The following is a 72,089-nucleotide window of genomic DNA, read 5'->3' on the forward strand; positions in this document are numbered from 1 at the left end:
ACAAATAAGAAAGACCCCAAATGGGCGACACGGACACGCCACGCGTCTTGGCCTTGGAGCATCGTCGGCCACAAGACTCCTCCGAATATTTCGACATTTTTCTCGAAGCCTCGCGTCGTGTCACTCCCCAATTTTAGTCATTTCTCCTGATTCGAAATGACAAAACTACCCTTCAACTTTGTTGCCAATGACAAAACCCATCCCCAATTAGCTTGCCATGTGGGGTTCTCGAAATGCCCTGCACTATACGAAATGTCAAATTGTGTCCAATGCCTTTCTAGTAGATATATATATATATGCACGCCTGAGCTGCTCTGTTCTCCCTAGTGTGGAGTAAGTATACACCATAGTGTATGCACTGCCTATCCATCAGGGCCGGGTCGCCATCCCGGGCCAAGACCCTTTTTCCATGGCCCGGATTTCGAAAAAGAAAACATATACCCTCAGCCGAGCCCCATGGACACAGGCCCATGTTTGAATCTCTAGCCAAATTATGTTTTGCTAGTGCTAGGCCACCTGACTCATTGCTAGTGTACAACAGTATGGGCATATAGTGCATGCAAGGTGGAGATTTGATTTGATGGTGCATATACATCATGAGCATCTAATTAGAAATAGAGGATAGATGTCACTATGACACACCGGTTCGTGCATTGTGGTATATAGTTTAGTATAGATAAGTGATTTAATAGTCGCTTGTTCGACTCAATAATCAATAGATCTGACGCAGTCAAAATGCTGCAATTCATTGCAAACAAATCCATAATCATCCGAGTCACCTAGTTTTCTCATTTTATGATTACTTTTTGGTTAGATATAAGATTGTTTGCCATGGGAATTTCTCGATGAATCGGAATCTATATTGTCATGTATGTATGATACACCATGTGAAGCATCCATCGTTTGTCCTGATTGTGAATAAAAGAGACTAACTGTCCATTCTCATGGGAGGACGGTACATGGTCTTGTGATATGTGCACCATGGACCATCGTATAAGATAAAAAAGATACAAAGAAAGAGGTATTTTTCAGAATAGATTCAGATGTAATCGTCATTAGGAATAATATTGGGGCATTTTCGGTCATTTTCCCCAACGCCTAAGAATCTGCTTGTTTGGATTATGACGACTTTGCCCTCCAGCTCGATCCAAGCGGAACCACCCAAATCAACATCAGCCCCAATTTCTCAGGGCAAAACCGCCACAGAGAAAACGGCGGCTTACTTTAGAATTTAATAAATGTAGTTTAGGGGTGGCCCCGTCATTTCAAAAGATGAGAAGGCCATTTTGGTCAGTTTTTCTGTCTCAAAAGCAGCCTGATGCAGCCTCTCCCCTTATTCCTTCTTCGCTTCTTCACCCAAACTTGCCTTCCAACTTCGCTGCAATTTCTCTCCTCGCCGGAATCTCACACTTTTCAGGCGAAATTTCTTTTTCCGGAAAATTTAAGACTGGGTTTTTTTCTGGCGATTTTTCGCTATCTGTAGGGCTCAGCAATGAGGTATTTCGCCCTTGTTTTGTAATTCCTGAGCATTGGTTTCTTGTATTATCTTTGAATTCTCTCTTTTAACTGTTCCTTGAAAATCTGAAACTTTGTCTTCACGATCCTTGGATATAGTTATTCTGTGGTAGATTTTGTTCAGATTGGGTTCTTGTACTGTAAATTTTTGGACTGGGTTCATGCTTTTGAAGAAAATAAGGATATAATTCTTGGTAGAAAGAACCCTTGTAGATCGAGGTTTTTCGCCGGAAAAAGTTAGTTAAAACTAGAAAAAAAAATGGAACTCGAATAGGTGGGGTTTTACTGTGTGGATGCGAAGTTGCTAGTTTTGGATTTTGTTTTCATTTGGTGAAGTTGTGTTTTGGAGATACAGGAAGGAGTTGAATGTTTTCGTTAATGATTTTTTAGTTCCTTTACTTGGTTTTGGTTTGCAAGATAGTGAAGATCTGTCCTGTAATTGTACATGTTGGAGGTCGAAATATCATTTTCAGTGTGGGTGTGAACTTGTGATTATGGGGGAAAAATTCTCAGGGAGCAGTGAGGAGATGAGATAAAGAGACAAGGATTGCGAAAAGAAAGAACTTGGAGTTATATAAGTGAACAGAGGGAAGTTATAATCTTCATATTCTTATCTTGAAGGAAAACCAGATAACAGCAATTCAGTCAAGGCTGAACTTCTAATAGTTTTAGATTTCAGATTTACCGATTTTGTGGTTATGGAGGTTTAGTGAGCAGCAACTATTAAAAGGGAAAGAATTTTACTGTTAGGACATAGTTTTGGTGTATTCGGCATCAAAAAGGATAGATAGAGGGTGTCTTGAAGTAAGTTTATACTTCTGAAAAATTAGGGAGGAGCAAAGAAGTAACACGTTTTTCTCCGATCAATAGAGTTCTGAAAGTTTTCACAGAATTTATGCAAAATCTGACCTAAAGACTTCGGTGGATATGTCAGTCCAGGTACGAAACCTTTACAAGACAGTTCCTGTCTATACATCTTTCTTGTGTAATATGTATATCTGATGGGAAACATCAAAACCATAATGCATTTTGTGTGTGATTGCTCTTTATTGTGCTTGTTTGAATCAACACTGCTTATTCTCTCTCTCTCTCTCTCACGTGCGGTGTAGAGCTTTAGGTGCTTCTTTTAACCTGAAACTATTGACTGACCAGTGTCGAATTTGTGGCCAGGCTAAAAGCATAGGCGCAAGTGCAACTTCAGCCTCAAGTAGCATTCCTAGCTACCATGTATATTCTGAAATCAGTTGGGCATGCACAGTGAAGGTTCCGATTGGGGAGATGCATCTTTCAGGGGATGAGCAGGCAGCCAAGGTTGGTTCGGTTGTTAAGTTAATTTTGATTCCTATTGGTCATCTTCTCGGTTATTAAAGCAGCAAAAGACAATGAACATATGAAATTTTCATGATAGTAGACCAAATCGACTGAACTTCAAAACCTTTTCTGTTATTAATAGGTCAGGAAGCCTTACACAATCACAAAACAGAGAGAGCGATGGACAGAGGAAGAACACAAGAAGTTCTTGGAAGCCCTAAAATTGTATGGGCGAGCCTGGCGTCGCATCGAAGGTATTCTTAGTTATTATTATCCCTTGTTGTTGAATGGGTATCTGAATTTAGGTTTGTTATTATTGTCTACCCAGGCTTGTTTCTCTCTCTTAAATAATATTTCTGTGTATGCAGAGCATGTTGGGACCAAGACTGCTGTTCAAATCCGAAGCCATGCTCAAAAGTTCTTCTCTAAGGTTCCACTGCTTAATACTTCCCACTTTACTCATAATTCCGAATGCTTCATGTTTCCATATCTTATACATGGGTGGGCTTCCTTGATACTCCACTGCGAGTAAGTTTCATTCTTTACAAGATGAAACAGGGTGGGATCATTTACACCAGAATGAGTAACTATATGGCTATAGGCTTCCTTTTTCTAATTTCCTTTTGGGTTTCTCCAACTTTAGGTAGCTCGAGATTCGAACAACGGTGGTTGTTCAAAGGCTATTGAGATTCCTCCGCCAAGGCCTAAGAGGAAGCCTCTCCATCCATATCCGAGAAAATCAGCTAACCGTTCTAAGTTGGATGTCATAATACCAGATAAAGATGGATCCATTTTGCCAAATTTATCTGGGGTTGGTTCGAGCCTAATGATACCTTCACTATCTGAGCAAGGTAACAGGTCTCCGTCACCAAATTCATCAGGGACTGGTTCAAGCCTTTTGATATCTTCCCTGTGTGAGCAAGGAGAGGGATCTCCTACGTCAGTTTTATCAGCTGCGCGTTTGGAAATGGCATCGTTGGATTCCAACCTGGAGGAAAGGTCTCCATCTCCTGCTTCCTCTGCTTCTGATTCAAATCCTGTGGCTTTCAGAGAGTTGGAGTATGAAAATGGTGGCCCTATTGATTCGGAACCTAGTGGATTGGAGCATGACAGCGCATCTGATGCACCGCGTTTACTGGCTTCTGGGTTGAGTCATCAAGAGAAGCCTGCCATGGTATATTCTATGCTTCTAACTCTGGATGACTTCTTACATTCTCTTATCAGAAACTCTTTACTATTTTAATAATTTAATGATTTCTTCTTTTGGCGGTTTTCTTCTGAAATTGGTTAATACATTGTAAACTGGAATTGTTTTAGTAGATTGTGAACTTGATTATTCACTTTAAACAAGAGAAAAGCTTCAGGAACTGCATTGGTTTCTTCTCTCTCAAATATTGTTATTTAAATTGCTATATTATAATATAAAGTTAGATTATTTCATTTGTACATTTATTGTGTGATAGAATTACCTCCGTATATTCATTTTGTCTTCGTAAGTAGGTTCTCCTTTCTTACTGGTTCCTTGTGTTTTCTATTGCACGATACACTGAGAGGAGGAGAAACCTTCTCTGGTTAATCTCAGCCTCGTCATGTTTTTCCTTCAATTATTTTTGTGTTCTTTTTGCTTCTACATATTTTACGATACTGATCTTGTGAAGCCTTTCTCTATTCTGTTGTCCAATTTGACCTTGTTTCCCCTTACTGATCTGTATCTTTCCCATTTTGATTCTGTAGAAATCTGAATCGAGCCTCTCTAATGCAAGGAATAACCCTGACCAAGGAGTGCTCAATTCCGAATGCAACAAGAATGAATCACCAGCTGAAACATCAACACTGAGCCTCAAGCTATTTGGTAGGACTGTTTTTGTTACTGGTTCTCATAGACCATCTCACAAAACCGAAGAGAACGATTCTTCCCAGAAAATTCCCTTCACGGCAGCCGAAATTCCTTCTGAGAACCAAATCCATACTCCATCAGAGGGAGCTTCACCAAGTGATGTCTCAGACCCTTCGTTTAATGCCTCTTGGAAGGGTGGCCTTAATACTGAAATGCCCAATGTGATCTATTCTAATGCAATGCCCTATTGGGCACTGTATAAAGCTTCTCCTTTGCCTTTTATAAATATGGCCTCTGAATTCAAGGTTCAGGCTAAAACTGTAAATTGTACAGCTTCTGATACCTGTATAGAAGGTTTGGATGATAAACAAAGGGCTCAAAAGGAAGGGTCATGGACTGGTTCGAATACGGGCTCGGCTAATGAGATGTGTGGTGGAGATAAGAATGGTGATGTTGTGAACTCTTCTGAAAAACATGGGTTGTTTTTTTATGGGGAGCTTCATTCTAAAGAGAGAGTGGAATCGGGTTCTGGAATTTGCTTAAAGGGTGGTAGTAACGAGTGTTTGAACACTAGTCAAGTGAGTTTTAGGAGTTGTGGAAAGGGGTTTGTGCCTTATAGGAGGCAGTCATGGAGTGAGGATGATATGAGAGAAGGGAAGAGAATTAGGCTTTGCTTGTGATGTTGGGGTGGAAGAGAAACAGAAGGAAAAGGAAAAGAGAGAATGGAGAGAGAAGATTTAGGGATGGAGTTTTCTGATGATAATTTTAAGTTCAGTTTTTGAGCCTCTCTTCTCAGCTTATATCTCAGAGGGTGCTTTCCTCTGATCCAAAGGTATAAAATAGTCCTTTTTCTTCCCTCTTCTTTATTTTGTAATTCTTTCTGTTCAGATTTTTCCCGTCTGTATGCCTTTGTAAAACCTTGGATCTCTTTTCCTCTGTAAGCTTTTTGTAACCATGGAACTTCTCTTATAAATTGTTTTTGCGAAGGCATGTTTCATGCTTTCGTTGTCCAAATATAGAAGGCTGAACAGCCTTTATCTCAGCTGTTGTGCACTGAATTATTCCTTGGAAGCTCTCTCTCTCACACACACAAACTCACTGCTCTGACATACACACTTGCACACGCATGCACACAATTTTTTATTGCATTGTTCTATGCGAGAACTGCATGCAATGGGAATAACTTGGATACGAAATCGTAAAGCTGTCCTAAGATTTTGGGTGTGAAATCCGACTGATGTTTATGCATGAGATTCCTTGTACTTTTGAAGGCAACAATCAGTGACAGATCTCATCGTTTTCTCGTCTAGCAGCTTGGGATAATAGATCTTTTTCTCTTTTACCAATCTAACAGCTTGGAGTGATTTTTGACATTTTTGTCGCAAATGTAGGTCTCATTTTATACTTTCCCTTCTCTCTCTGTTTCTCTGTTGGAATTTGTTTAGTAGGATATTCTTTTATGAAAAAATGCTCACTTGTTATTGTTATGGCTTAATTCATATATTTTTTCGACGGATATTTTGTGATTTGTGGGAATAATTGGTTATTTTTTCGAAGTCAATGGATGTTTCAAAAAGGTGTTGTAATATTTGATTATTATTATTATTTAATTTTTGTATGTTTTAAGGGACATTTCATGATTTTCGGAATAGTTAGTTGATTATATTTAGAGATGCATGGGTGTTTTAGTGTGATAATATTTGATTAATATAACTGCATTCTTTTTTTGGTGAGAATCGAAAGAAGAAAAATCCCTTGAGGTTGCAACCTCGTAGAGAAGGAAGACCTCAAAATCCAGGAATAGGAGTATTTTCAACTCACAAAACTTTCCAATTGATCATCTCGACATGGATATAGAGATTAAAAAAAATAATGTTTTGTCCTAAAGAGAGTGCATCTGGACTGTTAATTTCAAAGTTCTCGAGTATTTATACATTTTTCTTGATTTGTATTTTTTTAATTTTAAATGACTAGAACTTAATATGGATTTTCAAGATACCATTACTGGTTGAGGGTGTCGGAAGGGGTATATGGCTTGCTGAATAATGTACCTAATAGCACCATGTAATTTGATGTAAAAGGGTATCTCGTTTGTTGAATAGCAGTGGGTTTCGAGGTAAGCGAAGGTTTACATAATGCTTGGCTTTTGCGCCTTGATTCTTGAAAGGTGTGCTTTATTGCAAGAGAACTCTCCAATTTATCATCTTAGTTTTGAATTACAGCTATGAATAAAATGAATTTCAAAGCCCATATATAATGATATCTTGCAGTACTATCAGGCCATTTCATATTTGGTCTAATTCATCTTTTGAGATTGTTGAAGTCCAAAATACTCAAATGGTGCCTAATATGCATAACAAAAGGAGCTTCAGTGGACCTAGTAAGTTTGGAAATCTGAAAAGTCTTTACCGGTTTATTATGTCCAACAACGAGGGTATTTTGGGTAAAAAATAAAAAATAGAAACATGCGCTATAAATAAGAAAAATTAGAAAGTTCTAAATTTTTTAAAAGGGCTGGTATACCATAAAGGGTGCAGAGCCTAGGCTTTAAACAATCAAATTAGAGCCTAACTTCGAATAGTATTGAGAAATATGGTTGCCTAACTTCAAATGGTATTGAGAAAGGTTTCAATACTGGAAGTCTTTGTGATATCTTCAAAATATATTTTCATCTTTATTTATAAAGTTTTAAGGCTTAAAAAATTGTGTTGATCGACATATCTATGAAAATTTGAAAATCTTGACAATTGATGGTCAAAAAATATGTTATAAAATGCACTGTTTCTAAAACTTGAAATCCATTTTTTTTTCATATCCATGCATCTTGATGTCGAGATGATCAATTTAGGGATATTTATGGATTAAAACAACCTCTTATAGTAAAATTTTTGATGTAGGTTCTAATTTGATTGTTTAGAGCCTCGGCTCTGTATAAACCTTTTCCTACTATAAAAGAGAAAAGTTTTTATAGGGCTGAGGCTCTAAATAATAAATTAGAGCTTACATCAAAAGTTTCACTAGAAGAGGTTGTTTTGATGCTCAAATATACTCAAATTGATCATCTCGACAATAAGATACATGGACATGAGAAAAAGAATGGATTTCAAGTTTTCGAAATAGTGCATCTTGTAACGTATATTTGGACAATCAATTTTCAAGATTTTTAAGTTTTTATGGATTTGCTCGATCTAGACTATTTTTGAAGCTTTAAATCTTATAATTAAAGATAAAAATAGTTTTTAAGGCTTTCATAAAGATTTTCAGTATTGAAACTACATTTCTCGTTACTATTTGAAGGTGAGCTCTAACTTGATTGTTTAGAGCCTCGGCTTTATGCAAACCGCACCCATTATAAAATCATTCATTCTTGTTGTATGGAGTTCACAATTACTCTTGGCTATTTAGATGTCAATTTGATAGCTTGTGTATGTCACATTGTTTGAGATTTTTTTTTGCATTTTGAGTTTGGTTAGTGGCATTCTTACAACCACCTGATTTGAAATTTGATGGACAAAAGTGTTTATGATATCTTTGTACCAATCTCTTATGGCGGGTTTGTTTTTTTGAAAGATATCTTCTGAAAAGTTGAATGTTTTGTTTTGGAAGGTTTAAATAAATTCTGGGTACTGTGTTCGATAAACTACTCAAACGTTTTGAGTATTGCGTTTGGCAACATATACATATTAACTATATAAATATAAATATATAACATAATATAATATATAATATAATATATTTTATTAATGTATATTTATTATATATAACATATAATATAATATAATATATTTTATATGTTATATTAATATGTATTTATTATATATAACATATAATATAATATTTATTATTTTATATATTTTATTGATGTATATTTATTATATATAACATATAATATAATATTTATTATAATATAATAAAAGATATGTATATATTATATATAATATATACTATAGTATAAGATATTTGTATATTATGTATATAATATTTATATTATTATATATTATATTGTATATAATATTTATTTAATATAATATAGAATTGTAATATATAATTCTTATGTTTATATATAATGTAAATATTATATAAGATACATTTATATTATACTAAATATTAATATATAATATTTATATATTATATAATTAATATATATTATATATAATGTAATATTATATATAATATAAATATATAGTAATATTATATATTACATATAATATATAACCAATATATACTATACAATATAAATTATATTAATAAAATAAATATGAATATATAATAGAATATTATAAATTATAATATTATATTATTTAATATTATAGTATAATAATATTATATTATATTATATCATATTAATATTATGTATTTATATTATGCATAGTGAATAGTGATCAACAAATAAGTTTTGAAAAGATTAAGTTCTTACCCCTCATAGGAATTTAATCTTTCATTTTTTAACAAAGAAATGAGAATTTTTGTTGAAAAATTAGTTTCTAAATTTTTATTGGAAAGTGTAAAATAAATGCGAAGCTTTTTCAAAATATAAAAAAATACTTTATAAAAGAATACTTTCAGAATTTCAAAATCTTAAAGAATACTTCATGAATACTTTCAGAAAAACCATCACACTCTGTACTTTTCATTTTGAAAATTGAAGAATGACCCCAGCAATCAACACCCAATCCTGCGCTCGTGATACATCCGTGGAGCTCACCGATCACGGTGAGGTTGGATGGGAAGCATCCAATCCAATGGAAAATTCTTTTTCTCCATTGTAAAGTGAACCGGAATTATTTGCACCATGCAACACTACTAATAATTTGTTCCTTAAACTTTTAGATAAAATACGAATACTTGGATCTCTATACTAGGGATCACAAACCATGGATTCCGATTGAAATTTGTCGATTTGGATTGGAATCGATAGCTGCCTGACCGGATTCTTTTATGAAATTGGGTTTGTCCACGAGTTAAGCAAATTATTTTAGAGAATAGGTTTTCATTTCCCAGCAAGCATCCTACTGTTCCCACCTATTCTATTGTCTAGAAATCTTATTTTTTGATTTTTGAAAATTTATCAGAACTATATCCTTATTTTCACCTAATTGAAAAAAAACCTCAATTTTTATAAATCTCTTCCACGCCATTTTTTTTCCAATTTTGATATATATTTTTTTTATCAAAATAACCTTCATGGTAATCGTATTATTATGAAGCCCTAGCATTACAGTACTTTAATTACTATAAGGACTACCCCATTTTATACGGCATTTTAAATGCCGCGATAACTCAAAAGTATTTTAAATGCCAAAAATAAGGAAAAAAAGTGTGAACAAAGTTTAAGAATGTTTCGGGGTTTTTTTTTTTTTTTTTACTAATTTGTAAAAAATTAAAGTATATTTATGATAATTTCTCTTGATTTTTTTTATTCCAAAATTTAAAATTGTATTCAACTCTCTTGGACCAATTCCCATATTGGAGAATCATTCTATTCTTCATGTATCCCATCCAGTTCGGTTCTGGTTCAGCTGGTGACCAATCCGGCCAACCCATCCTGGATTTGAAATTCTGCTCCATAGTTAGCCATCGTCTTTTATCCTCTTGTGCAACCGTCTTACTGGTGTTTGTGTGGGTGCTTCCGCTTTTTACAAACAATGGTACGCATGAGAACATAAAATATGCCATTGCAAAAGTAATCACCATCCAATCACTAGGTTGGACGGTGATGAAAAGAGAATATGACCTTCTAACGCATTGCTTGGGTATCAATAATCCTTATGAGCGCATATGTCCGGTGATCGTGTGGATCATGGTAATTTGCCCCTTCTTAACATGACATACATCAAATTTAAAACAAAGGATCACAATGCTCTCATAGCTCTAGAGAGCTTCTCAACTGCACCAACAACTATAAAACACATTCTCTCTCTCTCTCTGATACAAGTATAAAATAAAGCCATCCTGCAATGTAGAAATTACTGTTCATAATCTATATGAAGCAAAAGTCCTACTAAAACATTAACTGTCTAAAACTTTAAATGCTTCACTGTTTCAACTGGAGATAAATAATTTGAAGTGAAGAAAATTTTCACCAATAATGGAGCGACGCAAGTCACATTACAGATGCATATGTATCGACATCCTCAATATTGCGGTGGAAAGCGGTTGAAGCTCTTCTGGAGCTCGGACTTTGATTTTGCAACTTCCACAAATATGACTCTTCCATCCAAAAACTGAAACCAACACCCAAATGGTAGATTCAACACATATAAATTCATCTCACATGCATACTCACGAAAAAATACATGCAAGGAATGCTCTTTGAAAATAATAAAATGTAAGATGAAAATAGAACCAAAAAAAGGCCATTAATAATCATTAAAAATGAAAAGCAGATAATAAGCTCCAGATTGATTGTAAGCATGCAAATCATGCACACAACCAGATAAAATGATTACAATTTTTTTTTTTGGGTGAATAAAATGATTACAAACTTCAAATCAAGGTTTTAATTGAAGAGTTTTCAAGAAGTTTCAAAATTTTATCAAAAGCCATTACTCAATTAAAAAAAAAGAAGGGAAAATAGTCAAATTTTGAAAGCAAAGGGTGATTAGTGAATTTTTGAAACCTAAGGAGATCAAGCTGTTCAAGTGGTATATTCATCTTTTCTGAAAACCCGAGATGCTTATTCCAAATTTATATAGAGAAGAGTCTGTTACGTCCAATCGTATTTCGACATAAGCACTTAAGGTTTATCTATTAAAAATTTAAATTATAAGAAAGAACTGCAATGTTATTTAACTGAGATATATGGGATGAATAAATATAAGAAAGAACTGCAATGTTTTCAACTGAGATATATGGGAGGAATAAATATAAGAAAGAACTGCAATGTTATTCAACTGAGATATATGGGATGAATAAATTTTGAAATGTGGGCATACCTTCCCATGCATTCCCTCTATGGCTTGTCTTGATTCTTCCTCAGTTGCATACTCCAGAAAAGCAAAGCCTCTGGGTCTATTAGCTCTTTTGTCCATTACAAGTTTAACTGCAATAGCTATGCAAAATATCAGGAAAAAAAGGGTAGAGGAATAACGACACTTAACCCAGCTGATGGAAACATTTAGGCACCATGTGTGTGTGTGTGCGTCTGTGAGAGAGAGAGAGAGAGAGAGAGAGAGGATTATTTATTAGGTAACAACAATTTTAGAAGAAAGAAAAGTATATATAGATCTAAGGAAAGGAGAAGTGCAAAAGAGCAACACAATTTCATTTGGATAATGAATGAGGAAATCTAGGCCTCATTTGCTTGCCACCCAGAAACATCCTTTGTGCTGATCAGGAAGCCTTTTAGGTGAGGAACCCTTTGTGGTTCAGGTGGTCCTTTGGATGCCAATTAAAAACCCAAGTAGCAGTCAGAGCATTTTCTGAGTGAGATGAAAACTGGAAATACCAGTTTTCATCCAACTTGAAAAATTGTATGTTTTAAGGGTCAATTACCACTTGATCAAAACATGTATCACTATCCAAACTGGGTAAGTGTGTGTTTGTGGTCTATGTTTTAATTACTCTGATGTGCTCATTTTATTCTTCTGAGAGAGCTCACTCCAACAAGATGTAAGTTTTCTTACATTTTCACACTGAACGACAAGGTCTCTTCATGAATTTGAGGGAAATTCTGTGTCAATTTCAAATCTGGCTTCTTGGTTTTCCTTTACTAAAATAAATTTTCTTTATCATCAATTAGTTTCAGTCATTTGATCTTAAAATATTGTGGTTCAGTTGTTTTCCCTTCACTCATCTATACACTAACCTGGAAATGCTCTGCACCAGAAAAAAAAAAAAAAGTAAGGATGATAACAGTACCATGATACTCACATGCTTGAATGTTTAAGTTTGGTTTTGACTTTTGGGAGATAATTCTAGCAGAATTGGCATAGCCATACTAAATGGCACAAAAATAAAACACGAAAGTTGAATGGAAACTCACTCACTATTTTCGTACCAATAGTAACTCACTGAAATGGCCATATAAAGATATATAAGTAACCAAATTAACGGTCATTAGTTTTGTACGAAAAAATACTGCATCTTTGCATGACTTGAAGAAGAGAAATAATAGTATAAAAGCAGGAGTTCAAGAACTACACCTTCAACAAGTTGGCCAAAGTTCTTAAATGCATTTCTCAGACTTTCTTCAGTTGTACGGAATGAAAGACCTGTAAGCAGATCAATGCATGCTATTTAATAAAAAATTGAGCCAAAATTGCGACAAAGTATAGGAAGACATCTTTCCTTTGTGACAAGTACTCCTCACATTGATCTCAACAATTTTTTTAATCAATTGCGTCAATCTCAACATCTGGACTCAATATTCTCAATGAGCCACATGAGTTCATAATTTCACATGAGATCATTATCCAAAAATTAGAATATCGATTTCTCACAAGCCAAATATTTCAAAATTTGGTACCATTCCAACCTTTCCATCAACCCCCACCCCAAAAAGAAAGAAAAGGAAACAAGGAAAAGAGAAAAGGGCAAAAGAAAAAAAAAGAAAAAGAAAAAGAAAAAGAAATATTTCCTTCCAATAGATATGATGTTCGAACCATAGGTGCAGTATAAATCAGGAAATGAGAGAAGCGGGTTCCCTACTTACATTGATAATTCCCCACTAAATCCTATTTGACTCTTGAACCCCGTGCTCCTCCTTCATTACTTTGAACCTCCTTTCCCAACCCCATTGCTTTTCATCCCTATACTAGAACTCCCTTGTTAGTTGTTTCAACTAACTTGCAATGGCGCAATAGTAAGATACTTGACAATGTGGACTTTCTCAGGGTAATCTTACAACAAAGATATGCAGTCATTTTCCAGTAGAACCATTTCTGCTCAAGGTCTATTACTGAGCCTGACAGGCTTTTCCGAAGCTTACCTCCATAGAAGTGGACATACAGTGAAATGTTGAACAAAGGAACCTACCTTCACCTTAGCTTGTCAGATATTTCTTCCCATGACTTCCTTATACTCCACTCTAATGACCAGTTTCTTCCTTTTATTGAATGAATGAAGTTGAAAATATTATGACCAGCTTCTCAATGAATGCATTTTCTTGCTCAAAATAACCCCAAAACATTGAAGTGTTACTCTTAAATTTTTCAAATGAGAAATCAAGGAATCATGAATATGAGGGTAGCATAGAGAATTGCTATTTACAGTTATAGAGGACGACCAAAATCAGATGGTATTATGGGAACAAGAAAAGGGAGAGAGGGTCTCCCTACCTTAACGTTAGAGCTACCGAATAAACCATAATGCACCCTGTTGGCCATAATGCAGAAAGACTTAGATGATAAACAAGCCAACGTCTACCTTGTTATTGATCACTGAAACTCACCACCCCAAATAGTCACAAACTTTCTCAAATAGTCATGAAGCATCCCAAATAGTCATGAACTCCGTGAAACTCACCTTGTCATTTATCACTAACTCCCCATCCCAAATAATCATAAACTCACCAAGTAGCCACTCAAGCGATCCCAAATGGTATCAACTTTCCTTATTCTCTACCAAAAGTAACATCCTTGGCCTTCTTCCTATATGTCACAAGATTAGACATGAATGGGCCATCGATGACCATCTAAATCAGCCTACTCTCTCTTCATTAAAAGAAAAAAAAAGAAAAAAAAGAACGTTTTTGTCGTAAGATATAGCTGACGGCCTCATGAAGAATGAAGACCTACACAAAAGCTTTAATCATGTAAACCTTGACAACCCACAAATAAGTCAAAACTCCCAAAAGTCCTCTGCATTCAGGCAATGAATGCATACAAATCATCATAAGGACATAAACTAATGCTTCATTTTTAAGGAGGAAGAAAGAGTGAAAAAAATTACACATTGAAGCCCTATTTTCTAGATGACTATGTCATGAACAAGACAGTGATCGGATTATAGTTGATCGAACACAAAAAGATGAAAACCTTGATATCATCAAGACTATGTTTCAAGGAAAACAGAGGGAACGCTAGTATGATGCCATGGAACTGAGGTGGCTAATTTATAGATGGACCTTTTCTAAAATTAAAATTACTTTTATATACACTTGGAGGAATTCCTTTCCAAGTTGATCAGAAGTCAAAATACAAATCAGATATCATTGCCTAGAAACTGTAAATTTGCAACACAAATTTCTTTTAGGGAATTAGTATGAGCTTCGTCAAACGTTACACAGTCAAAATACATAAAAACCACTATCATGGTAAAACGAGAACATCTCCTCGCATAGCTTTGGTTGATTAGTTCCAATCCCCTCAAATATGCAACTGTTTTAACACCATTCATATAAATCTATTACCAGAGCTACACGTAATATTGAAGTAAAAAGCTCCAAAATTTGTTTTCGGTTATCATCGAAGAAAGTAATCTACAACATAGACAACCTAAGCCTCTGAGAAAGAAGCATAAAAGACTCTTCAAACCAAATTTCAATGAGAGAACAGAATCCTGAGAGATAAAACTAGAACAGTTGAACAAGAAGAAAACCATTTCTACGCAATTGAAGGTTAGAGAGAGAGAGTTACCACTGACGTAGAGCTTCTTGGTAGCAGCCTTTGGATAAGAAGGAAGGCAAGCAACTGTGCAGGGTTGGCGCAAGAGAGAAGAGGAATGGTTATGTGAAACCTTAAGCCCCATTAATTCGGTTCTTCTTCTTACAATGAGAGACGAATTCCTCGTGAAAAAGGGAAAGAAAGGTGCAGAAGATGAACAGGAAGGAGAATCTGTTCTACTAAAGGGTACAGAGGTTGCAGGCACTGATATTACCGCCATTTTCAATTCACAGCAAGAGTGAGAGATTTAGGGACGAGAAAAGATCGGTTTTAGAGAGAGAGAGAGAGAGAGAGAGGGCGGGAAGATTGGTTTAGAGAGAGAAAAGGGGAAAATGGAGGAAAAGGCGAAGCAGGTGGATTGCGTTCCGTCCCGCTTGTGAAAAAAATCTGCGAGCTCTCACGAGTTAATAACTAAAGACGGCGAGAAATTTAGCAACCCATTGAATTTCGGACAAAAGGCGATAAATTCGGCAAACAATTAAATTTCGGTGAATTTCGCCCGAGAATCCGGTTGCCGATATGTTGCTCTCTCAGCTACCACTAGAATGAATAGATGAACTTTGGGCTGGCACCTGTATCGCTGTTAAGGCCGGCCAGGCTAGATAGAAATCAAAGAAATCAAAAGACAAAAAGAAATGAGGCCGGGCCAGACTTAGATAGAAATAATAAAAAAATCAAAAGAAAAAAAAAAAGCAGGGCCAACTCTATTATGCTGATGGCCCAAGTCCAGCCCGGCCTGGCTTGAGCCTCATTTTCTGGCTCAGACCTTAGTTTTTTCAGAGCTAAGCCAACCAGTCCATTTCCACCGTTTTCTCTGGAACAAAGTAACAATCCACCTCAATGAGCTTCATATGTTTATACCTCCTATTGTCAAAGGAATTTTGGGTGGTTCTCACTTCCTTCACTCTCTTAAATTGGTTCGGTTATTTGGCAAATTGTTAGGAGGATAATTCTTGAAGAGATTTAGAAAGAAAGAAATAAACGAGTCTTTGATGGAAATAATCCGCCTTAGAATAAAGTATTGGAGAAAATTTTACACTCTATTTAAGAGTTTTTATCAATATCCAAAATAGAGAAGGATATAGTGGAAGTGAACTTTAGGTATACCCTTTGCAACACTTTCCAATTGGGTGTCCGAAAGTGCAGGTCTAGGAACAGGTGGTCTCGATCACCGATTGGGGTATTTAAATTGAATTTTGATGAAAGTTATTTAGAAAATCTTGGGCTTGCAGGGTATGGTGGAGTTATGAGGGATCGTGATGAGATTATTTTGTTTACTTACGCATGTCCTTTGGGAGAGAATTAAACAAATCATGTTGAAATCATTGCCTTCCTTCAAGGACTAAAGATTCTTAATGCCAGACTCTTAGGAGCTAGTTGTATTGTTGAAAGATACTCATTGAATATCATTAATTGGTGCAACAAAGAAAAAAAGGTTTTTTGGGAGCTACGATCATTTTTGCTATAAATTTTAGATCTCTAAAATTCTTTTTCAATTTCCTTTGTTCATATGTATCGGGAGGCAAATAGTTTGGCAGCTAGTCTTACAAAAGAGGGTATTGCGATGGCATAGATGGTTGACTCTAATGGTGTTGTTTCTTAAGTTGTGATGTTCTAATAATACTTTTGAATTTTTCTCAAAAAAAAAAAATGGGGTTGGGTTTGCGGCAAACTTAACGTTACTTTAGAAAGGGGGAAACTACACTTTTCCACCCATGCACATTTTTTCTGCATCTCCTATTTCTCAGCCATCTAATTTAAATGTTTCTAATTTTTTCTACATAACATTTTGAGATCAAAATTTAGAGGTCAACTCCTCTCTTAAACTCGTACCTATAAAAATAAAAATAAAAAAATTATTTTTAATAAAATAAAAGGACCAAAATGCCTTTAAAAGTTTTAGGGTATTTTTGCTATTTTATTTTTTTAAAAAATATTTTTTAAATAGTTTTTAAGTGCGCCCCATTGATGATGACTCGTAACAAATTTGATCTTCATATGATTTACAAAAAAAATTAAAAATAAAACACTCTGATACATCAAATTAAGATCATGCTGTTAGTGCCTTGCTTTCAAATCGGATGGCTGCCTTACTTTCAAATCGGATGGCTGGGTGATGGAGGAGGTAGGAAAAGTATTTGAGTGGGGAAGTACCGTGACTTTTTCCTTTAGAAAATATTTGTCATATTTTATATTTACGCTCAAATCTTTTTTCTTTTTCTAAAATATCCCCATTCAAGGCCATTAATCCCGGACCACTTTCCAATAAGTAGTTCCATAGTATTAGTATGAGATTGCTTTAATGCCCTACAGTAAACTATTGGTTTTGGATTGCTTTCATTTTCCACAATGAACGATTCCAAACTATTAGTTCTGGTCACTTTAATTCCTTACAATGAGCGATTCGCAACTATTAGTTGGAATCGTTTCCGCAAAAAAATCGGCGAAAATCGAATCTCGGTTTTTTACCGGATCCAAGACGGTCATAGTGATTCCCGATCCATATCGGGTCACCAATTTTTCAAACACTGCTCCGAACTAAAGGTTATTTAGAAAAAATAATAAAAAGGGCCGTGTAAATTTACAGCTAATTATAAGGAACATTAGTGTAAATTCTCTAAATAATTTAAATAAAATATGCTGTAAATTAAGAATAAATGTCTATTATGTGTCGATTCTCTTTCCCAAAAATAATAAAATAAAGATTGTTCGGTTCCCTTTTCAAATTATGTTTAGATAATAGCCCTAGCAATAAACAAATTTGCTTGCTCTTAAATAATAAATTTTGTAAATAATCTCCCCGCTATATAATCCTTTACTGCGTGTTTAAAGTCTGCATTCTTATATATATATTAGCAAAAACTTGATGAATTCAGTGATATTTTTTTATTCTTTTAAGCTTCAAATACTAGTACCTTCAGTGAAGCAATCTCCATTCTCTTCATTTCTCATTGTTTCCATCCACTATGAATTACCATTTACAACAGCCTCTGAATTTCTGGGATGCAATTTTGACCTACACTTCCAAAAATCACACCAATGATGTTGATTCCCACTCTTGATGTTTCCATGATTGAGCAACTACACAGTAAAGCATTGAACAACCAATAAATAGAGAGAGAGATTCATTATCAACTATACAAGGGAAGTGGTTACAATATTCAAATTCCAAAAAGCCTGGTTGGCTTGGATGTGTGGGTGTATATATACTTGGGATCAGTGTGTTTGTCGACAATCTTTGCTTCGGCACTGATGCAGATGCAAGTCAGCCTTTCCATTCATCTTCTTATCCATGACAAAGGAAGAACCTTGAACTTGGATAAACACTGGCTGGCTAATCATAGATTGGTAATGGATGGGCCTTTCTCATTGCTCCTGATTTCGTATTATTTGAGATCGCTCTTCTTGTTCTTGTGCATGGCTAACTTCAATCAACCGCAGCATTGTCTATGCCTGTTTTGAGCTCTGCAATGCTAAAGAAGAACTCTTCTATTTGCTGTATTATTCTTTTCTTTCAAAAATCTTAGGAAGAGTTCTCTCTTCGGTTCTCTTTGACAGCTAGAGAGAAGAAACTTTATATGGTCCTCATGCTGTTCGTGCCTGAGCCTATACTGTCAATATTGTATTTTCGATGGACTCTCGAGCGATTCTCTGACCACCACCGCTCTGCTTCCTTCTCAGTGAACTTCTTTCGGCTGAAAATATACATTTTGAACAAGAAATTTGTCGCATCAATATAGATCTATTAATCTACTAACAAACAACTGCAGAAATCTTTACTTTCTTTTTGTTATCCAATAGGTAAATTCAATAAGTGCTTCAGCTGTAAGAATTACCTGAATCTTACACGCTTGAGTTCCTTTTGGCCACTCGGCAAAGACCTCAATGTAATATATACACCTGGTTCATCTTGTTCTACCCACTCCGATAAGCACCCATTCTCTGGTTTCTTACAGTTTTCTCTTGTACCTTCACTTGAAGGTTGGTCATCCCCATCGGCAAATTTAGCTAGGGTTTGAGAGTGAAATCTTCCATTGGAGTTCGTCAACATATCATGAGATGGAAGAACTGAGCTGCATAAACCGTTAGTCTGCTTATCTTTAATAGCACGGACAGAGGGAGTATCCTTATATGTGTTATCATCCATTGATTTGAGGTCCTCTAAATCTTGTGGCACCACTTTGGTCGATACTTTCAAAGTTTGAGGTCCATTAACAATATCCAATAAACGTGGTGTTCCTACTTTAGTTGATTCCCTCTCTGTCTGAGGTCTATAAACAATGCTTAGCAAACGTGGGGTGGCCACCTCGGTTGATTCTTTTTCTGATGATAATTTCTCTGACATTTCCCTTAGCTGCAAAAAAGGAAAGGGCGCTGATGTTATGCGAATCCCACAATAAATATCAGTTACAAATATGAATTTCTTAAAACTTTTAGCAACAGTTGTAGTCAGATGGTAGATTATTTCCTAATATATTCAGAATTACAATTAGCTTTTACTGGAAAATTATGAGTTCTGGCATTTATTTGAGTTTTCACAGCAGTTTAAGATCTGTGCCCAAAGGCATTAGTTTTGTTCTTTGGGATCGGGAAGGGGGATTGGAGTGGGATTGGGATTGGGAGCCAGGGACTAAGCTAGAAGATCTCCACGATTGGGTCTACCATCCATACTTGGAGATCTCCATCCCAGCCTTTTGGGGATCTTGATTACGACCTTTTGAGAAGAATCCCAACCTTTAGGGAATCTTGCTCCCAACCTTAAAAAACTACATATAATCTAAGACTATGTAAACTTTTTAAAGTAGAGATCTATTTATTTAGGGTGCAGTTTGTATAAGGTGTCAGCCTGATACTATTAGAAGGAAAGTGCACCTAAAATCTATGTAAAAAATGCAGTTTTGGTGCCGCTAAGTATTTCAATGATACGAAAATCTATTATTTACCCCAATTATGAAATTTAAAGTTCCAAACAATGGTGACGATCAAGCAGATATATAAATACTTGAAAACCTTGAAAATGGAAGGTCCAGATAATATGTTAGAAGATGAACTAATTTTAGGACTAGAAATCCCTTTTTTTCGTTTATGAATCCCGAGGTCAAGATGATAGATTTGAGGGTTTTCTAGCATAGGAACAACCTTCTCTAGTGGGTTTTTTTAGGTGCACGTTACTCATTCAGTATAAGGTTGATGCCATATATAAAATTTTTCCCTTTATTTATAGCCAGCAAGCAATGAAACTATAAAATGTTTTAAAAGTATAGTTTTAGTTGTATTGCTAATTGTCTATAAATAAAAAAAATCATCAATTTAGTAATCTTGGTTTTTAAGATTGGGATCGAGGTTCTTAACAGTGGGGATTGAGATCCCAAACAATGGGGATCGCGATCACAAAATTTAACAATCGAGATCCCTTGAAGATCCCTTTTTCAGAGTGCCAGAAGAAGACTCGAGAGTTGGATCATCACTTAGGTTGAGAGATCCCAGCAACTATAATCTAGATCATCATTTTAACTCTCAACACATTCTCTATGATGTCTAGAATCCTCCACGGAAACATACCCAATCATTGATTCTACTCTATACATCCTTGGGTCCCTCCAAAGCCATAAAGCCACACTACTCTGACAGAGACCGTTCAAAGCAGTCCATTGCCCTACCTATGGGCCAGAGCTCTAAGAAGCCGTATACAACAGACCCAATGGAGCAGGCGTCCATAGAGGGATAATATATAATTTCGGAAAGTGGGACACCTCTCAGGGGTGTACATAGGGATGTGGGCTCCATTTGGTGCTTGCATATAAATTGGAAAAAGTTGAAAGAGAAAGATTGATTGGCAAGTAATCCTATTGGATTTGGGAATGTTTGTAGTTTCTGAAGAGATAGTCAATCCAGGATTAGTAGAAATGAGGCTGGGCTTTCTAATCCTGTCCTAATCTAGATGAAGACCCGATCCAAATTTATCTTGGAAAGGGGAGGAAGAGAACTCTCTAGGGATGGGGCATGCCTCCCAAGGTCTATGAATGAAATGACAACCCAATCTAGAGAGAAAAGAGAGGCACAGTGTGTGAGTGAGAACCCACAAGCCCAGAGAGAGAGAGAGAGAGAAAGCACCATAGATGAAATTTTATCCAGGACTTAGTAGCTTCCACGTTCACCTTTGAAAAGTTCCTATTCCTCTCTGAGTTTGAGAGGAAGAAAGTTAGAGGATACCACCTGTGTTAATGTATGCGACTCAATTCCCAGTTTGCTTAATTTGTTTACTGCATAGTTGGACCCTGACCAACATAAAATATGGCAAAGACATTCCAATAAAGCTTTTCATATGGGAAAGACATTCCAATAAAGCTTTTCAATAAATAAAATCTCTCTAAAAGTTAAGCTTGTTCAAAGGAGCTATCTTCTAATTCTGTCCACATTTTGAACCATTACTTATGTGCCATTCAAAATCTGCGCTCATTAATGCACCTTCTGTCTATGTAGATATAATGTGGCTGAAGATCATAGAGAAACTCCAATGCACTACCTGCCAGGCAAATTCCTAAACTCACTAATGTTTTCCGCTCCTTGAACTTTCAGTACTATAGTTGGTTAGATCCATATGTCTAACTTAACCATTTATGAATTGGCTGCTCCCTATTGTGGAATCATGGACTACCTCTGACTCCAAAACCTCAATCTTCAGGATACACTGACTGTCCAGGAAGAAGGCCATCATCAAACTACACAGCCCTGGGCCTTTATGACAGGCCAATGGAAGGACTTCAAAAATTTGAAAGTTTACCAGTAGGTCAGTGAGAAAAAGAAGGAAATATAAATATATAAAAGGGACTTTTTTTTATTGAAAGGCAAGATCACGGTTCTTTGTATTTCTAGTTCATATTTCTTGGGGCTTCTTTTTATCTAAAGGAAAGATCAAAGTTCTTTGTATTTTTAGTTCATATTTCTTTCTTTATCTCTCTATTTATTAGATAAACAATCATTGGTTCGTATATCTTTCTTTATCTCTTAATTTATTCGAAAAACAGACATGCTTCTTTTCATTAGTGCAACAAACTTGAAAATAGTCCTTTGGTGCTCTATGTATTTGAAAGCATACCCGTAATGTCAATGCTTTTATGACCTCTTTTGCTGCTTTACACCTAGCAGCTTCCTCACTGGCAAGTGACCAAGTTTCTTCAATGCGTTTCTTGTAGTGTTGGATTTTTTCATCTTTCAATTGACACTGTTTCTGAAGATTTGTAGCCTATATTACAAGAGCAGATAGGTTAGTGAGGAAACCAATGAAGCTCAACTTAGAAAAAACAGAAGAACTAGAAATCAAAGCCAATACTTTTAAAAAATGAGGTAGCCCATCAATCTGTTGGGCTAGGCCATTAAAATATAGAAGAGCATAGAGGACCAATCGTAATTTTGGAAATATTGTATTCTGTAAAGCTTGCATCCTGGAAACATGCATATGGTTACAAGGACAATATCTCAAATAGCTAATGCTATCACAATAGTTGAAAGTTGCGACAATCACATGTTTCATACAAAGTTGTGACAATCACATGTTTCATATGTGAACATATATTTAGAGAACTCAAACGCTTCTAATTTCTGGTAGAGGGAGTCTGAGAAAGGCTTCCATATTTTCAAAGATTAATTAGGATATCACGCAGACGTAAATCTAGAATCATATTGATAATGAAATATCTAGATTTAAGAAACATCCTTAACAATCTTAATAAGTACGGGTTACGTAAGATGCATGGAATGCGAGGAAGTCAAGGCATTCATGACTGATAACTCAATCTTCCACCAGGATCGTGGTTGTTAAGTCCAGAATATTGCGGTATTACAAGTCATAAGCCAAATAATGGCTTCATTGATAAGATACCCAGTCTGTATGAGGCAGGTCGAGGGTTGGAACCCTTGAAGTTGTGTGTGTTCAAGGGAGCAATTTATATGAATAAACGCTGTCCACTCTAAAGCTATGGAGTTCCTGAGTTGAAAACATCTCAGCAAATGAAAATATGTCACTACCTTTTAAAGCTATGATGCTAAGAGATAAATATGTTCTGTATGTGTAAAAGAAGAACTATAAATGGCCACCATAATTAAGTTCGTAAAACATCAACCTTTTGTAATCTTAAACCCAGTTATTTACCTGGTTTTATAATCTAGTATCAGTCACAACTAAACATTTGAGAGTGTCAATCATAGAACATCTATGTCCAACATCAATACACCAACACTATATGTCTGACAATTTCCGTTATAAAGACATTGTTTACACTTTATGAACATCTATCGAGCAAAAACTAGTAAGCATTCAAATGAGAAGAATACTGTGACTCTCAAAAACCTTATCCTCAAATGCTAGAAAATGTAAAAATTCATTTCTTTCATAGCTCAATTTCTTTTCAGCTACTTGTTTCTTTGTATTTCTCATCTTTATTTTTAAAATAAAATAAGGGTCTACGACATGCACTTAGAACTCTAAAGTTTATTGTACCTTCAAACAGTTGAAAAGAATTTAATACTTCAAATTGTAGAGAACTAAGAACCACATGTTTCTTTGAGTCAAAACAACAAAGATTGAATGCTTGAAAGATGAAAGACAATCGAGTAAACATCAAGGGCAAGCACCTGGTTGGCCCATAGCAACAAATAAAGAGTTTTACCTGAGCATGTAGCCGCTGCAATTCTTCAGCAAGAACTTTATTTGATTCTTTTGAATCCTTGGAATCAAAATTGGGGATACTTGAGTTGGCAGAATGAGAAATTCCAACCACTGCTTTTGGGTGGCTTTGCTCCTTTGGAAAAGAAGAAACTCCTTGTGGCATATTTTTTGCCGGAATGATGGCTAGTGAAAGGCTGTTCTCTTTATTATATAAGCTAAATTGTGGGGGGCATGCTACCTGTCCCCATCGTGGTCCCCCACATAACAAAGATGGATCAGGAGCATTTCTTCCCTGTTTGTTCAATGTTTCTCTCTCTAAACACTCATTTCTCTCATAACCGTATAGCTTTGGTGACAATAATTGGGGCTTAACAAATGTCGTATCTGTCTTCTCCAGTTTCAGACTGGGAACTGTCACCTTCTGCATCATTGACAGTTTCCGAGAACTGGGTGTCTCCGAATTTAGGCTGGAATCCACAAATCTTTTTAAGTGAGAGAAACAAGGATCACATACACGATAGGGCTTTCTCTTACTTGGTGCCAGAGATGCATGCATGGCCTTTTTGCTACTGCAAGCATGACAGAACACAAATCCACAGTTATAACAGTTGTGCCTCTTCCTAGTGAACCCAAAAACCATTCTACAACCAGTGCAAACTGATTGATCAATGCTTGAAATGGGTTTGTGAGAACAAATCACTGCCGTGAAATTTGACCCACAAGCCACACTTTTTACCTTCCTATCTCTCAAGGCCTCCACTAAAGTTGCAGAATTCCTATCCTCCACATCACCATGCCCAAGTTGTCCATTTACTCCCCTTCCCCATGTATAAACCTCCCCTTCTGATGTCAAAACTGCAACATGATAAGAGCCACATGAAATCATTTTCACAAACTCTTCGTTCAACTTACCCTCCACAACTGAGGCAGATTTGCCTTCTGCCAGAGCAAAGGCTCCCATGGTACATACCTTACCCAAACTCGTCAATGAAATTGTCAGAGCCTCCCCACATGCCACTTGAACAAAATCATGCTCCACTAGAGAAGCAACACAAGTGGGAAGGAGCTTCCTTTCCTTATCCTGATGCCCGAGTCTTCCTTTATCACTATCTCCCCAAGTAAATAATTTCCCACAATGAGTACCAGGGTTAAGATTATCTCTTGAATGGTCAGCTATAATGTCTACTATAGCAGCAGTGTGCCAAGAGCCACAAGCCACCCACTTCACCCTTAAACCCTTCAAAGATTCAACTTCTCGCGGTTGAAAATAATTCTTGAGATCTCCATGACCAAGGGTCCCAAAGGATCCATCCCCATATGTAAATAATTGACCAGAGGTGGACACAACAGCAGTATGCCAGGCTCCACATGAGATTCCTGAGATGGAGATACCCTCTACCGGACCCAAAACTTTTCTAGTAAACCACTGGCTTTTGTTTCCTGAAAGTTCTTCACAAGGAGAGCTTCCACCCCACGTATAAAGCTCACCAGAATCGGTCAAAGCACAAGTGTGGTATTCACCACAGGCAACAGATTCTATGTCTAAACTAGAAAGAGATTCCACTACTTTTGGGTGAGAAACGTCCATATCAATCTTATGGCCTAGCCTTCCATTGCGCTCCTCTCCCCAACAGAAGACTTCCCCATGTTTAGTAATTAGAGCAGCATGCTTTCTACCACATGAAATACTCCTAACGTCAAGCATTCCTGTTGAATCTAGTAATTTGGGTATTAATGCATCAAATTTTATTCCAGAAGTACTGGTAGATCTGTGAATTCCACCCCCTAAAGTTGCCCCTTCTATTCCTTCTCCCCACATTAATACATCGCTCAAGGAATCTCTCTCTTCCATAGAAGAAGAGCTCATTCCACTTGGCAAATTTATCTTGAACTCTTCACTAAGGGCTGTCTCGCCCATCTGTTTACTGAAATGGTCTGATTCTTCATGTAGGGTCAGCATGGCATCTAATAATCTTCTTGGTTCAGAGAAGGATGCCATATCCAATGAGTATAAAGAATACTCTAAATCTGACTTCTCTTTGGAGGAACCAGAGGGGCTCCCATACAAGCTGGGCACCTTCACAGGGCGAATAGTATCCTGTGATTACCATCAAACGAAGCATTTGGTGGATGAGATAGAGATCCACTCTGTTCTACCATGAAATCTAGAAAGAACTCAAGAATGAAAGGCATAATTTTATTAAATGATCACATGAAAAACGGCAAGTATAGTAGTACAATCCAATAGACCATGCACAGTCATAGCCCATTGGGGTCATCACCATCTGAAGAGATGATTGACAGCAAAGGAGATAGTGTGAGACCCACTAGTGCATGATATCAGCGGCCTAGTGCATGACATCAATGGTGGGTCCCAAACAGAAAAGATTAAAGAAGTATATACATTGTTGAGACAATGTGATCCAGTAACAAACCTGCGAGTGCTTTGCTGAATCCTCTTGAAATCCAGAGTTCTGTTTCCTTCGTACATGACTAGCCGGGCTGTTTGAATAGGAATGTACCCCGCCATCACTGCATGATTTGGTAGAGATTTTGAAATGCCGAGATCTGGAAACCAAGGCTTGCAACCCCACGAACCAAGCTTCTGCTTGCTCTTTGTCCTTGCATATCTGAGTAAATGGCATTGCAAATACTTATTAGATTACGGTAAGATACAGAAGCAGAACCCAGAGAAAGTTTGATGCAATCCAATTGATCATGGAAAATGATAACTCAATAGGACCATTACCATTCGATGAAAATGATGGATCATGATGGAGAGAGAGTTAGACAGCTGTTGAGGTCATTCCATGTTCGCAAGGTACACTCACGCTCCATCACCATCCATCATTTCATTGAACATTGATGATCCCAACACACTAGCAGTGTACAATGGTCCATTGGACTGTATTATACTTTGACTACTTCCCGCAGCGTGTAACCGTGGTTACACTCAAAAGCACGGTTTCCTTGATCATCAATGTGGATTTAGACATGTGTTTGTCATAACCTATGAGCACAAAAACTATTTCTAAAAATATGAAATTAACAAAAGTTTCTAGTTGAAATGAAGGATTAATCATTGATAAATGGAGACATGGATTTATTGAACCCTGATGCATCGAAAGGAAAACAGTTGAAGCATCTGGCCAACGTTCTGCTGTGCACCTCCATAGATCCTTTTTTTTTTTTTTTCATTTGCACCTTAATATATTCTTTTTCTCTCTTGATAGTTACATATTTATATGTTATTTAAATCACATTAGCCGAACTCAAAAATTTGGGAAAAGGCTTTGATGATGATGATGATCATCATGATATTCTTTAAATTACACAAAATAAACTTCTGTTGATTATTAGAAAGAAGGATAGGAAAATCAAGTTAAAATCCTCTACATTCTTAATGATAGTATGCATATACATGCTATACACACACACAGACACGTGCATGTACAATTCCTACACTCTTAATGATAGTATATACATACATGCACATATACATGTATCTGTATGAATGTATATACACTAGTGTACGTATGTATCTGTAAAGTATGAATGCATCATTTGAAACAAGTGTAACATATAATAGGTAAATAGATACCAGATCAAGTGACTGTCCATTTCCATAAATAAGAGAACAAGAACGATATTCCTTTTCTGGTTGAGGTTGGCGCTGAAATCTTTCCTGCAAGAAGACATGGGGTATGCTTAGTAGAGCCAGACTTCTAAAACTTTGATCTGAATAACTTGTTATAAAAAATATTACTCATAACCAATAAATCACAAGAAAATTATGCTAGAGTCATCATCAATTCAAAAACTTACAGTTCTCTGTCCTGGTATGATCTTTGAAATCGAACTTAATTTTAACTGTTTTTCCTCCTTCCCAGAAAACCAAATCAAAACCTTTTCATCCTGAAAGAAAGTGACATTTCTGGTCATGATTTTCATGTTATTGATACTTCCACTTATATATAAACACAAGTAATACCACTCAAAGCCACAGTTTTTTTTTTTAATTCTAAGTATGACCCAAAAAGAGGAACTGTATAATTTTACAAGGCACTAAAGTATATGAGAAATAATTGGCTCATTATGATTAATCTGACTTTTTCTCACCTGATTTCAACTCAACTTTGTCTGATTTTCAGCCAATTTTAAAACATCCTTTAGAAAAAAAAAACTGATTATTTTCTTTTTTCTTTTTTCTTTTTAGATTACTTAGAAAATGGACCACAACAAATTGGCTGGGTTGTCAATCCAATTTGTTAATGAATTAGATTGTGACAAAATCAAGTACTATTAAAACATTATTACGATTAATAGAGTCTAAGGTAGTATGTTAGTGCCGAAACTCTAATTTGTAGAAAGTGATAACAGCCCTATCAATAAATAGAAAAAGTCTCAAAGTACTCATCTCACATGGTTCAGCAGTCAGACCAGTGGAAATAAGGAGTTCATTTGGCTCCTACCGTGGAAAGCCTAAATGGGTAGAATTTGGGTCTAGAAAGTGATAACAGCCCTATCAATAAATAGAAAAACTCTCTAAGTACTCATCCCGCATGGTTCAGCAAGCAGACCAGTGGAAATAAGGAGTTCATTTGGCTCCTACCGTGGAAAGCCTAAATGGGCAGAATTTGGGTCTTCCTCTGCTTCCATACTTCAATAGATGTGCCCCCTTCTTCAAAGATATGATCGCCTACACAAGTTGCAAAATGTTCATCCAAATCCAGAAGTCAATTAAAATACAAAGGGAATGACCTAATAAAATTCATAATAATTTGTTTCTCAGAGTATTTCTTTTTATCATCCCTGTTCTTATTTGAGTTTCTTATCCCATCAAAAGCAAAGGTTCATTTTAAACCTTGTTACCCAAAAAGTAAGTAAGAAAAAGAATAGAAAAATAATGCCCACCAAAAAGTCCTATATTCTACAAGTATAGAAAGCGAGATATACTCATATAATTTTCTCATATGGAATGCTACATTGCAGCTTCGTAATTCTGACAATCTAGGTTTTGTATAATTTAAGAAATTAACATGAAAATATATTTTTTATTCATAATATTAGAACTGGCTGCTAGATCAAAGCTATCAGTATCAAGGCAGATGACATGAGTATTGAACAGCGCAAAAACACAATAACTATTTCACAAATTGCTTTGTAGGACAGCATAATATTTTTTCTTGAATAGAATTTACGAGTACATACAGACAAATCACACATAATGTAATATAATGCAATAAGCATGGAGTTTGCATGTTTTAATTACATATTGCAGTCTATTTTTCTAGTGATCATAATCGCAGAATGACGGGACAGAAATTGATCAGCACCATCCTGAAATAGATTTCAAATTTAAAAGTTTAAACCAAATAAAGACTCCATCGACTATAATTACTAAATAAAATAAAATAAAATAAAATAAAATAAATCACAGAATGTGAATTGGACATTCATTTTCCTGGGGAAAAAAAGAGAAAAAAGGCTGTTTAAACCATGAAAATTTCCTGTTTGCCTTCTCAGAAGAGAATGAAAAAAATGTAAAATCCTGGAAAAAGGATTTTTAAAATTCCAACAAGTGTGACACTGACCATACGCTTTCTTAAATATCCAGAGCCAAGTTCAAAAGATTCATATACTTCTGGTTCAGGACATAGCCAGGAAAGTTTCAGTGTCAGCAACAACATTGACACCCAACTGTATCAAGATCTCCACTGTAAACCCACAAACAATCAGAACTTCCTTAGACTAAATCTTCAGTAATTTGACATACCTGTTTCTCTCTCTTCACACCCTCAGTGGCCTCTGCTAAGAAAAATAAACCACCCCATTTCTCACACTAAAGATTTTAAACTTGGACCCAGCCTCTCCCATGACTCTTACAATAAACACCAGAAATCATAAAAAAACAGGAACCCATGTGGCCAACACAGAACAAAACAATGCTGACCATTAAAAAAAGCACCAATTTTTTTTAAAAAATGGGAGAACCAAACTGCTTGTCTAAAACTCTAAATATTTCCATAAATGGATAAACCTTCACGGAAAGCAGACCTGCTCAATGTCGCGGTCCACAGGTGTTGTCCTCCCTGATTCACCCATTTCTTTCCCTTCATATCCCACTTGGGTCTCTCTCTTTCTCTCTCTCTCTCTCTCTCTCTCTCTCTCTCTCTCTCTCTCTCTCTCTCTCACTTGGGTTTCACCCTTTCTCTCTCTTCTGGCCTCTTTATCCCTCTTGGCTCTCTCTCTCTCTTGATCACTCACTTGGGTCTCTCACTCTCTCACTTGGGTCACTGTCTTTCTCTCTCTTAGATCTCTCCGTTCCTCCTGGGCGTCTCTTTCCTCCCCGTCTCTCTACAGAGACCGACAGGAAGTGCAGAAGAGAATGACTAGGGTTTCCCAAAATGGAAAGATGGGAATGTGGATTGTTGCAGGGCGGTATGGTTCCCTCTCTAAGCTGCAGAGGACGTTCACCGCACGTGTCTGAGAAGGGAGCAAAGAGATGCAGAGCGCTGAGCTCTAAGCAATGGCTTCTGTTCCTTCTGATACATTGCGTATTATAATTTACTTTGTGTTTCGTGCACACCCTATAAAACTTTTAAACTTGGAGCTTCCGCACGTGTAAACAACGTGGGTCTCGGATGGGCTCGGCTCTGTAGCCCACTCTTTTAAGCCGGCTGCTCCATTTTTCGGTTCGAGGTACCGAAATTTAAGTTTCGCCAACGAAATTTCGTTTGAAATGGCACACTCTCATAAACGGTTAATTTAGCGTATTAATATGGATTTCATAAAGGAAAAATTTTATATAAGGTGTTGTTATAAGGAAATTAACACAGAAATTCCTTTATTTTTTTGGAATTAAAAAAAAATCCGTATTTTTTATGTTTTACAAGTGGGACTTCTTTTTGTTATTTTGTGGCCGAATTAACTCAAGCACCTTTGTTTTTTCATAGTTTCAATATGGGTGTGGTTTGTATATGGCCAAGGCCCTAAATAATCAAAGTAAGACCTACCTTCAAATGGCATCAAAAGTTGTTGTTTCAGTACTGAAAATCTTTATGATGGCTTGAATATTTATTTTTATATTTAATTATAAAATTAAAAGATTAAAAGTAAAATAGATTGAACATATCTATGAACACTTAAAAATCTTGAAAATTGACGGTCCAGAAAATGTATTATTTTCAAGACTTGAAATCAATTTTTTTCATGTACATACATCTTGAGATCGAGATGATCAATTAGAGGATTTTTAAGATCAAAACAACCTCTTGTAGTGAATTTTTGAGGTGTGTCTTAATTTGGTTGTTTAGGGCCTCACCCTTATATAAACTTTTGCCTCCACAATATTTTTGAAGCTTTAGATTCATAACTCAATGTGGAAATCAACTTTTAGTGAAGGTAGACGGGCTTGAAATCGTGACCGTACATACTATTGATCACGTAAGATTCATGCATAATATAAGCTGCACCCTTTAATAATCAACACGTATTGCATGCTCCAGCAAGGGTGTACAACAACTTCCTCGAGCAAAATAGTTATTTGGAAAGAATTTTTCTAATTCAAAATTTTGGGATCCATCTAAGTACTCTACTAGATGATCGTTTTCAAATAAAACCAATGGTTTAAAAACCGGATCGGTGACCCGGATCGGGCTTTTCAAAAACCGATCCGGATCGGCGAATCGGCGATCCGGATCGGCGAATCGGCGATCCGGATCGGAATCGGATGAATCGGTCATAATAAAGCTTCAAAAAAATCCGAAAAAATTATTAAAATTCATTATAAATATTGGTTTTTAGGAATTCAATAAAAAATGAGGGTACTCCATTAAGAATTTTCATGTTTTTGAATGAATATGCAAATATTGATATGTTCTTTCCCTGCATGAACCGCCGTTCAGCATTTAATTTACAGTATTTCGTGCTCATCCCTACACTGTTGCTGTTGGGACTCGATATGTGAATAATATGGTTGGGATAGGGTGGCCTCGGAATCATCATCTCTCTCGTTTTCTCTTTGAATAATATGGATTAAAAAAAAAAAAAAACAAATTTTCAAAAAAATCTATCATGGATTAAAAAAAAAATCACAAATTTTCAAAAAATTCTATCATGGATTACAAAAAAAAATTCGATCATGGATTAAACAAAAAAAATCACAAATTTTCAAAAAATTCAATCATGGATTACATAAAATTCGATCATGGATTACATAAAATTCGATCATGGATTACAAAAAAAAACAAACAAAAAAAACAAAAAATTCAATCGTGGATTACAAAAAAAGAAAAAAATAGTTTGATCATGGATTACAAAAAATTCAATCATGGATTACAAAAAACTCTATCATGGGTTACAAAAAAAGCAAAAAACAAAAAATTCAATCATGGATTAAAAAAAAACAAACAAACATTTCAATCATGGATTACAAAAAAAAAACAAACATTTCGATCATATATTACAAAACATTCGATCATGGATTACAAAAAATTCTATCATGGGTTACAAAAAAAAAAAAAAAAACAAAAAAATCGATCATGGATTACAAGAAAAGAAAACAAGCATTTCGATCATGGATTACAAAAAATTCTATTATGGGTTACAAAAAACCAAAAAATTCGATCATGGATTACAAAAAAAATCTATCATGGATTACCAAAAAAAAAAAAAAAAAAAAAAAAAAAAAAAAAAAAAAAAAAAAAAAAAAAAAAAAAAATCCGTACGGAATCGCCGATTCACTGTTCGGACTCGCCGATTCCGTACAGTGAATCGGCTATTCACTGTACAGAATCGTCCGGTTCTCTCTAGAACCGGACGATTTCCGATTTTCGGGGCGATCCGGTTCCTTTTTCACTATTTCCGAGTCGAACCGGGCGAGTCCGGTTCGACTCGGCGTTTTTTAAAACGCTGAATAAAACAATTTGGATTTTGGGTTCTTTTAATATCTAGATCTTTGTTTACAAATAAATTGGACCGTACTTGAGTACGACATTATTTTTTTAGGCACTTTGACGTTTTTTGTTTTTCTTTTGTTTTTGTTTTTGAGATTGGTCAGAGTTACATAGATTATATCTCATAAATTTGGGATTCAAAAATATTTCTAAAATTAAATTTACCCAACGGAATAGATCGAGGGAGTAGGAAATAGGGTTGCCAATGGACATAGGACCCGATGGGTAGACCCGACCTCGGGTCTAAGCATGGGTCCATATTTTGGACCTGAAAGGTCAAGTTCGTATCCAGTCAGACCTGACCTGGATCTGACCCGAATAATATAAGTGTATTTGGGTATTTGTAAATGTTACCAATACGCTTGTTTCTTAGAAATTTCTAGTTATTACGTAAAATAGTATGGAACGTGGATATATGTGGGTATTCATAAATATTATGCAATACTAGGGTAGCAATGGAGGGTAAAAAAACGAGGCAAAAGACAAAAAACAAACAGACGCTCATTGTCATAGCCCACATGTCTCATGTAAACATTAAGTAGCAATGGACGCGACCTGACACGTAGGCCCGACCTCAGGTATGGGTCCAAATTCTAGACACAAAAGGTCGGGTGCGGGTCCATACTATAAGGGTCCGGGTCTGCGGGAGCCAACCTGTGGCCACCCCTAGATATCTTTAGGCTTTAAGAGTTATGTGTGGTTGTTATTGTTGAAAAGTTTCATTAAATTTCTTAAAGGAGCCGAAACTTAATGAATATTTTGACGAGATTTAAGCAAAGTTTCGCTAAAAAATGCAGGGGAAACAAGATGTGAAAAGGTGTGTCGGTTGTCAGTTTAGGGGATGCATATTTGTCTATGGAAGACACGGCTCATCAAAGTCAGCTAACCCTGGGGAGTGAGTGAGTGAGGGACCCCACTCTCCATTAATTTTTTCAGAAAATGTTAGAATATAGCTGAGGCCTTGTACAATTGGAACTCCTACTTCTGATGGAACAGCTCCATGAAAAGGAGCTTTTTCAAATATTACATTCTATAGATATTCTTTTTATGTTTTATTAAAGCAGTTCATCACTAATGATTCTTAGAATACAGATACTGGAGCCACATCTCAAAACCCCAGATTTAAATTTTTTTAAAAGTGAGATTACATACTTTAAGATATTCTTTTGCAGTTTGATTAAAGCAGCTCTTGACTAATGATTCTTAGATAAAGATACTGGACCCACATCTCAAAAGCCTGATTATGAAATTTAAATTTTTGAAAATGGAGCAAATCCATATTTGTAAGCACTAAGATATAGATGGTATGGGAAATGGTTCGTCAAATTATATTTTTTTGGAGCAATTTAGCTGTAGGAATCAAAGTTGAGATGTAGCATGGTTTGATATCAGCTGCTAACCTCTCAAGCCCAAAACCAATTCTTATAAGATAACTATTTTTAGAGTTTAAAATTCATTGTTTTCCAGTCCATGTATTGATGCGTTGGTTAATAAATTTGAATGTTTTTCAACATTGAACTATATTCTCTAAGGGGGCTTAAAGATATAGTTTCCATGTTTATTGAGTGAACAAATACATATTAAATGAAACAATGCTATTAAGGGTACTCTTGTTAGGGGAAAAACTAGTATTAGCATGTGGGGTGAGGTGATGAAAATAGTGTAAGCTGGATAGCTCAAATTCAATCTTGATGAATCTTAGGGCTAATATGTAGGGGAAGTAATCAATTTTTAGTTTTTTTTATATAGTAGTTGGACATAACATTTGGAGGGCATATTCACTTGACTTAGGCGCATTAGATTTATAAAAAATAATACAACAAATTAACTAAAGCACTCTTTCTAGTCTCAATGAATGCTAGCTGTCAAGGTCGGCTTTGGTGGTTCAATATGGGATTGTAAGCTGATATTGGTCCAGGTCCATTACCACATGCTACCAATGTGGCTCTCTTGGTTAGGTTTGGACTTGGGCTTCATTGGTTAAGGTGTCGACAATTGCAACTATACGTTCCAATTTAACTCCCACGGCCAAAATAGTCTATTATTTTCTTTTAAAAATGAAGAAAAAGAAAAAAGAAAACCTCAAATTATCAGTTTAAAGCAAGCACAATAGAAAGACTTCCAAGTAGAAAAATATCAATTTCCAGTGCTAGAACTGGGCTGGCACCTTTTTTCATAATTTCTCTTTGTGGCTAATATTTGTTTAAACATAAATTGGAATTATTCAATGTCTTCAATCTTTTAGGAAGTTTTCTGGGCTACTTTTTTGGGGATTTTGTTCTCCAACTTGAGGGTTTTTTCTTACGTTCAACGAAGCCTATTCCCTAACCGCAATTTGCTGGTTGATGTAGAAGCCGTTTAATGTTTATTCGTTGCTTCTTTTTTGTTGAGAAGCACTCAATGTGCAATGAAAACAAAACCTGCTTGAGAAGGTTAACACCACCATAATCATGAATTTGGGGTATGGGGGTTCTTTAATTTTTGTCAACCTCAACTGCCCATTTTTTGGTATTTTGGAAATAATTTTTGATGGAGTATTTTCAGTTTTTCTTTTCTATATTATGTTTGTCAACCTTAATTATATACAAGGGTATGTCTGAATGCATTCATTAGCTCTAATAATTCACTTTTGTAATAAAATTAAAATTGATAATTAATTATCTGTTGTTTGGCAGCATTGATTTAGAAAATGCATCGGTCACCCCGTTTCGATTTTACTTATATATAGGAAAATGACCAAGACTAGAAGGGAAACGACGGTTCCACATAGTAAAACGTCGATTCTCTATAGTAAATCGGAGATCCGAACTGTCGATTCACTGATTTGGACCCGTTTTTTGGCCGGTTCACTATTTTTTCACGTGTTTTTTGCTGGTACACTACTTTTTTCATAAAGTAAAGGCGCAATCCGGACCGTCCATTTACCGATCCGGACTGGTTTTTGGGGTGCTCGATCTGGGTACCGATTTGTGTTTTAAATCACTATTTGGAAGTGTTCATTGTTGTAAAAAAAAAAGTAAACTTGATACTAAATTATCTATAAGGATATGCGAGTTAGTTCAAGTGGGTTGGCTATATGTGATGTACACCCAGTATAACATATGTTAGGAGGTACTAGTTCAAGTGGAAGGCTAAAAAATGGCAAAAGGTATGCCCAAAAGGATAGAGTTGGAAGTAGTGAGAAAATGTATTGAGACTTATGGCCTCATTGAGGGTATGACCAGAATGGAAGGTTAAGATTTGTGTATCCAACCCCAGTTAGTTGGAAAAAGGTTTTGACGACAATGATGATGATAATGAATTGTTAAAGTTTATCTTTTTGAAAAGTAATTTTTACTTTATTTACAATGATTTGTTGAAAATAACATTTTTTTGGCAGAAATAACTAAAAATAGCTTGAACTTCTTGAAAAAATTTAACAATTAAATGATATTACATACAATACAAGATATGTACCAAATAATTAACAAGAAAATATTATCCAAGGTAATTAATTTTAGTTAAGATAATCTATTCCAGATAAAATTAATGGTCATCTAACCATGGCCTATTTGTATTCATAGTGCTCTAGCTAGGACTAGTTATTTCATATCTCAACTGAGAAAAATTATCTAAATACCACTATTAAAAGGAAAAACTTTATATAACGTTGCAACCGTAGAATTACAAATGCACCTAAAAAATCCATCAGAAAATGTTGTTTTAATGTCGAAGGACCCTCTAATTAATCATTTCAACATCGAGATGTATGAATATGAAAATAATAATAATTTTAAGTCCCAAAAATAGTACATCTTGCAACACATTATCTAGACAGTCTATTTTCAAGATTTCCATATATTTACATATCTACTTGATTTTAAGCATTTTTAGAGTTTAAAATTTTATAATTGGATGTGAAAATAGATTTTGAGACAATCCTAAAAAAAATTTATACTAAACCTACATGTTACGATAAAATTTGAAAGTGCACCTTAATTGAGATTGTTTAAAGTTGCAACCTCACAGAAACCGCACCCTTCATGAAATGATATCTTTTGCATTTTGGACCAACTTTTTATATCTTTATTTATTTCTTTTGGAAACTGCGTATGAACTGATAAATTTGAGCGGACGTCGACACAAAACAACTATACCGTGCTAAACACAATGATAAGCACTACTACAAGATACGGGCCAAACAGCGATTTAAGTGGACACTGTCATAAGTGAGGTAGTACCTCTTTCACCATTTTTGCATCGCAAGTGATGCAACGCTTGTATAATTTATAATGGAAAAATGCTTGAATTTATGGATTTGAGCAGACATCGACATGGAACAACTTTACTGTGCAAAACATAATGCTAAGTTCTACTCCGACATATGGAGGCTACTTCTACGGAGAATATATTTAATGCAATGTTGTTAGCATTTCGGTAGGAAAATTTCGGATTTTTTAAATGTAATATAAATAAATAAAATATTTTTATATAAAAAATATACAAAAATAATGAAAATTTTGAAATAAAAAAAAATAAAAATACTTTTATACAGATATCTTTGGCCAGAGCTTCAACTGAATCTGCCCGAAGTAGACCCAAATCTGATTGAAGTGGCTCGAATCTGACCGAAGTGGCAAAACCAATATATAAAAATAACAAAAAAATTTAAAGTAAAAATTTCAAAAGAATAAAAAACAAAAAAATAATTTTATACAAATATTTTTTTGCTTGGGCCGGAGAGGCTAAAGCTTCGGCTGAATTTGCCCAAAGCACACCCAAATCTGACTAAAGCAGCAATACTATGCTTTGCTTATCTTCGATCTAGGCCTAAAATCTGAAGGCTTCGACTTCTTTGGCAGAAGCAAAGCGAACTTGACAACACCAACTTAATGTACTCAACATTTTTAGCCACTTGATACCCTTATCCTATAATGTAATAAATTTTTTTCAGGAGTATTTTAATTAATTAGTTAATAGTAAAGTAGAAACTCTTAATATAAACAAAAACATTTTGTTAGCTATAATGGACAATGACATCACCAACATAATGTGTGAACATCATTGTCTTTAATTGGTTTTTTACCACTAATAGAATGTTATTAGTTTCTTATAGAAATATCCATTCTATCCCTTCTAATGACCAAAAAAAACTTTTGTTTGAAAACCTTTGCATCACAAATCAAGAGTCTCTAAGTGTCCAAAAATGTTGAATATTATCCCTAGGAAGCCTAACAAAACCCTAAATTATAATACAAGATACGCCCCAAATGGCGATTTAATGTGGACACTTGCATAAGACGATGGATTGGAATAGTACCAATCTCCCCATTTTTCATCGCAAGTGATTGTGATAATTTATGAGGGAAAAGTATCTGGTGAGTAGGTCTGCTCACCATTTTACATGTGACCCCCCCTCTAAAATCTCTTTAAAAGATAGATTTTGAATCCAAAATTTCAGGGTTCGTTAATCTCGACTCTGATGATCATAAATATAGATTTAAAAATTAAAAATAAAACTAATATTTTAATTTTTTCATAAAATTCATTTTGGTTTTTAGTGGAGGTGCCATTTTTTGGCATCTATTTTAAAGATAGATGTTTGATACATAGAGAGACACAAAAATAAGTGAGTGGGGTAGCTGACTCACCAAAACCATGCCTATTTGTTATTCATTCCATGCATGGGACTATGTGTACCACCCCACCTAAACATTCCTCAAATGAATCAATGGATATAATCACAAGACAATGTAGAAGATCAATCTATACATGCTGCTCCACCATAACCTGGCACATTGTACACCACCTCAGCCTTGCTTCAATAATATTAGATGGCATTCGAGGTTCTTATAGAGCAGTGTGTCAAAAACGTGTCCGAGACAAGAGAGTCCCTTGTCTTAGACCAGACAACAATTCAAGACTAGAAAGCCTAGGAATTGCTCGGGGTTCCCTGTTTGTAAATATAGATCGTTCCAACTTGGAAATTGCCCGAACCAGACAGGGTGAATCAAAATTGGGTTCCTACCGATTAGAAGTCCGATTTCGATTTTTGAAACACCTACAGTAACTCATATTTCGATTTAAAAATCCAAATCTGAGCTACTGTAGGTGTTTTCAAAAATACAATTTTTGAGAGTGTACAATAGATTTCAATTTAATTTTTCTCTACACATATGAGTAAGCTCATATTCGGGTGTGCATACTTCTCACCACATACATATGTAAAATGATATTTTACTAATAAAGTAACCAAAATACCTCCACAAAAATTGACTCTTTTTGTAATTTTATTTATTTAAATTATCGTTCCGTTAGTTATAGTTGCATGATGTCCAGAAATATGCACACTCTGAAAAGTCAAAATAAAATACACCACACTATCGAAAAGTAGGACTTGAGCGTAAGACTATTTTTAAATTCTAAAAATAAAACAATTTTTTATAATTTTCCTAAAATAAAATTGGCTCTCTCATCTTTGCAAAGTTCCCTAGAAAAAAAAACGTCTTTCTCATCTTTGCCATGAAAAGTCATACAGTGTAATAAACCAAAGACTTCAGACTACATAGATTTGAAAGGCGACAAAGTTGGTTGAGTGTTGAAAACCCTATTTTCTACAAAAGGAGGAGCAGGGCTCTGAGCATCGCCGCCAGGCTTTGTTTGTATTGAGTACATTATTGTAGCATCTCACATGGCTAGCCATTTGCTCTATTCCCCATAACAATGGAAAATTATACAAATACACATTCATTTTATGTTCATTTGCGTGATTGTCGGATGTCCATGCATCTCTTCCTCTCTCCACACATACTAGGTGCTTGGACATGCATGCATCCCAATGCATTGAGGAGGTAACATGCATGAATACATGTAAGAGCTTGTTTAGATGCATGTATACATATGATTGTATGCACAAGTTAATTAAAGCTTTTTGAGCTCACTTAGAATTGCCTGAGTCGGCTTGAGATTTACAGCTCGATGATTTTGGTTTGAAAAATTAGGGTTCACAATAAGCCACGTGGCTTGGTCCTAGAAAACCATTGTCTGGGTCACAAAATTTGGCCCTAGAAAACTAGGGTTAGAGCCGTGCCACCATGGCTTGAGGGCCAGGATGGCTTGGACTTGGGTCGTGACAGGAGTAGCCCGTCCCGTTCTGACATTTTCCTATGTTACTATTTCAAAATGTGGAAATATTTTGGAATCTACCATATTCAAGCTTTTCCATCTTTTTTTTCTAATTTTTTTGTCAAATATAAGGCATATTGGGGAATTGGAGTGAGATCTTGCTGATTTGGGGTCTAGTTACTATTTTTGAATAGATTGCATACTATAAAGCCATTTTCCTTCGTCCTAGTCAACGCTAGCCATCATGTCAAATCTGGCAACTTGATATATGTTATAAATTTGAAAAATTAACTTTTAAACTTTGAACCTGATCAATAACACATCTTTAACCACTTTCATTATAAACCTAACAATTATAAACCTAACAATCAAAAGTGATTGCAACCTCTTTGTATAACAAATAAATATTCTTATTATGTACTTTTTCATATTAGTTGTGCACCTCTTTTTATAATATATAATGTACATCATATTAGTTATGCACCTATTTTTATAATATATATAGTGTACATGCGACACGAACAAACAATCAACACACGGATATATTTTTGTACATGTGTTCATGTTGTATGTGCCTTTCCAACACATGGTTATGTATGTGTATGTGTGTACATGTGCACGTAATGTGTACATGAACATGTTATTTATGCACGTATGCGGCAATTAAGTGGATAATTACCTGTGATTTCGAGATGTATACCATGGGAAGCACATATAAAAAAAGCTTTGTCATATTGCACACGTGTTTGAGGCGTGATATAAAAAATTGTGACCAACACTGAAAAGTTAGGATTAGTTTATATGTTGTGTTAATGTACTTTTTCACTTTAATCTGTTTAGCTTAATCGCATGCCTCAAGGAATCAACCCTTTCCTTTCAATTATTTAGCATATAATTGTGGGCTACGATGTAGGTTGATTAGGGTTTTAATTATTGCTCTAGTGTACTTCCTCACTTTTTTAAAGCATTCTGAAAGAGGAAGCAAATGACTTGAACGTATTGCAAAGTCTTTGAAAAGTGGATGGGAGTGGGGCATGTTGTTAGGTTTGACTCTTAAATTACAAAAAAGCATTCAAGAATCGTTTGCTAGACTGTGGGAGGGTGGAATCATTAACTTTAGAATAGGAGGAGACCATGAATGGTAGGGCTGCGAATGGGTTGGGTCCGGTCCGGTCGGGTTCCGGTCCACTTAAACCCTATTTGGACCTAGGCATAACTGGGTCTAGGTACTTGGACCTTGGACGGGTTGAGGCTAGCTCTCGATAAAAAAATAAGCTTTATTATAAAATTTATAAATAGAAAAAGTCTATATAAGGTCGCAACCTTAAAATATAGAATTAAAGGTGTACGTCAAAAATCAATCATAAAAGGTTGTTTTGATGTGGAAAACCCTCTAATTAATCATCTCGACATCAAAATGTATGCATATAGAAAGAAAAAAAAGATTTCGAGTTTGAAAAATATTGTATCTTACAACACATTATTTGGATGGTCAATTTTCAAAATTTTCATGTGTTTATACTCGATTTGAACCATTTATAGAATTTAGAGATGAAAATAGATTGTCAAGCCATAATAAGAATTTTTGATATTAAAATTATATTTAAGATAAAATTTAGAGGTGCGCCTTAATTGGATTGTTTAAAATTGCAACCTTGAAGCCACACCCTTTATAATTTTTTATTGATTAAAATATATAATTTTTAAAAATGTAGATAAGTTGGATAAACCGGCCCCCTGAGAAACTAGTTAGGATCGGCCGATCTAGCTGAGAGAATTGGCTCATAAAAAAATTGAAGACAAAAAAATTTAAAAAATGACAAAATTGGTCAATTTTGTCGAAGAATCAGCTAGTTGTGGAAAATAAGCCGATTCCCAGTTTGGACTGGGAACTTAGACCATATGGTGATGATTGTATAAGGTGCCCACCTGATACTCTGCAAGTAAAGCACACTTCTAAATTTGGCTCGAAGATGTGATTCCACTGTCGAAGATGTGATTCCACTGTCAGAAACCTTACACGGGCTTGAAAATCTATGTTCAACACTAATTATGAAATTTAAAATTTCAAAAAATGGTCCAAATAACTTATTACAATCTCGAGGTTGAGCTTATCAATTGAAGTTTCTCCAACTTCGAATCTCGAGGTTGAGCTTATCAATTGAAGTTTCTCCAACTTCGAACCGCTCTTTTTAAGGTTGAAACCTAATATAAGTTTTTTTCCTTATATATATTTGATACAAAATTTTGGGAACCTCCCAAAAATCACTGGATGATTATATTGAAAAAAGAAAAATTGAATTTGGGGTTTTTTAATATTAAGATCTCATTCTTAAAAAAATTGGATGGTTTCTATTCAATCTCGAAGCATTGCTTTTTCAAGCCCGGTTGAAGAGGTACAACCCCAATATTTGGGGTACTAAAAATACGCTTAGATTAGGTTTTTACTGAGGGAGTAAGTTAATGATATTCTCCCTCAGGACCTTGAAGTCTTTTGACCCGCACACACATGCACACAAACACACACATATTCAAGTTGGTGAGCGTCGGGTTAATTGAATCCTGAACAACCGCACTAGATAAGGTCCAGATATACTCTGGCCCCGACATTGGTCAGTCCAGGTCAAATGGATCCTAGGTATAATCCCAGGTCCAGACCCAAAATGGGACAGCTTCAAGTGAAATGGATCGTGAATGGGCCTATGGGATCCGATCCAGTCTATTAGTTGGGCCGGTGGGTCAACCCGACCTGATTACCATCCCACCCTCTAGGTCAAGAGAGAATTTTTCTTTTTTGATCATTGAGAGAAATTTTGAACTTTAAGAAAAAAAGAGAGAATTTTGCATGGCGTGGAGAGACTCTTGTATGGGGTGAAGAGAGAGAGAGAGAAATTTGTATGGGCTGAAGAGAGAGAGATCCACCCCCCTTTGCTTTTGCAGTTAGATGAGGCATCTACCTCCACAGAGAGAGAGAGAGAGAGAGAGAGAGAGAGAGAGTTGCAGAAGGCATCAAGGCCCTGTGCTTTTGGAGAATATTGGTCACTTCCCCAAAAGGGATAATGGTTTCTTTGCATGTCTTCCAACTTTGAAACAGCTCATTAAGGTGTATGGGTATAGAAAATAATAATAGCTATGTCACTCTACATGAGGAAGACAAACGAAAAGATAATAATTTATAGGATTGCTTAAGGTGACAAGAAAAGAGAGCACATGCAATTTGAAGCGGTCCAAACAACTCCCTTAGATTGATGGGGGCCAATGATGACCCACTCGCTAAAAAGGATGCACACATATACACGTGCACGCGCGTGGAAAGAAAGAGTGTGTGTTTTTTTTAATGTCTTTCTTAATTTTTTTTTTAAAAAAGAAGTATATAATGAGATTAATTACCTTGGTATAAGGTGATGCATTAATCTTGACCATCGGATGTGAAATTGAGTGGCTGCAATTATTCTATTGACCAAATTTAAACTTCAAATTTTTTTTTTTCGAACTTTATGACACATCCAAGCTATCAAACTTCACATCGGATGGCTGTAAGTAATTGTGAATATTTTGTATCAAAGGTAAATGGTCTCGTTATATACAATCCCAATTAAAAAAAAGAAAAGTTTATATAGAGCCGAAGCTCGAAACAATCAAATTAGAGCATACCTCAAAAATCTCACTAGATGAGATTGTTTTGATGTCCAAATAACTTCAAATTAATCATCTCGACATCAAGATGCATGAACATGAGAAAAAAAATGGATTTTAGGTTTTGGAAATAATCTATTTTATAATGCATTTTTGGACCATCAATTTTCAAGATTTTCAAGTTTTCATAGATCTGTCGATCTACACTAGTTTTAAAACTTTTAACTCTACAAATAAAGATAAAAATATATTTTAAGGCTGTCACAAAGATTTTCAGTAGTGAAACCACATTTCTCGATACTATTTGAAGGTAGGCTCTAATTTTATTGTTTAGAGCCTAGGCTCTATACAAACCGTACCCATTAAAAAAAAAGGTGCTTTTTTGAATGTCTTGTCAAAAAAAAGAAAAGAAGAGTTTCTTTATGGAAAAACTTTATAGGAAAAATTACATGTGGGCAATGTTTCCCATGTGGATCTACTTCCTCAGTCAAAACACCTAGCTAAATTTGATATTTTTAGTTTAAAATTTTGTGAACCATGTAGCAATTACTAGATGATTATTTTAAAAGGAAAAATTGCATTTTTGAGTTTTATGGCACTTAAAAAGAAAAATTGCATTTTGGTGTAACAGGGTGGTCATGGTGATTTACGCAAAAACTGTATTCATTTGGTAATAAATAGGTGGAAATAGTATCCGTATGTATTTTTTCAAATTTAGATAAGGTTGACACGTTAAAATGTAGAATTAAGGTGAACCTCTATAATCTTTCGAAAATAGTTGTTTTGATTTTGGAAAAATATCTAAGTAAGCATCTTGACATTGAGATGTATAGGTATGAAGAAAAACGAGATTTCAAGTCCTAAAAATAGTTACATCTTGCGACATATAATCTAGACCGTCTATTTTCAAGTTTTTCATATATTTATAGATCTGCTTGATTTGAACCATTTTTGAAGTTTAAAATTATACAATTAGAGATAAAAATATATTCTTACATTATCCTTAGAATTTTCGGCATCAAGATTGCACCTCATTATAAGATTTGGAGGTGTACCTTACTTTGATTGTTTAAGGTTGCAACCTCATACAAACCGCAACCTTTTTTGAATGCAGGTTAATGGAGAATTGCCCGTTACTAGCTAAAGGGAGAGAGAGAGAAATGATCTTTAATTAAAGGAAAAGTATATAAAGAGGCTATTTACTTTTGATACATGAAGATCATATTCACTTTTGTTTGTCACATTTCAGTTTAGGTAATTGTAAGAGTGTCATTGACGAAACTCATAGCTAAACACAAAAATTATCAAACATAGTGACACACTCCAAGTCATCTAATTTAACATCTAATGACTAGAAGTAATTGAAGCATTCTTGTAATAATAATAAATAGTCTCACAATATACATTCCTTTAATTAAAACCCATTGAATTCAGTGAAATTTCACAAACCAACTCGTTTTAAATAAAAAAAAATATAGTGATGATTTTTGTTTGTGAGGAAATGTCAATTTAACTGATTTGAGAAAACTAAAGGTATCGATGCGATCTTAGGGGTGGAAACGGGCCGAGTTAGGTCCACATAAACCCAGACCCAAATAGTATTAGGGCCCAATATTTGAACCCTGACCCATTGGGTTCAGAACATGGACCCAAGCCTGGATCGGGCCCGGTCGTCGGGTTGGGTCCTGGTCCATTGCGACCCTTCGTCATCTAGAGATGGAGAGACATGCAACAATGGACTTTTCACGAACTTGATTAACATGAAAAGTTGAAACAATCTCGATATCTGGTTGCAATTTACTCTTGTGGAAAAATGATTATAAAGCAATAACCTTACCTTTTAACCGTGATTCCAAATAATTCAGATAGGGACAATAGGTCTGCCTTCACCTAGACAAGTGGTCACACCTAACACTATGTTGTCCAAATCAATGCCAACGCCCCACTATATTCACATACACCAAATAACACTTCACTCAAGAGACATTGATGAGACTTATGTCAACACAAGGAGGGGCGGGGGAGAGAGATTTGTGTGGAAGATGTGTGTGAGAGAGATTGATCGGGAAGATAGTGGTTAGAACTGAGTGAGTGAGAGATTGATGGGGACCATACTGGTTAAAGCTGAAAAAAAGTACGTGGAAAATGAAAGGATGTGTAATCACCCCCTCATCATCTAAATAAAAATCCTTTCATGCTCTCGAGAGAGCATTAGGTCATTTTGCTCTCTCAGGGAAAACTCAAGCTAGGTGTAGTTTTAGAAGCGTGGATGCAACCTATCGAACTTAGCGACAATCATGAGACAAAATACAAAAAAGAAAAGAAAACTTTCAATAGGACTATGTAAGAGCTTTAAAAAATGGAAGTGTGTATAAAGAGACTATTTATCTTTTGTAGGAATAGGTCACAATTATTCTTGTCTTTTAAATTCCAAAATGGGTGGTTGCAAGGGTGCTATTAAATAGACACGGAGTTCAAAAAAAAAAAAAAATTTATCGAACTTTGTGACACACTCTAAACCATCAAATTTGACATCTAATGAATCCAATTTGGCATTCAACATAAAAGGAAAAGTTTGTATAGAGAGCCGAGGCTCTAAACAATCAAATTAGAGCCTACTTCAAAAATTTCACTAAAAGAGGTTGTTTTGATGCTCAAATACCCTCAAATTGATCATTTCGACATCAAGATACATAGATATGAGAAAAAAAAATAGATTTCAAGTTTTGGAAATAGCGTATTTTGTAATGCATTTTTGGACCGTCAATTTTCAAGATTTTTAAGTTTTCATAGATCTGTCGATCTTTACACTATTTTTGAAGCTTTAAACTTTATAAATAAATATGAAAATCTATTTTAAAGCTATCACAAAGATTTCCCAGTATTGAAACCACATTTCTCGATACCATTTGAAAGTAGGCTCTAATTTGATTGCTTAGAGCCTAGGCTTTATACAAATCTCACCCATAGATAAATAGTATCTTTACGGACAATCCCTTAAAAAATTAATAATCAAACATTGAGTACGGGTCAAGCAGTCTAATTTTGCAAAGTTTGAACTAGGTGTTTAAAGGTACCTCTCAAGTAAATGAACAATATGCTCTAGCATAAGCACAACATACATGCCCCAAATCAAAAGCAGACATGCATTGTGCAACTTGTGTTCCCTATCATTACCCCAAAAAAAAAGGCTTGTGTTCCCTACATAAAGGACGGAATTTGTTTCTTAGTGCATGGAATTTGCATGGAGACGCAGAAATATTTTGAGTGATCCTACTGGACAATAAAATGTTTCTACAACAAAATCGATTGGACAAATGGATTCGAGATTTGACGAGGTTGGGACAATGGAATGCTTCCGTAGTGAGTGTGACTCATTGGAGAGAAATGAGGAGAATCAATATGTTGTGACAAAAAGAAAAAGGCAAAAGAGAAGAAAAGAGGATAAAGAGACATGGTCTTTTTCTTTCACATGAAGGGATGAAACATTTGAGAACCTGTGTCATGTAGCAACAAAGAGAATCTACAATTTTGAGGTTGCTTCCAATGGTTGTAAGTTGTATAGTGAGGAAGTAATCAAAACTAGGCATGCTTACTGTTGTGAAAAAATCACGTGTCGGTGATATCGCGGAAAACGAGCTAAGCTAGCAATGATATAAAGCAAACATAAAAGAAAATATTGAATTTTACGTGGTTCGTCACAAATATAGCTATGTCCACTGATGAAGATGATCGATAGCTTTATGATCGCACCCCTCCAAGATACAAGACTACTTTCACTTGAGAAATTTCAATTATTGAGCCAAATGCACATAAGGTCTGTTGAACCCCAACATAAACCTTAAGGACCGTATACATATGCTTAAAACACCTTAACTTGCACAAGCCATTTATTAGGGTGTGTGGTTCGCATAAGGTTGCAAACTTAAAACAATCACAATAAGGAACACCTCTTAATTTTATCATAAACATAATTTTGGTGTAAAACATTCTTAGGACGACTTGAGAATCTATTTTTATCTCTAATTATAAAATTTTAAACTCAAAAAATGGTTCAAATCGAATAGATCTACAAACATTTGAAAATATTGAAAATGGACAGTTCAGATATTGTGGTGCAAGATACATTATTTTTGGAATTCGAATTTTTTTTCTATATTCATATATCTTGATGATTTTCCAATATACAAAAGAGCCTTTTGTGATGGATTTTTGAAATTCACTTTAATTCTACATTTTAAGATTGCACGCTTATATAAAGTCTTTCCTTATTTAAAAATGTGCCTATAATATTCACATGGCTAATAAGAAACTTAGCAAGATATACCATGTTCAAACTTCGGTCTAGAAACATTCTCAAGCATCAACGAATATGTATCTTAAGGAAGGGAGAGCATTAACAAAAGAGCATGCTGGAAAAAAGGAACTATAAATTTTATCGCGTACTTGTAATATTACATGGACGCTGTTAGCATGCGGCCAAGCCCACAAATGTAGAGAATACATAATTTTCTCTTAATTTGATCTTAATTTTTAGAGAATATATAATCTTCAACATGAAGATCATGAATATGAAAAAATGAATAAATTTTTAAAATTAAAAATAATAATTATATTAAAAAAAATATTCAGATAGTTAGTTACAATTATTTTTGAATGGACCACCTATTTGCATCCATCTTAAAGAGAGATGCTTTATACCTCTAGACCACATATTGAACAAATTCGGTCCAGCCCAAGAAACAATTGTTCAATTGTTCATATTGTATATCTACTCCTGAAGTACTTGAGAGATCTTTTTTTTTTTAATATTTTATCTCAAATTTTGGGATTCCACTTGAGAATCAGCAAATTAATATTTAAAATAAGAAAAAATAATTCTAAGATCTTAGACACTTAGCTCGTCCAAAACTAGTATAATCTCCATTCAAATATTTGAATTTTAAATTTCAAAGACTGAATGGATGATATGCTCATGTGGGAGCTCATAATCATTTGGCTTCTAAATAAGAGCCTTGCGGCAAGTTTGGTTGTATTTGTAATCATTAATAATTCACTATTTTTATAATAATCATGACAATAAATTATCTATTGTTTGGTAGTATCTATTGTGAAGTTATCTAAGATTAATTTATATATAAAATTTAAAGCCGATTTTATATATAAACTTTTTTTTTTTGAAAATCACTTTCTATTTTATTTACAATAATTTGTTGAAAATCACATATTTTTAGCAATAAAAAAAAGCTAAAAAAAAATTCAAACTCACTGGAAAAAAATAAATAATTAAATAATATTATACATAATACAAATTACATACAAAGAACTAACAAAATTATATATTCGTTTCAGATAAGACACTTTATTCTAGAAAAAATTGATTACCATCCAAATATGTCCTACGGAGAATTGTTTTGTTAAGAAAATATTCACCCGAGGTTACTTAGATATGAGCTTTTCAATTAACCCTTTTACACATGGCAATGTATTACGATACCCGCAGCATACTGTTCAATTTGCTACCGATGAATCAGCCGTTTAAGTTTTTGATAGTGAATAACTCCTTCAATTTTCCTATGCTCAAGCGACTTGGTGATTTGAGTAGAGGCACAGCTCAACAGCTTATGCTCGATGTTCACAGTAGAGAGAGAGAGAACTTTCAAAGGGGGGAGAGAGAGAGAGAGAAAACTATCAAAAGGGGGAGAGAGAGAGAGAGAGAGAGAGAGAGAGAGAGAGAGAGCTCTGCCCAGTTGAGCTGTACTCAAAGTCATAAAAGGCAAACTTTGAAAGGAGAAGAAAGTATGGTGCTCCTGTCTAATGAAATAATGAGTAATAATAGAGTGTGTGTGACCCACCATTAGCCTTGTGTCTTGGTCTAGTGGGCCCAACCACCCCATCCTTCATTAAGGCCCTTTTCACTGAACGCTAATGACCCAATTGACTATGGTTTTTCCTTAGTTATCTCATTGAACTTTAAAGATCCCATGGACTATAATTTTTTTGGTTTCCTTAGTTATTGAAGCATCCAACACTTGCCCACTTTGAAACCCAAGTCTTAAAAACAAAGTAGACTCACTCCATGACTTTAATTTCATTTGGGGCCTCAATACTTCTTAAAGGAAGGAACAAATTGAACTCCAAATAGTTAATTTTTTATTTGTTCCCATGTTAAACCTTTTAAGGATTTCTGTTGTGCAACTTAACTAATGACGCATATCAAGATCTAGTTGCTCTAAAATTTTACTTTTATTAATTTTATTTTTAGAGATGTGGGTAGACTTTTTATGTTTTTTATTGGAGTCAATTTTTTGAAATAGGATTAATATGAATTTTTTTTAAGTTGCTTTGATAAAGTCTATTTTCTTAAAGTGAGTCCTTTCTATTAGAAAGGGTTGCTTACTTATAAAAGAGTCTTTTGTAGAGAGAGGGCCTTTTGTAGTTTTTTTTTTTTGCTCTGGTGGTACGTGGTGGAGGCTTCAGACTCCTATATTTGTGCTTTCTTCTTGATCTTTTCTTAGTTTTTTATTTCTCTCTAAAACGTGATTATTTTGCCGGTTGTTGGCTATCAGTAATTTATACTACGTCAACCAGCCACCTTCAATTGTTTTCCCTCTACTCTAACACCCCATGAACCCTGTCATATTTAGGGTACCTATCATGCATAATTCCATTCAAATCAATCAAACTTCTCAAATGAGTCTTTCTCCTCTCTCTCCCATTAAATTTCGCACTCTCAATTTTTAATTTTTCTTTTTTTTAAGTCCCATCTCCCTCCTACTTACAATTGCCAAGAAGTTCTTGTCTCCCACAATTCCTGAGGTCCAACTTCAAAAGAACCTCCCCATCTCTGTCGAGCTGTATCCACATGTATATAAGTTCTACATGCACTGAGCAATGCATCATGACATCTTGCATAGCCCTAGGATTGTTCTATATGATTATAATCATTTTAGCTTCTTTTAGATGGGTGGCCTTAGACCATTATGAATCCATAGCAAGAAGTAGTGGATGGGTCATGGAGAATTGTTGGTTTAAGGTTGATATTAATGGTATTGCAAAAATTGTGGTGTCTCATTTACAGTATGCTCAGGAAATTAAGACTAAAGAGATTTTTGAAGTACTTTGAGTTAATAACAAGTCAGAAAGTGAACCTACATAAGACTAACATCTATGGTGTGGCTTGTGATGACAATAAAGTAAAGGAGTATGCAGAGCTTGTGGATTGTGGGCTTGGAAGTTTTCCTCTTAAATACCTTGGAATGCCTCTCACTACTAGTAACAAAATTTCAGCTTTATGGGACCCTTTAATTCAGAGAATGCAATATAAATTAGGCCCTTGGATATTCAAATTGCTGTCTCTGGGGGGTAGACTTACCCTTATAAAGTCTGCTCTAGCAAATTTATTTTGTCTTTGTTCAAGCTGCCTTCTAAGGTGGTAAAAAAAATTGGAGAGCATTATGAGAAACTTCGTGAATTTGAGAATAAAAAATATTTTCATTCGGTAAAATGGGAAGAGGTTTGTGCACCTATATCGGATGGAGGAATGGGGATTGGAAGATTGAAACCTATGAACAGTGAACTATTGACAAAGTGGTGGTGGAGATGTGCTAATGAAAAAGAGCAGCTTTGGAGGATCATTTGTGAAAAGTATAGTGTGGACAAGGAACTTGGTATTATTGCAAAGGGTAAAAGTAAAAGGGAATTATATCTCTTTGGAAAGGGATTGTTGCTCATCGTACATTCTTCTTGAGTAATGTAAGAATGGTGGTGGGAAAAGGAGAAAATACTAGATTTTGGCAACAATCTTGGATCGGTAATGGTCCTTTAAAGTCTCAATTTCCTAATCTTTTTGCTAAGGTAAACTCAAAAAGTAAGATGGCAAGTGAGATGGTGAGTGGAAGAGGATATGTTGCAGTTTGGGATGTACAATGTCCTTATAGGAGAGTAAACAATGTTGTGGAAGAGGAGATAGTACAATGTTTGATATTATTAGAACAATATTTTTACTGTCCTGATGAAAATGATAAGTTTGTTTGGATCCCAAATAATTCAGGCGTTTTTTTGTAAAATCTGCATATAAACTGATGTACTATGATATGCTTAGATGGATGGATAAAAGTTTAATCAAAATTTGGAAATGGCCAATCCCTTTTAAAGTTCGTGCCTTTGTTTGGTTACTTACACAAAAGAAGTTGTTAACTTTTGATATGCTGAGAATAAGAGGGAAAGTATTGCTAACTGTGTGTGTTATGTAAAAATGATGAAGAATCAGTTAATCATCTATTTTTTAATGGAAAATTGTTTCATGCAGGCTAGACTGCATATGCGGTCCAGAAAGTGTAAAGCATCCATCTTAAAGTTGGATGTAAGTAGTTGTTCCATCTGAAAACAATAGAAACTAACGGTCTAACTGTTTTCGTACTAAAATTATTATTTTTAGTTTTAAAAATTTATTTATTTTTTCATATTCATGATCTCATGTCCTTAAAAATTAAGTTTTAAAATCCATCTCAAAAATATATTTATTAAGAGGCCCGCATTTCTACGTATGTGGGCTTGGCTGCATAGAAACCGGGTCCTTTTTTAGTTGTATCTTTGTGAGAAGTATTTGGACTTGGGTCTCATTTTGGCTGGGCATGCAAGTGGATATTATTTCAGAAGCAAATAGATTCATAGATGATTACAGATGTGGGGAAAAAGGTTAAAGAGATTTGGTCAGTTGTAAAAGCTGTGATTATTTGGGAGATATGGAAGGAAAGATATAGAAGGTGTTTCAAAAATCAAAGTAAATGAGTAAATGATATACAACAAAAGATCAGAGTTACTCCTGCAGAATGGTTATATGTTGTAAAAGAATGGTGGGGAGTTCCTCGAGTGGATCTGAATAATTTGGTTAAAGAAAAAAGTACTAGAGAAGTTCGAATTGGGATTTGAAAAAAACCAGAATCAGGGTGGATAAAAGTAAATTTTGATAGGAGTTCAATAGGAAACCTTGGTCCTGCAGGGATATGAGGTATTGTTTGTGATTGTGGAGGAAATGTTATGTTAAAATATTAAGGACTTGTTGGGTTTATCAATGCAAATGAAGCAAAAATGAGATCGTGCTTACAAGGTATTAAATTGGCCAAGCAATTTAATAAACCCATGGTGATGGAAGGCGACTCACTAAATGTGATAAAGTGGATAAAAAAAGAAGCTGAATTTCCTTGGATGTTACATGGTTTGGTGAGAGAAGTAAGTTTCGAATTCAGGGGTTTGCTTGTTAATTTTGTTCATGTATTCAGAGAAGCTAACAAGGAGGCCGATGAACTGGCTAAAGATGGTGTATCCTTAGCAAATTTAAGTGTGATTCTGTAAGTTAATTTTCTTGCAGTAGTTTTGTTGATTTTTATCTGTTTTGGTTGTAATCTTTTTGGGCCTTCATGGTTCTGTTTTCGGGGCCTATGTTCCTCTGTAAAACTGTTTAGCCTGTATAGCTTCGTTATGAATGAATGAATGAATGGTGATTAATTCTAAAAAACAATTGGTGTTGGTTGAGCTTCTGGCAAGAAATCTTTGCAAATGGAGTGCACTGTTGAATTTTATCAATGATTGGAAAATTAAATTTTCACGACTAGTTTTAAGGGGAACTTGATGACATCATGCTCAAGGATAAACTATGGAAGTGCATCGCAGGGCTGAAAATCGGCTAAGCAGCCCAACTCGGCCTGGCTTTGAAAATTTTGAGCCTAGGCCACAAATTTTGACCCAGGGGACCGGTTTGGCTGGCCTTGGGCCAGGGACTAATTCAAAAATAAATTTTAGTAGAAAGAGATAAAGAGGTGCGTGAATTAAAAGAGAGAAAAAGTATTTTACAAGATTTTTTTGAAACATCCTAACATCTCTCACTCTCATTCTCACTTCCAATAAGAGGTCTCTCTCTAATAAGTTCTATTTATTCTATTTTAGATGAAACTCATTCAATAGAATGAATCCATTCACTTTGGTAAAGTGAATAATGACTTGTATTTCTTTTTCACGCCAAACTAAAAGGCGGATTTGATTTTAAAAGTGAACTATGCCCTGCTCTATTTTCATTAGGCCACACTCTCTCTCTCTCCTTCCTGCAAAGCTTCGCAATAAATCTAACAAAAGCAATTTAATGAGTTTGCATGCATGATGTAAACTTTTCCATGAACATAAAAGAGATTAGAATACTTTTTCCTAAATTGAATGCATAACTTCATTGTTTCACAGGTCTTCATTATTTTTCTGGTTTTCCTTGTGCAATGTGCATGTTTAGAGAGACTAATTGCATAAACGAATACCCACTAGATATTATGGATGGTTTTATTTTGTTAGTTTCTTTTGGTGCCATAGGGTATGTTTTGATATACTCATTAATTCAGCATTTTAATAAAATTAATGAGTTACCGGTTGTTTGATAGTGTGAGGCATAAAATTATCTGCGATGAATTTATAGATAGCATACAATAGGAAAATCTTGTCATAAGTAAATTAATTAAGAAAAAGTACGACCATTCTTTTGGAACAAGGTGATCACAATTGTTGTTGTTACCCGTTAGATATGAAATCAGATGGCTATGAGCATTCTATTGACTTGGTCCAAAGTCTATAAAAGTTTTTCTCGAAATTTCTAACAAACTTCAATGTCTAAATTCACATCTGACGATTAATAATGGTTACGCCTACCTTATACCAAATATAAATGGTCTTCTAATATACAATCCCACTAATTAATGTTCATACTTCCGCTTTTGGCCATGGGGCCAATCCTTTCCCTCCCCACACAAACAAAGGAGAATTTCATGTCCATCTTACTTACAGGACACACTTCTCAACAATCATTGCAATAGCTAGGATAAAAATGTTATGAATTAGTTATATACAAAGAATTATGTTTATGAATAACTGGAGTGTCTCAATATGTAAGTTGAGTTAACGCCTAGTTTTTCTACAACGAAATTACAATTAATTTTACAATTATTCCAATGGATTTTTTTTACAAAGAGACCATTTATGTTTTGAACATGGAGGTTATAATCTTTCCCATTCATTAGATATCAAATTGGATAGATTGGAGTGAATCACAAAGTTTGAGATTTATTTTTTGTGGCACTTTGCATCTATTTGTGACACTCTTACAACCATCCATTTTTAAATTTAACAGACAAGTATGATTGTGACCACTATGAAAAAATTAAATAAATGGTCTCTTTGTAGACAATCCCTATTTTAATTTATTTCAAATACCCAATCATGAAAACGTTAGTTAACTATTGGTTATATACATGGCTAACCCATACGCTGTTATTTATTCCCAAATAATGTATTTGACATAAATGTTGCATCCTTGGATAATAAAATGTTAACTATCCTTTTGTTACGTTTCTATAACTTGAATTATACAAGACCCACTAGCTCACCACTACCATCATCCTTACAATTAAAATTCAAAAGTCAATATCCCCACAATTGATTTTCTTCCTCATCCAAAATATGAAAAATTTCATTATTGGCTTTCTTCTTTATGACACACTCTTCAAGAATCATCACAAATTGAGCATTTGTTACTTTTACTTTATGTGTAATTTTAGATGAATAAAATTTATAAATTAATTAAAAATAAATAATTATAGGGATATATATCAAAAGAAAAAATATACAATGAGACTATTTATCTTTGGTCCAAGGTGGTCACAATTAATCTTGATCATGAGATGTGAAATTAGATGGCTACATTTATTCCATTGATCAAACTCAAACTTCAAAATAAATTTTCTCGAATTTTATGACGCACCCAAGCTATTAGATTTTACATTGGATGGTAGTAAGTAATTGTGACCTCTTTGTATCAGAGGTAAATGGTCTCATTATAAAAGTATACAACGACACCATTTATGTTTGGTATAAGGTGGTCACAATTAATCTTGACCATTGGATGTGAAATTAGATGGATACATTTATTCCATTGACCAAGCTCAAACTTCAAAACAAATTTTTTCAAATATCGTGAGACGCCCAAGCTATCATATTTCATATTGGATGGTTGTAAGTAATTGTGACCTTTTTGTATCAAAAGTAAATAGTCTCATTGTATACAATCCCTAATAAAAACTTGGTATAAAGGGATTCACAATAAGAGGATTCATGTAGTACCGGAGAATGGGGAGCCATAAAAGGTGGTTAAAAGCGATGATAAATGAGGGACAAAAATCTTAAAACTTAAGAATCTCAAATTTTTGCTTTCCTTTAGATAAGTATATGGGCACCACTTGAGCTTGAAGCCATGAATCAAGGGTATTGTGGTTTTTTTTTGAGTAATTTAGTGGGGAAGACAGGCCGTATCCGTTTTTTCAAATAGATTAGGAGTTAGCTTTTGGAAAGTATTAGTAGGATGTGGGGTGTACCACCACCAGCCCCATTCTCAGGTATTGTGATTGAAGGCATGGGTTTAAGATAAGGTAAGCATACTAAACCCAATAACTTAAAAGAAAAAAACCAAAATGCATCAAGCCCTTAAATGGCCATTGAGGTGGTTGGAGCCCACCAAGCCAAGGCATGTCTCTCTCTTCAAAATTTGCCTCTCACCCTTAAGCACATAATGCCTTTTGTTTTTATTATAATGATCTCATATTTGAGATTAATGGATACAAAATTGGGATTTCTTGGACCTGACTCATCCAAAAAAAATGCAAAAAAAGAAAAAGAAAACAAAAATAGGATTGTCATCCTTGCTTTGTGTAATAGTTTGAGCCTAGTCAAAAGAGATCTAATCCTCTTGTTGTTGCACTGACGAACCAGATTCTCCAATTCGCTGTCAAAGTAGTTTCCATGCCAACCAGACAAGATCATATGTTATTAGCATTTTCTGAAATAAATTAACCTAAGGAAAAAAGAGCATGTGAGAATTCAAATGCTTTAGGTTAGACTAGTTATACAAGCGGTAATAGTGACCAACTTTTTTTCACAAGAAGGTCAGGTCACAATTACTCTTAGCCGTCAAATGTAAAATCGAAAGACTAGTATGCCATTGATAAGCCTCAATGACCTATTTTTTTTTCCAATTCTTTTTTTTTTCAAACTTTGTCTCAAATAATGTCACACCATCTTATACCATAGATAAATGGTCTTAATGGTATAAGATCTACAATGAAAAAGATAGGCATAGCCAAAATTTAAAATATTAGTTTTATTAAACAGATGGAAGTTGATCAATGGAAACTACCTACATTCTGCTACCTTTATTTATACATTACTTTATATTTATGCCAAGTGCTGCCAACGGGCCATGCTAGCCCTCAGACTAGCCCTGGTGTTGGTTCCAATAGGGCTGGCCCTTGCTGAAAAGCCCTTGGCCAGGCCCAGCCCTAGCGATGTTTGGAACGGACCGGGCCACGCAGCACATTACGAGTCCTACTTGTGCCTGCGTGAGCATAAATTGTTTTGAATATTTACTCTCTTGTCTTCTTTCTATTTACTAAATTTAAAAGTTCATTCAAGGTATTATTCTATAAATTGCAAAGAAGTTTTCTATCTCATTCTAAAAGCAATGTTGGAAACCACTATTTAGGCTGAGTACTTGGCCCATGCTTGATTCGAGTACTCGGACTGAGTCCAAGCAACTCAGCCAGAGTAGTGCCAACCACTGTAGCAATAAAAAATGGTTAAAAAACTATAAAAAATACAAAAAAATTAAAACAAATAGGAAATGTATGTTCAAAGTAAGATTAAGCAAAACACATGAGGTTAAAAAAGTAGTAAAAAACTACATTTTAAAAATAAGTTGTGACTGGGGTATTTTTAAAATAATCCAAAAAAGATATGAAAAATATAAAAATAAGTATTTATGGCCAAAACACTTTCCAATCTTTGCCAAAATAATAAGAAACATAAAAAAATATCCCAAATAAATTTGTTATTTTTGAGATTTTTATATGATTTGTTTTGAATTTTTTTAATATGGACTTTGGACACCCTACTCGGGCTTAGCCAGGGCTTGAGCCCGATTAACTCGGTACTCAGCCGACTTTGCAAATGCTGTCTAAAAGTCTTAACTAGCCCAAGAAAAACAAACTACTACATACAAACATGTGAATTGCATGGATTGAAAGGCCATACCGCATTCACTGTATTTTGGCTTCAGATTGCCAAAGGGTGAATCGTAGATGTTCCGGTGGTGTAAGTTTCAGGCCCCTGAAATGTTGCAGTCTCAATTGGAGCAAGCACTTCATTTGTCTCCACGCGATTGCTCTTATCGTTCAAACCAACTTGATCAGTAAGGTTCAATGCATTATCGTTTATTATTAAAGAACTCGCGGATGAATTGGGTAAGCAATCTGGATTTGATTGTGGATGTTCCCTGTAAATCAAAATTTTCTAAGTACTAGAGTCTGGAAGAACATTATTTGGGCCTACTTTCTTTTTGGTACATTTATTCATTCATCATCAAGAGATGTGTCTATGAATTTGTTCTTTTCTTTTGTTCAATGTTGTTTAGCTAGTTATTTATTTCTCAACTAATTATGAAAAATACCGTATGGAGTGCTGAGAATTGAATTCTAAGAAAATTTGAAGTGGGGAGCGTGTTTCCCTTGGTGGGAACCAATCCGGAATTTGAGCCGAATTGAACCCACCAGCATTTGAATTCTCTCCATGATAATATGTCTGCATATATATTTTTTATCATACAAAGGTCAATCAAGTCAGCCCAATCTCAGAAGAAAAAGTTTCTGTTTTGAGAAATTTTGCTTTCGAGGAAATCTTTTATAGGTAAATTTCCCACTGCTTCCAAATCACGCTGCACCACACAAACAAATAGACTTTAGAATATATATATATATATATATATATATAACTTTGAAAACAACAAATTTCACTCAGCATAAAAAGAACAAAACATGATTGCATAATTTGCTATGTGCATTGAGATCTAACTTTGCGATTGTTTAGTTGACTGAGTGTATCTTGAAGGATATGTTCATAGTATTCTGCTTCTGATAGTGATGCGATCCTTATGGGTTCACCTTCGAATATCCTAGAATGAAGATAAAGATGTGAAATATTCATTTGCTTTGTTTTCTACTTAAATATAGTTTGGAAATGAGTTATTTTCCCATAAGTGCGAAAGGGGTACCTTAGTTTTCTCTCAGCATCCTCCAATTCATGCTGGACCCTAATAATTTATTGTTGAAGCTCTTAAAATTTCCAGAGTAGTTGGATCTCATGAGAAAAAAAAAAAAAAGATGGATAAAACAAGAATCACAAGATCGTAAAGGAAGGAAAATGAAAGATCAATTATGAGGGGATTGCATATTATAAGACTGCTTATCTTTGTATACAGTGGACACTAGATAATTTATAAAAAGATCTCAAACAAATATGTGATTGAAAATAATGGTCGCACATCAAGCCAAGCTTCTTAGCTCTCTAATTTTACCATGATTCTCCAAAGGAACAATATTCAACTCTGCATTAAAATCCTACAATGGCCACTATTTATATCTAAAACCTTAACTCTTAAGAAATACTAATTCTAGTATGACTAGAACTTCTAGTTATAACACAAATTCCTAATGACATTTTTAGCCTTGAGAAAATAAATAAAATTTTCCAAAACTTTGAACTATTTAACATCTTAACTTTGATGTATTTTCATAAATTTTAAAACTCATCTTCATGTATTGTATGATGTCTAATTGAAATTTGACAAAAAAAAAAAAGAAGAAGATGGGCTATTTGAAATTAGATTAAAAAATTACGGGTAAGTTGTTAAATAGTTCAAATTATAGCTTTAATTTTGCTTAATTTTCTTAAAATAAATAATTCCATAGAGATGCAAATTATAATTTTTATAAAATGCCACTAATACACCTAAAAAAATCTTATAATCCCTAAAAAAATTCAAAACCCCAAAAATAAAACTTAAAAAGTACAAAATATAACCCTAAAATTTAATAATATTAGGCATCCTTACTTGCATCACTTGGGTGCAAAAATATTGGAATGACCCCTAGCCATTTCATTTGAAATCAGGTGGCTAAGGATGTATCACAAAGTTCAAGAAAGGTTTTTTTGGACCTTGTACAAAGTCAATAACATATTCCTAATCCGATTTAACATCTAATGATTAATAGTGATTGTAGTCTTGTTATAACAAAAATAAACAGTTATTGTTTTCTATATAAATAAGTTGTGGGCGTACCTCAATGCGTGGGTCCGGGTTGGTTGAGATTCTTTAAGACAGTAAACAAAGAACCCACCATTAGAAATAAAACAAAACAATCAAGAGAGGTTAGCACAAATGAAGCCCTTCATTTATAAACACGAATGAAGCCCTTCATTTATAAACACGAATTTTGCATATGTGCGTGAGAGAGAAAGTGAGGTACCCGCTCAATTGAGAGACCAAATCTTCTTTCGACCTCAGCTTCACAGGTCTTCTCGGACATGATGTTTTGCAAAGTTGATAACAATAGTTTCCCTCAAGTTTGAGTAGGGTTAGAAATTTGAGTACGCATACACATGCACAAGAGAGAGTTACCTCTTCATTTTGAAATCTTTTGAAGTTGTAGGCAAAGCATAAATGAGAGAGCAAATGAACCTAATTACTAATAAAGGAAAAAAGAAATGTGAGGGTATGATAAAAGGCACCATGGATAAACAAATGGAACCTGTTAAATAATGAGAAAATTATAAATACCCCTGAACAAATTTTCTATGCATCTTGGGGCATCTGTAATTTTCCCTTCAATTTTAAACTCGTACCTCTCTCGTATATGCACAGGAAGGTCTACATAGCGAGCAAAAACTTCTTCAATCCTGCAAAAGAATACTCAAAAGAGAAAAAAAAACAAAAAAAACAGGCGATATAGTCATGATCAAGCTGAATATTCAAAAATAGGAAAGACAAAGAAAAGGAGAAAAAATGGTCAATTTCTTGACCTCTTTTTTCAAGAGAAAACACCGAGCTTTCTAGTTTTGGAGAACATCATAAGAGCAATATCCACATCACAGAGAACATATAGCTCATAAGCCTTCTGGAGAAGGCCATTTTTTCTCTTTGAATAAGTCACTCTCCTATTTGGTTCGTTCTCTATCATCTTCCTTTCAAGCTTTCCTCGCCCCATTTTCTCCTTGCTACCACTGTTAGACCAAAAAATAACAATACTTCTCTTTGAGTGAAATTGAGAGAGCCACTTCTCTTCGAGTAACAAAATGAGATAGCAATTCAGGCCATTTTATTGGCAAAAATGAATAATACTTCTCTTTGAGTAAAAATGAGAGAGCAAAGTGATGGCTCAAAATAGCTGAATTCTCTATGAGGTCCTGCCTCCATTGTAGACAAGTATAGAAAATGGAATCGAGAGTAAAAGAAAATGGAATCAATGGTATGTTGGTGCATTTTAGAGAGAGAGAGAGAGAGATCGGGTGTGTAACTTGGGTTTATTGCATGTTTTGTCTTTGTTTGGGTCACAAGTTTAACCAATATATTTTAAATCTTCCAAGGGAGGTGCTACTCTTACTCAACTCTAGCATAAAATATGCCCCTAACGACGATTTAAATGGTCTTTTTTAGTGCATTACCCATACAACTAAAAAAGATTGAAACATAGTTCCATGAACAGTATGGTCCTATCCTTCACTTAGTTAAGATGCACCAAGATTCAATTGAACTACATCTTCAATAGATATCAAGCAATTGTGAAATGACTTTATGTTCCTGCTTAGAGGAATTTTGAATCCCTATTGAACTTGTAAAGCCTTGTTTCATCTTGCACAAACAAAAATATCATTGCACAATATCCTACTTTTTGTAAGCATGCCAATAAAGCAAATAAGTTACCATAATGCTTTTCACCTCTCATTATTCTTTTCGATATCATAATTAATATCCTGAACAGAAGAGCCGAGTTTTCATTTGAGGAAAGTAGTCCATATATGTGTTGTTTAGGACATTCATGGTACGTCGCCATGAAACTTACTCTCGGTAACTAATGAGATGCTAATTTCGAACAATGCGGATTATGTTTCGCTTACAGTATGGTAGATGCCTAGTTGTGCATTACACACCATTTACTGGAGTTTTTATAGAGTAAGGCATAAAGCATAAGGTTTAAGGTTTGAATTTAAGCCAAATACTAAAAAGTATTGGTTATTGTTAAAAATATTCATTATAATTTCAAAGGTACAACATAAGGCTATGGTATAGTACTATATGGTTAGGAGTAGTGGTCCTTTGGAATTAGGAAAAAGTTCGTACCCTTCCTACATCCAAAAATGTAACTTAATGAGCTAGAGCATGGCAATACGTTCATTTTTCAAGTGGGAGTACCACTTCATGGAACTTGAATAGAAACCTAGGGGTGCTTATGATATTTCATGTCTAATCTCTGGCCTTGTCTGTCATGAGAATAGTGAAGTGAAGCCCACAGTTGTTAAAACCCTAAAAAAAGACTAGTGGGATAGTGTTATAGTTTTTAAGAATGAAGATTTTCCCCCCCTAGAATCCAGGCCCTCTCTTCTCTCTATGCACCCATGGGAAAAAATAGGAGGAAAAGATAAACCTTGCCATTAATTAGAACATATTATCTCGCTCTAAGCATGCATAGGAAAACATAGAAAGAAAATATATGCTTTTCCATTACTCCCTAACAGAAATTTTATTTTATTGTTCTAAACCTAGATTCAAATCCTCTTTCTCAAAAATATTCAAACTCTCTTCCTCTCTCTATATTTTTTTAATTGAGTAGCTATATATGACAATATCTGTGACAATATCTACAATTAATTTTTGCTGCTTTTCCTGGTTTTCACTGATGATTACGTTGAGAGAGAGAATCTCAACCCTCACGGTCAACCCTGGTGGGATTTGATATTTGATGGCTCCAATTAATATCCTCTCTCTAAAAAACATTCAAACTCTCTCTCTCCATGTCTTTAATTGAGTAACCATATATAACAATATCTACAATTCATTTTTTTTTTACTGCTTTCCTTAGTTTTCAATGATGATTGTGTTTAGAGAGAGAATCTCAACTGTCAAGGTCGACGTTGATGGTATTCGAAGGCTCCAATTAATATGTCTAGAGAGAGAAAATTGCATAGGTACAGTGAAAAGAGACATACCATTCTTTACGAAGTTGGGAGCCATGGTCCCATTTTGCTATCAGCTTTAATGTAGTTTTGGTACTTCTGACCTCCAAATGGAATTATGAATTCCAAGCCCTTTTTCAATGGGCCTTTTTGTTTTACTCTTGGGAGGGATCTTGCTCATTTCTTCTTATATTTTGCTTCTACAAAATTAGTTTAAAAGTCACATCACGATAGTATATGATATTAAAATCTACAATCTACATTGATATAGAGTTATATTAATGTTCATAAATTTTTTAGGGAGTGTTAAGTTAGCATGGGAAAATAAATTAGAAATTGAAGTAGTGTTTCAAAAAATGGATGAGTCAAAATTAGTGAGCGGTCTTGTCCAGTTAAAGCCAGCTTAACATTGGTCGAACTGCTTGGAGTGGATTTTAAAAAACGTATAAAACTAATATTTGAAAACCTAAAAGATAAGAGGCACTATAGAGTAAAAGTCCCCTTGTTTATGAACGAGTTTCTTTCCCAAGACCCTAAAGGTCCAGCTTGGTCGGGACCAGGCCAAAGTGACCCTTACCTAAGCCCAACCCAGCTGTTGAGTAGATGGCAGCCCTGACCAGGTTAATGCTATTGGATGGGAAGAGCCTGGCTTGCTACAAATTAAATTTCCTTCACATACATACCATGTATATCACATATTTTCTAGAAGAATGGAATGTAAATAGCAATGTTTTAGTGTTCAGATTTTTGCCACTATACAGATCGTACCATTATTTAAATCTTGTTTTAAACATTTTTTTTTATTTTTTATTTTTGCTAGGAAAAATTGGGTGTCAAATTAACATACGAGTGGTTTATAGGAAACTTACCTAAGCGATAACTAAAAGCTTGCAAAAGAATATGCGATGTTCTCATTTAAAAGAATACACTGAAAATACTTGGACGAGTTTCTAGTATCTGGATTTATAAGTAAGGCATAGGAGCACCATGCCACGGCATTATGTGTGGGAACCCCAACTAACCTACACAAAAAAAAAAAGATCTTAATGAAGCAATAATAAAAATGAATAGAAATAAAATAATCTTTCATTGTGATATAGGATTCGTTTGTCATTATAATATGTTGTAAAATCCAATGAGAATAGCATCAATACCAATTTATCTGCACACATATCCAATAACTACTTTCAAAAGATATAACAACAGATTCTAACTAAAAAAGAAGTCGTATAGTTTTCTACATAAAAGTGGAATGCTAGGATTCTATTAAAAAAAATGAAACATCAAATATAGGTAATGTAGCATAAACATATGACTAAAGAACGATTTGGTAAAATTGATATTTCAAATATGAATTGGAGAGACTTTCTTTTATTCAAAAGTTATTATTTCTATGATTTTGAAAAAACAATATGTAAGGCATGGGATTAAAAACGCACAGTGATGAAAGAGATGTAGATTGAAAGACTTAGAATAAAACAGAGGGAACAAATAAAAAACTAATGAGGATCCAGGTGAATTGAAGAGGAAAAGATCCTAAATAAAAAATCAGTTAAATACACTAAAAATCTTTGATAGCTAAACATATTGATTTTAACTTTGAAAAGAAAAATTCCAATCTAAAAAATGTTCGAGTTGGATTACTAGTTTGATTTATACATTTAGGGAATGAATGTTCTGATGTTCTATATACAATAACAAGAAGTCTAAAATATGATTCAAATAAAAGTCCAAAGGTGATATTAAACATGAGAAAAAAAAATTAATTCCAAAAATGAAATACATAAAAGGTATTAAATTTAGGTTATAAATCTCGTGTCTTTAATTTTATAAAATTGTACTAAGAGATATTTTTTGGGACTTCAGATCTTCTTTATAATTAGATGTGATATATATATATATATATATATATATATATAGAGAGAGAGAGAGAGAGAGAGAGAGAGAGAGAGAGACCTGCAAGAAATTTGGTGGTATTTTTTTTTGAAGAGTGCATCCATGGAAAGAAGAAGGTAAATAATGAAATTCCTCGTAATTGGGTAATGAAGGAAATCAACAACTGAGATATTGTGGTTCGAACTAAGAATAAAATGAAGAAGATGTGATGGAGTAGAGAGTCCTGTGAGTTGTAATTTATAGAAACATAAGAAAGGGACGGTTACAATGTTTATTTTGGAAGGATGAAATATTTAGAAAAAAACCAATTATTAAGGGAAAAAAATCGGGGTACGTGTATGGCATGCAAATAGACAATAACTGAAATATATTAGAAAGACTTGAATTTAAAAAAGTAAAGAAAAAAAATATACGTGCATTGAAGTAATTGAAATTAAGTCCTAAGAAAAATTATTTCTAAGACAAATTAAGATAAATACAAGTGTTTTTATATTTAGTTAACTCTTGCCTTTTCATTATCTATAATTCCATAAGGTTAGGGAATAACTAGTAAGTATTGCTGGTGATGATTATTGAGTAAGTGTGCCCATATAATGAAGAAGATGATAAAATTCATTATAGTTTAGGTGAAGAAGGAAACCAACCACAGGCATACTGCACTTATAAGTTCATGTAATGCAGATGGTCATGATTGTTTAGAGAGTTTTGCATAATGATGACTTTTAAAACATATCAAAGGGGTGCTTAAACACCATATTTGTTTTTGAATAAAGTAATATTTAGGCAAAATTAATTACTTAGGAGTCGCAATGTACATAACCAATATTCAAATGATGTTAGCAAGTTGGTGTTTTTTTTTAAAAAAAATGAAATGTAGCTTTGTGAAAATAATTGTATGAGAGTAGTAAAACTCAAACTAGCGCTCTACATAGCATCCTAAGCCCCTCAAGTCATTAGACATATTTATTTATGTAGCTGACTTATTCATAAACAATCATCCTCAAAGACTTTTAATAGTTAATAAAAATCCTAAAAATAATCTAAAGACAGAGCATTGCAACCCATCATGAATATTTTAAAAGATGACAAAAAATTAATAACTTAAAGTTCTATAAGAAAATGAGATAGGTTATAGGCCTTAAACAATCAAATAAAGCTGCACCTCAAAATTTCACTAGAAAAGGTTGTTTCGATGTTGAAAAACCCTCAAACTGATCATCTTGAGATTTATAGGTGTGAAATTTGGGAAATAGAGCATCTTGTAAGTGTATTATTTGGACCATCCATTTTCTAGATTTTCAAGTATCTATAGATTTGTTCAATCTATTTGAAGCTTTAAATTTTATAATTAGAGATAAAATAAAATTTCAAGCCATCACAAATATTTTTGTTACTGAAAAATCATTTTTTGAAATTATTTAGAGGGGTACGCTTTACTATTATTATTTAGGGCCTCAATCTTATACAAACCATGCCCATAAGAAAAACATTTTTTTTTTTTACTTTAATATTTAAGTTTAGATACAGACTAGTCCATAGGTGACTGATATTGGAACACACGTGCAACGATGGTAATATTAGTACAAGTAGTTGGAAAAAGCTTCCATAATATTGGTATGACAACAGTTTTACATAAGTTGAAAAAACCTTCTATATTTTTTCTATATGAACAATACTTTTTAATTAGTTGGTGTGGTCTATGGAAGAAGGGTAGTGTTTATTTGGGCCTTCTAAAACACCACAGGTATGAATAGTTGGGTGTAGGATGGCGAATAGTATTTACTATTTACTTTACAATTGATGGTGCAACGTTAGAATATCGAACCATGTTATAAGGATACGGTTAGCATGCCACCCAGCCCGCACATGTAGAAATGTGGGTTTGGCAACAAATATATATTTTAAATTAAGTTAATCCTAATTTTTAGGAGTACATAATCTTTAACATGGAGATCATGAATGTGAAAAAAGAAAAGCAAAAAAAAAAATTGACGCTTAGAAATAATAATTATATTAAAAGAACATTGAGCCGTTAGTTACAATTGTTTTTAAATGGACAGCCTATTTGCATCTATCTTTAAACTGAATGGCTTGATCAAGCGAGACACTCGCCGTTTGATCTTAGACCCGACGACTCAAAGTATTTTATTTTTAATTTTTTTTATACGAATTGTATGAATATGAAATTTGGTATGTGACATCTTATCATTAGGACGCACCTATAAAAAATATTCAAAATAATTTTTCGATAAAATATAATAACCAATCTACCCCTTGAAGATTTAAGGGGTATTTTGGTCATTTATTTTATTGAAAATATTTTTTTTATATATTTTTTGCTAGTGCGAGTTTAATAGAGGAATGGACGTCCAAAATTTGGTATCAATATAATTTATAGAAAAAATTAAAAATAAAATAACGCAGAGACATGACATTGTGATTGGGGCAATCTTGGCCCTCCATTCAAAATGGACGGTTGGATAAAAGGACGATAGAATTTCTATGCTGTAAGAGGAGCATAGAAAGCTTGCCCTTTGCATCAACCATATTGTTTCTATACCAAATTTTTATGAAGCCACTAGATTCGGACTACCTATTTCTATTTTTGGGGCAAATGGAGAACCACACCTTTGAATTGCCCTTAGCACAGAAATTTCCCAATCATGGAGTGAATCGATAGTGCGACGTTCGGATCACTTTATATTTGGAATTCTTTTATAAGAAGCAAACCGCTTTGAAAATACATCACTAAGCCGTACAAAACTCGTAACTTCAAACCATACCATACTTTACATTTGTTTTGTATATGGGCCGGTTTGACGTTGGGACTTTTGAACTTCCTCACTCTACTTTTTCTTTGTTTGCTTTATGCTATTCGAAAATGCTCTTTCAAATCGCATAATTCGTATTTCAGGGTTTAAAACTCCCGTCGCTCTTATGCTAGTGGTCAAATTCTTCTCGACTCTTTGCTCATGAAGTAGGTATTGGATCTTACAAGATGTTTGACTGTGAGCATAATAGCGAATGGGGCTTCTAAACCATGGAATATGGAATATGTAATCCGGAAATGGCATTCTTGAACCGCATAAACTCGCAACTTCAAACGGGTCCCTAAGCAAAAACAAATGTAAAATATAGAGCAGTTTGAAGAACCAAATTTCGAATTGCTTACTGCTGTATGTTTTTAAATTTCAATAAGTGGTTCAAGAGAAGCAAGTTCGAAGTGCTCCATACTTAAAAAGATTTTCAAGCATGGAGTGATCCGAAGGTTGTACTTTCCATATTTGGGAAATTATTACACCCGGGGCAGTTCGAAAGTGCGACTTTTAAATAACACATAAATACATGACGATTGGGTAGTTCGAATTGTGCGACTTCTGAATAACGCATAAATACGTGACTGAGTGTAGTAGTTTCATGCTTCCCAATTCATACACAAAATTGAAAATCTTGAAAAAATTGATTGACTCTAAGTTAGTCCTTTCAAACTTCGCGTAAATTTGAACTAAAATAAGACAAAATCACCCCCTCCCCTGTAGGGGTGGCAATGGACCCGACCAGTCTTGTGACCCAACGGTTGGACTCGACCTTGGTCGGGTATGGATCTAATTTTTGGATCTGACGGACCAAGTCCAGATCCAAAACCTGGACTTGAACACTATTTGGCTTCGGGTCCGGGTCCAGCCAAACCCGACCCGTACCTGTAAACTGTTGGAGATAAAATACTCTACTTTAAGCCCTATTCATTTGGGTTCATTAAGGATCGTATACAATAAGAATTTGTAGTAATCTTTAGCTATTAAACGGCAAATCAGATGACTTGAAATCTAATGGTGGGTGATTGTGTCCTTGTTGCCAATAATATGGGTATATGATAGTAAAAAAAAAGGACAAAAAAAAAGAAAAAAAAATAAAAAGCCATAGTTGTAGGGTGGCGATGGACCCGACCAAACACGAGACCCAATGAGTAGACCCGGGACGTGATGGGCATAGGTATGGGTCCAATTTTTGGATTCGACAGGTCAATTTTGAGTAAAACACCTGGATCCGAATACTACTTGGGTATGAGTCCGAGTCTAGTCGAACCTGACCCGTACCCGACCCGTTGCCACCCCTACTCCCTTAACACTCTCTCTTTTCGCCGTGTCTTAACGGCTAAGGTCTTCACTGCTTTCATGCCGGAAAGGCCCATAGATATGGCATAAATTATCATAAGCACCCTTAGGTTTTCACTCTTGGCATTCCCACTAAGGAAAATAGCGAGATTACCCATGTTCTAGCTAATTGTGGCTTTTTGGGCCTGGATCAGGGTCTGGCCGAACGTTGACCCAACCCGACACATTGCCACCCTTATAATTGCCATACCTATTTCTCAGGTTAAAGGGGTATGAATTTTCTTCTAATTCCAAACTGGACCACTACATTTAACTCAATTCGGAAGGAAGTAATGCCATGGCCTTAAGCTGAAACTTTGAAACTATAGTGACAACGTTGAGAATAACCACCATAGGTGGTAATGTTTTAAAGTATGTGGGCGAACATGCAAAGCTAAAACAAGGTGCTCTTGCCTTACCATGAGACAAAAACTTTAGAAACCTGCACATAAAATTTTATGGTGCACAATGGGGCATCCTCTGTAGTTACTGTTGATTACAAAACTGAATACAACTGATCTGTGTTGTTTGTCATTAACATATCATTAATAACCGATAAGCAGCGCCGTGGCTACCTGTTATGAATACACAAATATATGGAGTCCATTCCTTTGAACCAAAACTCAGCACTTGTGTTTGCGGTGGTGCTTTTTTCGAACAGGTGTTTTAAAAATCAACGACCCGATTTGGAATCGGGCGATTCGAATTGAGTATCGTCCAACCTGTGCCAGATCCAACGAAAAGACGGGATCGGCCGGCCAAATCTCGGTATTAAACCGAGTGTTGCTTACGTCATGGAGTACTTATGTTTCATTTTTGGAGTCTCCCGCTTACGTCATGGACTACCACGTTCGTACTTCTTTTTCATTTTTCTTCTTCTGTTTCATTTGTGGAGTCTCCTACTTACGTCATGGACTGTCACGTTCGTACTTCTGTTTCATTTTTGAAGTGTCCGGCTTACATCATGGACTTCTGTTTCATTTTTGGAGTCTCATGCTTATGTCATGGACTGCCACGTTCGTACTTTTGTTTCATTTTTGGAGTCTCCTGCTTACGTCATGGACTTATGTTTCATTTTTGGAGTCTCTTGCTTACGTCATGGACTGCCACGTTCGTACTTCTGTTTCATTTTTGGAGTCTCCTGCTTACGTTTGGACTTCTGTTTCATTTTTGGAGTCTCCTGCTTACGTTTGGACTTCTGTTTCATTTTTGGAGTCTCCTGCTTACGTTTGGACTTCTGTTTCATTTTTGGAGTCTCCTGCTTACGTCATGGACTGCCACGTTCGTACTTCTGTTTCATTTTTGGAGTCTCCTGCTTACGTCTGGACTTCTGTTTCATTTTTGGAGTCTCTTGCTTACGTCTGGACTTCTGTTTCATTTTTGGAGTCTCCTGCTTATGTCATGGACTACCACGTTCACACTTATGTTTCATTTTTGGAGTCTCCTGCTTACATCATGGACTGCCATGTTCGTAGGTCTGTTTCATTTTTTTTATGTTCGTACTTATGTTTCATTTTTGGAGTCTTATGATTATGTCATGGACTGCCACGTTCGTACTTCTGTTTCACTTTTTTTACGTTCGTACTTCTGTTTCATTTTTGGAGTCTCCTACTTACGTCATGGACAGCCACGTTCATACTTATGTTTCATTTTTTTGTAGTCTCTTGTCTCTTGTTTCATTTTTGGAGTCTCCTGCTTTACGTCATGGACGTCTGTTTCATTTTTTTTTGTAGTCTCTTGTTTCTTCTGTTTCATTTTTGGAGTCTCTGCTTTACGTCATGGACTGCCACATTTTTGGAGTCTCCTGTTTCATCTGTTTCATTTTTGGAGTCTCCTGCTTTACGTCATGGACTTCTATTTCATTTTTTTTTTTGTAGTCTCCTTATTCTTCTGTTTCATCTTTGGAGTCTCCTGCTTACGTCATGGACCTATTTCATTTTCACATTTTTTGAGTCTTCTGCTTTATGTCATGGACTGCCACGTTCGTACTTCTGTTTTTGGAGTCTCCTGTTTCTTCTGTTTCATTTTTGGAGTCTCCTGCTTTACGTCTGACTGCCACGTTCGTACTTCTGCTTTTGGAGTCTCATGTTTCTTCTATTTCATTTTTGGAGTCTCCTGCTTTACGTCTAACTACCACGTTCATACTTCTATTTTTGGAGTCTCCTGTTTTTTCTGTTTCATTTTTGGAGTCCCCTGCTTTACGTCATGGACTTTTGTTTCATTTTTGTTTGTAGTCTCCTGTTTCTTCTATTTCATTTTTGGAGTCTCCTGCTTACGTCATGGACTGCCACATTCGTACTTCTGTTTCATTTTTTTGTAGGCTCCTGTTTCTTCTGTTTCATTTTTGGAGTCTCCTGCTTTACGTCATGGACTTCTGTTTCATTTTTTTTTGTAGTCTCGTATCTTCTGTTTCATTTTTGGAGTCTCCTGCTTTACGTCATGGACTGCCACGTTCGTACTTCTCTTTTTGGAGTCTCTTGTTTCCTCTGTTTCATTTTTGGAGTCTCCTGCTTTACGTCATGGACTTCTATTTCATTTTTTTTTGTAGTCTCCTGTTTCATTTTTGGAGTCTCCTGCTTTACGTCATGGACTTCTATTTCATTTTTTTTTGTAGTTTCATTTTCACATTTTTGGTTCGTACTTTTGTTTTTGGAGTCTCCTGTTTCTTCTGTTTCATTTTTGGAGTCTCCTATTTTACGTCTGACTTTTGGAGTCTCCTGTTTTACGTCTGACTGCCACGTTCGTACTTCTGTTTTTGGAGTCTCCTGTTTCTTTTGCGTCATTTTTGGAGTCTCCTGCTTTACGTCATGGACTGCCACGTTCGTACTTCTATTTCATTTTTTTTCTTCTGTTTCATTTTTGGAGTCTTTGGAGTCTCCTGTTTTACGTCTGACTTTTGGAGTCTCCAGTTTTACGTCTGACTGCCACGTTCGTACTTTTGTTTTTGGAGTCTCTTGTTTTTTCTGTTTCATTTTTGGAGTCTCCTGCTTTACGTCATGGACTGTTTCATTTTTTTTTATGTCTGTTTCATTTTTCTTCTTTTGTTTTACTTTTGTTTCATTTTTTTTACTTCTGTTTCATTTTTTTTCTTCTGTTTCATTTTTTTTCTTCTGTTTCATTTTTGGAGTCTCCTGCTTACGTCATGGACTGCCACGTTCGTACTTATGTTTCTTTTTTTTTTTTCTTTTTTTCAAAATTACAAGAACCTCATCTTTTTGTTGGGAAAGTACAATTGGCGAGCCTTCATCAAAGGCCACGTGGCACCACGCATCTGCAACAGGTTTTCTCAGCACGCGTTGCATATGACAACCA

The 72,089-nt window shown here is 34.9% G+C and overlaps 3 protein-coding genes and 1 pseudogene across 7 annotated transcripts; 1 reads left to right on the plus strand and 3 right to left on the minus strand.

The window, feature by feature from the left end:
• Positions 1 to 1,335: 1,335 nt before the first annotated feature.
• On the plus strand, positions 1,336 to 5,705 carry LOC18445408 (uncharacterized). Of its 2 annotated transcripts, none has more exons than XM_006855546.4 (6): positions 1,336 to 2,454; positions 2,686 to 2,826; positions 2,969 to 3,080; positions 3,195 to 3,256; positions 3,470 to 4,000; positions 4,561 to 5,705. In XM_006855546.4, the coding sequence occupies exons 1-6, from the start codon at positions 2,443 to 2,445 to the stop codon at positions 5,341 to 5,343; spliced, it is 1,641 nt and encodes a 546-aa protein (XP_006855608.1). In that variant the 5' UTR covers positions 1,336 to 2,442; the 3' UTR covers positions 5,344 to 5,705. The 2 variants fall into 2 exon arrangements, with proteins under 2 accessions (XP_006855608.1, XP_020530079.1); XM_020674420.2 differs by having other exon boundaries at positions 1,336 to 1,497.
• A 4,796-nt stretch (positions 5,706 to 10,501) lies between these two features.
• LOC18445410 (organelle RRM domain-containing protein 6, chloroplastic) lies at positions 10,502 to 15,645 on the minus strand. Of its 2 annotated transcripts, XM_006855548.4 has the most exons (4): positions 15,241 to 15,645; positions 12,808 to 12,876; positions 11,599 to 11,705; positions 10,502 to 10,887 (listed from the first exon to the last, which is right to left on the minus strand). In XM_006855548.4, the coding sequence occupies exons 1-4, from the start codon at positions 15,485 to 15,487 to the stop codon at positions 10,798 to 10,800; spliced, it is 513 nt and encodes a 170-aa protein (XP_006855610.1). In that variant the 5' UTR covers positions 15,488 to 15,645; the 3' UTR covers positions 10,502 to 10,797. The 2 variants fall into 2 exon arrangements, with proteins under 2 accessions (XP_006855610.1, XP_088703399.1); XM_088847273.1 differs by lacking the exon at positions 12,808 to 12,876.
• A 2,543-nt stretch (positions 15,646 to 18,188) lies between these two features.
• LOC18445411 (PH, RCC1 and FYVE domains-containing protein 1) lies at positions 18,189 to 30,577 on the minus strand. 3 transcript variants are annotated; one of them, XM_006855549.4, is made up of 10 exons: positions 30,105 to 30,238; positions 29,993 to 30,066; positions 28,548 to 28,634; positions 27,761 to 27,850; positions 27,537 to 27,620; positions 26,371 to 26,565; positions 23,937 to 26,033; positions 22,367 to 22,513; positions 19,104 to 19,621; positions 18,189 to 18,962 (listed from the first exon to the last, which is right to left on the minus strand). In XM_006855549.4, the coding sequence occupies exons 2-10, from the start codon at positions 30,038 to 30,040 to the stop codon at positions 18,842 to 18,844; spliced, it is 3,387 nt and encodes a 1,128-aa protein (XP_006855611.1). In that variant the 5' UTR covers positions 30,041 to 30,066; positions 30,105 to 30,238; the 3' UTR covers positions 18,189 to 18,841. The 3 variants fall into 3 exon arrangements, with proteins under 3 accessions (XP_006855611.1, XP_088703397.1, XP_088703398.1); XM_088847271.1 differs by having other exon boundaries at positions 29,993 to 30,577; XM_088847272.1 differs by lacking the exons at positions 29,993 to 30,066; positions 30,105 to 30,238 and adding an exon at positions 29,712 to 29,885.
• A 27,197-nt stretch (positions 30,578 to 57,774) lies between these two features.
• Positions 57,775 to 60,761, minus strand: LOC105421536 (truncated transcription factor CAULIFLOWER D-like; annotated as a pseudogene).
• Positions 60,762 to 72,089: the final 11,328 nt, after the last annotated feature.

Source organism: Amborella trichopoda, chromosome 9, assembly GCF_054954075.1.
Source record: "Amborella trichopoda isolate Santa Cruz 75 chromosome 9, AtrichopodaSantaCruz75HAP2 v2.0, whole genome shotgun sequence".
NCBI lineage: Eukaryota > Viridiplantae > Streptophyta > Magnoliopsida > Amborellales > Amborellaceae > Amborella > Amborella trichopoda.

What these genes read in the sequence shown, in the direction of transcription:
- LOC18445408 (XM_006855546.4), top strand. An exon ending in AGCCTGGCGTCGCATCGAAG is followed by an intron (nt 3,081 to 3,194) that starts GTATTCTTAGTT and finishes CTGTGTATGCAG; the next exon opens with AGCATGTTGGGACCAAGACT. An exon ending in CTCAAAAGTTCTTCTCTAAG is followed by an intron (nt 3,257 to 3,469) that starts GTTCCACTGCTT and finishes CTCCAACTTTAG; the next exon opens with GTAGCTCGAGATTCGAACAA.
- LOC18445410 (XM_006855548.4), bottom strand. Translation starts at nt 15,487, where the DNA reads ATGGCGGTAATATCAGTGCCTGCAACCTCTGTACCCTTTAGTAGAACA. An exon ending in CTTTGGCCAACTTGTTGAAG is followed by an intron (nt 11,706 to 12,807) that starts GTGTAGTTCTTG and finishes TAGCTATTGCAG; the next exon opens with TTAAACTTGTAATGGACAAA. An exon ending in TAGAGGGAATGCATGGGAAG is followed by an intron (nt 10,888 to 11,598) that starts GTATGCCCACAT and finishes TGTTGGTTTCAG; the next exon opens with TTTTTGGATGGAAGAGTCAT.
- LOC18445411 (XM_088847271.1), bottom strand. Translation starts at nt 30,040, where the DNA reads ATGGGTGAATCAGGGAGGACAACACCTGTGGACCGCGACATTGAGCAG. An exon ending in GCCCATTTAGGCTTTCCACG is followed by an intron (nt 27,851 to 28,547) that starts GTAGGAGCCAAA and finishes ACTTTCTTTCAG; the next exon opens with GATGAAAAGGTTTTGATTTG. An exon ending in TGCAGCGGCTACATGCTCAG is followed by an intron (nt 22,514 to 23,936) that starts GTAAAACTCTTT and finishes CTTGTAATATAG; the next exon opens with GCTACAAATCTTCAGAAACA.